At 37.1% G+C, this 72,089-nt stretch overlaps 1 pseudogene; it reads left to right on the forward strand.

Annotated features, from left to right (window-relative positions):
• The first annotated feature begins 23,881 nt into the window (after window positions 1-23,881).
• LOC123811220 lies at window positions 23,882-24,088 on the forward strand (annotated as a pseudogene).
• Window positions 24,089-72,089: the final 48,001 nt, after the last annotated feature.

The following is a 72,089-nucleotide window of genomic DNA, read 5'->3' on the forward strand; positions in this document are numbered from 1 at the left end:
TCACATTTCATTGTTGCTGTACAAAAATGCTTTCAATTTCTGAATATTGACTTTGTCACTATTTTGAAAATTCACTTATTAGGTTAAGTAGTTTTTTGGTGAAGAGTATAGGGTTTTCTATGTACAGTATCATGTCATCTGCAAATAATGAGGGATTTACTTCCTTCTTTCCAATTTGGATGTCTTTTTTTTCCCTTTTTCTTCTCTGATCACTTTGGCAAGAACTTCTAGCACTATGTTGAATAAAAGCGATGACAGTCGACACCTTTTTTCTTTTTCTTGATCTTAAGGAAAAAGGCTTTTATTTTTTGCTCATTGGGTATGATGTTGGCAGTAGGTTTTTCCTATATGGCTTTTACTATGTTGAGGTGTGCTCCCTCTATTCCCACTTTGCTGAGTGTGTTTACCATAAATCTGTACTATACTTTATCAGATGCTTTTTCAACATCTATTGATATGATCATGTGATTTTGTCATTTATTTTGTTTGTGATATATTACATTTATTAATTCACAAATATTTTACCAATATTGTATCCCTTGGATGATCCCACTTGATCATGGTGTATGATCTTTTGAATGTTTTGCTGGATCCAGAGCCAATATTTTGTTAAGGATTGTAGCGTCTATAGTCATCAGAGATGTTGGACTATAATTTTCTTTCTTTGTTGTGTGTTTACCTGGTTTGTAATTAGGATACTACTGGCCTCATAAAAAGAGTTTGGGTATCTTCCATCTTCTTGAAATTTTAGCATTGTTGAGAATGATAGGAGTTAGTTTTTCTTTATATGTTTGGTAAAATTTACCTCTGACACTGTCCAGTCCAGAGCTTTTGTGTGCCGGGAGTTATTTGATTATGGTTTCAATTTCACTAGTTGTTATCAGTTTATTCAGGCTTTCTCCCTCTTCTTGATTCAGTTTTGGAAGATCCTATGATTCTAGAAATTTGTCCATTTCATTCAGGTTGTTCAATTTCTTGGCATATTTTTGTTCATAGTAATTTCTTACAATCCTTTGTATTTTTGTGGTATCAGTTTAACTTCTCCTCTTTTATATCTAATTTTATTTATTTGGGTCTTCTCTCTTTATTCTTGATGAGTCTGTTTAGAAGCTTGTCAATTTTGTTTATCTTTCAAGAAAAAATCTGGATTTATTGATCCTTTGAATTATTTTTTAATCTCTATGTCATTTAATTTTGCTCTGATCTTGATTATTTTCTTTCTTCTACTCACTTTGGGTGTTGTTTGTTGTTTTTCTTCTAGTTCCTGTATATGTAGGGTTAGGTTTTTTATTTGAAATTTTTCTATTTTTTTTAGTAGGCCTTTATTGTTATGAACTTACCTCTCAGGACTAGCACCGCTGTGTACTACAGGTTTTGGTCTGTTGTGTGTTCATCTTCATTTGTTTTCAGGAGCTTTTTTTTTCTTCCTTGATCTCATCATTAAGCCATTAATTATTTAGTAGTATGTTATTTAGTCTCCGTGTATTTGAATGTTTCTTATTTAACCCTGGGCCATTCAAAGGGGCACTATTCAGTGTTCAGGAAAGATGGTGGGAGTGTTTCCCTGCCCTCTCACCACACATCTTTGTCTGTCCCAGTTCTTTCCAATAATGTATGGTTTCTGGTGAATTAACTGTCCATTTTCTATGAGGGACCAATCTGTGTAAAATGGGCAGCTCTTTCCTGCTTGGTGCAGTCAGCAGCTCTGTCTAGGTGCCAATGCTGGGAAGGGCCCTGAACACCCCTTGTTGTACTAGTCTCTAATCTCTTTGTTCTTCTGGTTTCAGTGGATTAGTGCCTGAGGAACAGTGTAGCTGGTAATGTCTGGTAAAGGACCTTTTCAGAGCTTTTCCTTCTTTCCCTTGTGGAAATGTGCCCAGCACGGGACTCGCTGATATGCAGAGCCTGTAATCCTACAGGTGGGGGTTGGGCTCACCTGTCTGTGAGGGGATCTACCTGGCTGCAGCACATCTCAGGAGTTCACCTCTAGGCCCCAGCCTGCTGATCTCTTGCAGGGAACTCAGGCCCAAACTCTCCACTCTGTATAGTCCCTTACACAGCTAAACTGGGTCCTACAGTTTCTTCAGTGTGACTCTATCTCTCTGAGTTCTTTGTTGAGAGAGCCCTGTGCATGCACACACATGCTCATGAGGACCCAGTACCAAGTCTCAAGTCTCGCTTCACCTCCTCTTTTAAAAGAGTTTCTGTGTGGCCCCCATGCTACATCACCAAGCTGAGGGGGAGCTGTTCTCCACATGTTTCTCCTCCTCCAAAATATCAAGGTCTTTTTCAGTCAGAGCTGGCCACAGCTTGTAGGAACCTCCAACAGTTTCAGGTAAAGTTTCTCTTTAGATTTCTCCCAGTTAGTGCTGGGAAGAGTCCTGCAGCAACACTATAACAAGGGGGCAGTGACAGGGTGCTCTACCTGCTCTCTCCATTGATTCTAATCCTCAGGCAGACCTGCTTCTGCTGGGCCATTTCTGCAACCAGCACCTCCTCATTGTTGCTTTCTGTCCCTGGAGCTTGCAGCTCTTGAGCCATCCACAGCAGCCCCAAATATACACAGCCAGCAGTGCTGGTTTGGGCAGTGGCAACAGCCACTGCCCCACTGGGAGAGCCAGGATTGCCTGCTCCTGAGTGGGCAGGTTCTTGTTCACTCATACACACTCCCCACACTCTCATCTACATAAACACTCACTCATACGTGCTCTCACTCACTCTCTGCTGGATTTTCTAGTTCATTGCTCCATGGTTTAGCTGTGAGACCAGTCTGGGTCTGGGAGCAAGTGGACAGAGCCTCCAGCGACTGTGCAGCTATCGTGGATCTCTCTGCTGATCAAAGATATTTTAAAATCAGCTTCAGCATAAAGAAAAAATTTAGTCTAGATGGCATCTAAGGTCCTTTTCAACTTGAGAATTTTATTATATGTAAAAATATCATTCTAAAATCATATAATCATTTATTATATGATTAAACAATGAGTGTATCAAGGATGAGATCAAGGAAGAAATGATTTCAGAATACATAGTTCAAACAAATGTTTTCAACTATATTGCTGATTTTAAAAGATTACTGTGAAGATTGATTTTTCTTGAGAATATGAAACACAGTGTCATTTGAATATGAGTACATTTAGAAAATGTTACAGAATCCAATGAACGTCTTCCTTTCACTTACTGTGACATTGAACAACAGCAATTTCAGGCCTTTCCTGGTATTTGATTTCACAAATGCTACTTTGCCACCTAGTGGTTCATCCTGAAATTTTCTTTAGAAAAAAATTCTTTAGTCTCTTTTAGTAATATATGAGGTATTTCATGCAAATATAAAGGGAAAAACAGGCAGCAGCACTTGTATCTGACAAAATATACTTTAAAACAAAGGCTACAGTAAGAGACAAAGAAGGACGCTACATAATGATGAAGACAACAATCCAACAGATGATATATTTTAGTAAACATTTACTCACCCAACATAGGAGCACCTAAATATATGAAGCAAATCTTCATGAATATAAAGGGAAAGATTGAAAGAACTATAGTCATAGTTAGGGATTTTAACACTCTATTGACTTCAATGGATAAATCTTCTAGACAGAGAATCAACCAGGAGATAGTGGCCTTAAGTGACACACTAGATCAAATGAATTTAATTGATACCTTCAGAGCATTTCACCCCGAAGTGGCAAAATATGAGGGCTGTCCAGAAAATATCCAGCCATGTACTATGAAAAATAGACAGTTATTGAAGAAGACACACGATATAATAATGGTTGTACATAGGAAAATGATATCTCAGTCCCTTTCGAAGTAGGCACCTTGGGATCTCACACAGTTCTTCCAATTGCCATCAGCTGCCCTGTCATATTTTCCTGAATCTCACCAATGGTTTGATATCTCTTCCTCTTCAAAGGTGAGCTTAGTATTGGGAAAAGCCAGAAGTCACAGGGTTTCAAATTTGGACTGTAAGAGGGCTGATTCACTGGGGTGATTTGATGTTTTGCCAAAAACTCTGCACAAGATGTGATGCATGAGTGGGTATGTTGTTGTTTTGAAGATGCCAATCACCAGATGCCCATATCTGTGGCCTTCTGAATCATTCGAATAGTCTCTGTGGAGAAATGTTCAAGCTTAACACAAAAGTTGATGCAGAAATGTTGCTATACTCACTCAGTCATTTTGAATGCATTGGCCACAGGGTACACACACTTACTCAACAGCATGTACTGCCCATTTTTACTAGTACAGTGAACTCAGATCATTCACACAAATTCTACTCTACTCTTTGGCTGCCAGATTACATTGATTGTCACATAAATCATTTTCTGTATATACACAATGGCTTTCCAAGTACAAATGGCCATTTTCTAGGATAAAGCACATGTTAGGACAAAAACAATGCTCAATATATTTAAGAATATTAAAATTATATCAAGCATTTATTCTGATCTCAAGCTATGAAACTAGAAATCAATCAGAAGAAGAACATAGAAAAACACAGAAAGACATGGAAGCTAAGTAACATATGATTAAACAATGAGTGCATCAAGGATGAGATCAAGGAAGAAATCAAAAGATACCTTAAAGAAGAACAAAGTAGGAGGAATCATAATACCTGATAACAAACTGTATTACAAGGCCACAGTAATCAAAACAGTCTGGTACTGGCATAATAATAGACACATAGATCAATGGAACAGAATAGAGAGACCAGAAATAAATCCATGTCTCTATGGTAAATTAATATTTGACAAGGAGGGAAGAAGCATAAAATGGAATAAAAATAGCCTCTCAACAAGTGGTGTTGGGAGATCTAGACAGCTTCATGCAGAAAGATGAAACTCAACCACTAACTAACACCATATACAAAAATAAACTCAGGATGGATAAAAGACTCAAATATAAGTTATGACACCATAATAGAGGGGAACATAGGAGGAACATCTCAGATATTCCATGCAGAAATATTTTCATGTCCCTAGAGCAAAGGACATAAAGAATAAACAAATGGAACTTCATCATAATAAAAATTTCTGCACAGCTAAAGAAAACAACAGCGAAATGAAAAGGGAACCAACCATATGGGAAAATATATTTTCAAATGATACCTCGGAAGGGGTTTGATCTCCAAAATATATAAAGAACTGACATGACTCCACTCCAGGAAGACAAAATACCCAATTAAAAACTGGGCAAAAGACTGAAACAGACACTTCTCCAAGGAGGACATATAGAGGGCCCAGAGACATATGAAAGGATGCTGAGCATCACTAGCCATCAGAGAGATGCAAATTAAAACCATAATGATATACCACTTCACACCAATCAGAATGGCCATCATAACCAAATCAACAAACAACAAGTGCTAGCAAAGTTGTGGAGAAAAGGGAACCCTAGTGCACTGTTGGTGGGAATGCAGACTGGGGTAGCTGCTGTGGAAAACAGTATGGAATTTCCTCAGAAGACTAACTATGGAACTGCCTTTTAAGACAGCAATTCCACTGCTGGGATGATAAGAACACTGAAATACCAATCCCCAAAAACCTATGCATCCCAATGTTCATAGCAGCACAATTTGCAATAGCAAAGTGCTGGAAGCAACCTAAGTGCCCATTAATAAATGAGTGGATCAAAAAACTATGGTACATTTACACAATGGAACACTATGCAGCAGAAAGAAAGAAGGAGCTCCTACCCTTTGTGATAGCATGGATGGATATGGAGGCCATTATGCTATGTGAAATAAGCCAGGTGGTGACAGACAAATACCATATGATGTCACCTATAAGTGAAACCTAATCAACAATAGAAACAAGCAAACAAAATATAACCAAAGACATTGAAATTAAGAACAAACTGACAGTAACCACAGGAGAGGGGATAATGGGAGGAAAAAGGGGTGGGTTGTCAGGAACATGTATAAAGGACACAGGGGCAGAGCCAAAGAGGGGTTGGATCTAGGGTGGGAGGTGGGGATGGCTGGGGTGGGGGAAGGTGGTGGGAAATTGTATTTGTATTTCAATTGTATTTGAACAACAATTAAAAAAGAAAAAAAGACACCTTGAAACAAATGAAAATGAGGACCTAACAATCCAAAATTGTAGGGCACAGAAAAGCAATCTTAAGAGGGAAATTCATACTGTTAAAGGTCTATCTAAAAAATAAAAAGAAATAGTTCAAATAATCTAACTTTACACTTAAAGGAACTTGAAAAAATCAACAAACAAAGTACAAAGTGAGTAGAAGGAAGGAAATAACAAAGATCAGAGTAGACATAAATGAAATAGGGTCTACAAAAATGATACAAAAGATGAATGACTCCATGAGCTGGTTCTTTGAAAAGACAAACAAGATTGACAATCTTAAACCTGACTCATAAAAAAATAAAAAAACCAGGATCCAAAGAAATAAAATCATAAAGAAAAAAGGAGAAATAAAAATTGACATCAAAGAAATACAAAGGATTGTAAGAAAATATTATGAACAACTATATGCCAACAAACTGGACAAAATGGATACATTCTGAGAAATATACAATCTTCTAAACATAGATCAGTAAGAATCAGAGAATCTGAATACACAGATTACACCAAGTGAAACTGAAGCAGTGATCAAAACAACTCACAACAAACAAAATCCCTGGGCTAGATGACTTTAGGGGTGAATTTTACCAAACATTTCAAGAAGAAACTATACTTCTCAAATTAATTCATAAAATTCAAGAGGAGGGAAGGTTCCCAAACTCATTTTATAAGTCAGCATTACCCTAATTATAAAACCAGATAAAGACACTACAAAGAAAGAAAATTATAGGTCAATATCCCTGATAAACAGAGATGCTAAAATCTTCAACAAAATATTAGCAAACCAAATACAGCAATGCATCAAAAAGGTCATACACCTTGATCAAGTGGGACTTATTCTGGGAACACAATGTAGGTGCAACACTCACAAATCAATAAATGTGATTCACCACATAAACAAAGTAACATAAAAAACCCATAATTATATCAAGAGATGCACAAAAAGCATGTGCTAAAATCCACCACCAGTTTAAGATAAAAACTTTCAGCAAAGTTGGATTAAATATACCTAAATACAATAAAGGCCATATATGACAAACCTACAACCAGCATCATACTCAATAGGCAAATGATAGGGGACTCAAGAGTTGGAAAATTTTAGTTTAAGGTAAAAAGTTATAAGCCTAGTAAGTAATATATATGTTAATGCTTTTGTTTCAGAAACTACAGATAAGGACCATCCTGGCTTCTGGGACAAAAGCCACTGCTAAAGATTATCTCCTGGGGACAAGTGGAGGCATCTGGGCCTTTGTGTTCCAGGGAGAGACAGATGACCACTCACCCATGGGAAGCTAACTGCCCAGGACTGGAATGTTGCAGTTTCTTTTACCTAATCCTTCCTGAACTTCAAAACCCCTCACCTCACCACACCTTGTTTATCCCTTGCTATATAAACTTTGGCCTGGAAAGAAAAGACAAGATGGTCTGTTAGGGTATGAACCTGCCATCTTCTCAGATCAACGGCCATCTGAAAAAAAGCGCCCATAAAGATTCTATCACTGTCATTGCTTATTGGGTTTGGTAGTGAGAGGCAGCTCCAACACTGGTGTCTTTTCTGGTTTTGCAAAGACTACAAGCATTCCACCTCAAGATTGAGAAAAAGACAGAGAGATCTGCTTTCATCTGTCTTATTCATCATAGTACTGGAAGTCCTAGTCAGAGCAGTCAGACAAAAGAAGAAATAAAAGGCATCCAAATTGGAAAGAAAGAGGTAAAACTGTCATTATTTGCAGATGACATGGTATTGTACATAGAGGACCCCCAAAGATTCCACTGAGAAACTACTAGAACAGATAAATGAATTCAGCAAAGTAGCAGGATACAAAATTAATATTCAGAAATCAGTTGCATATTTATATTTCAAAAATGAACTAACAGAGAAATTAAGAAAAGAATTCCATTCACAACTGCTTCAAAAAGAATAAAATACCTAGGAATGTTACAGGGTGCAGCCAAGAGGGGGGACCCCAAATGGGCATTTGAAATGGGATCCAGAACTTAAGGTGTCCAGGAGATTTTAAGATGTTTTCACCCCTCCCCCAGGTCTAAGATAGGGGAAGGGACAAGTGGAGCAGGGCCATTGAGAGCTGTTTCACATAGCAACAGCCTTGTAGCTACCCTCTGGTGTGGTCATTTAACATATCTATAGCCTTTGGCTGGTCGCTTAGATATGTGAAATAGCTGTGGCCATGCTCTGAGCCAGGGGAATGGAAGTAACTACCCTACAAGATGTAACTGGGGGGCAGGTCCCCTGAGTTACAGTGCCTGCATGGGAGCTTGGAGAAGATTGGCTCCAGGACATGGGGTCACACCTGCCCAGACCCACGATGGCAACCAGAAAAGCTGTAAAAGACAGCAGATTGAGGGCAAGTGTGCCCGAGTGTGGAAGGAGTCGGAAATGGGGCTGCAGAGGAAGACTGGTGCAGGGATTTAAACCCAGATGCAGCAGCCATTGAGAGGGAGAACCATGCAGCTTTAGCAGAGTGACTCCCGCAGCCCTGCAAGAGAGAATCATCATGTGGTTTTAGCAAAGAACTGCCACTTAGCTTTGGCAGAGTGGCGACTTCCCCCCTTGCAGCCATTGTGCAGGGGGAGAACCACGCGGCTTTGGCAGAGTGGGGACTCCCGTGGCCCTGGGAGAGAGGACCATGTGCCTTTGCCAGAGTGGGGACCCCCGCAGCTTTAGAAGGGGGAACCACCACCTGGTTTTAGCAGAGATCCTGGAGACTCAGCTGAGGGTGCCCGGAACCCAGGGAGGTCTCCCTGTCAAGATGGAGTACTAACTGGGAATAACCAGAGGACTGCCTGAGCCATGGACTTCTATTTCCTTTCCTGAGATATGGTACTCTGGACTGGGCAAAGGGGGGAAGGAAGGAAGGACTGTGTCTGTTTGTGGGTGTTTTAAGGGACTTTAGGATTTTTTGATAAAGACATTAGGTCACTACTTTAAGTTTGTATAGCATTAAATAAACATTTCCTTTCCTTTTCACGAATCTCTGGCATTGAGAGACGTCTTTCCTCTGGCGGCGGACATAACGGACCTGGGGACTTCTTTCAGTAATAGTATATCGTCTCAGGCCCCCCCTTGTTGTTCTGTAACAGGAATAAACCTAACCAAGGATGTAAAGACATGTACTTGGAAATTTATCACACTGAAGAATGAAATAGAAGAAGATACAAATAAGTGTAAGTACATATTATGTTCATGGGTAGGAAGAATCAACATCATTAAAATGTTAATATTACCCAAAGCAATCTGTAGATTCAATACAATTCCTGTGAAGATTTCAATGATGAATTTCACAGAACTAGAATAAATATTTCAAAAATTTATATGAAACCACAAAAAGCCCTGCATTGCAACAGTGATCTGGAGAAAGAAGAACATAGTTGCCTCTAACTATGCTACCTAGTATCAAACTGTATTATAAGTCCATATTAATCAAACAGCAGGATACAGGCATGAAAGTAGGCACATAGATCAATGGAACAGGTAGAGAGCCCAGAAATAAATCCATACCTTTATAATCAATTAATATTCAACAGAAGGTGTTGAACATTGAACACATGCAAAAAAATTAAATTAGACCACTTTCATACACTACATACAAGAATAAATTCAAAATAGGTCTAAGACTTAAATGCTGGACCTGAAACCATAAAAATTATAGGAAAAACATAGGCAGCAAAATCTTAGATATTGCTTGTAGCAATATTTTATTGGATATATCTCTCCAGGCAAGGGCAACAAAAGAAAAAAAAAATAAATAGGACTACTTAAAGTAAAATGTTTTTGCACAGAAAAGCAAAACATCAACAAAATAGAAAGGCAACCAGAGAATGGGAGAACATTTTTGCCAATACATCTGATAAGGGGTTAATATCTAAAATTTATAAGGAATTTACAAAACTCGATAACAAAAAAACAAATAACCTAATTAAAAAATTGGCAAAGGACCTGAACAGAAGAAGCTTCTCCAAAGAGTACATACAGATAGCTATTAGCCATATGAAAAGATGATGAACATCACTAATCACCAGAGAAATGCAAATGAAAATCACAATGAGATACCATCTCACACCTGTCAGAAAGGCTATCATCAATAAATCAACAAACAAATGCTGGCAGGATATGGAGAAAGAGGAACTCCTTTGCACTGTTGGTGGGAATGCTGTCTGGTACAGCCACTGTAGAAAGTAGTATGGAGATATCTCAAAAAATTAAAAATGGATCTGCCTTTTGACCCAGTGATTCTGATAGGGGACTCAAAACTTGGAAAATTTTAGCTTAAGATAAAAAGCTGTAAGTCTAGCAAGTAATGTGTATGTTAAGCTTTTGTTTCATAAACTACAGAGAAGGCCCATCCAGGCTCCTGAGAAAAGCAGCTGACCTTCTGGGGCATTGGCTAGAGATTACCGCCTGGGGACATGTTGGAGGCATCCAGGCCTTTTGTGTGACCACCCACCCCCCGCACCCTTGGGAACAGCTAACTGCCTAGAACAGGATGGCTGCAGTTTCGTTTACCTAATCCTCCCTGAATTTCAAAGCCCTCACTGCACCTTGCCTGTCTCCCCACCCCCCTTATAAAAGATCTGGCCAGGAAACGGAAGGGAAGATGGTTTGTTAGGGTATGAACCCGCCATCTTCTTGGATTGCTGCCCATCTGAATAAAGCACCCATAAAAGATTCAATTGCTGTCATTGCTTATTGGATTTGGTAGTGACAGGCAGCCCGAATGCCGGTGTCTTTTCCGGTTCCAATGCCACTTCTGGCAATATAACTGAAGAAACCCAAAACACTAATTTAAAAGAGCATAAGTGCTCCTATGTTCATTGAAGCATTATTTACAATCCCCAAGATATGGAAGCAGTCTAGGTACCCATCAGTAGATGAGTGGATAAAACAACTATGGGACATTTACAAAATGGCATACTACTTGGCTGTAAAACAGGATAAAATTTTACCTTTTGCAACAGTATGAATGTGTGCAGAGAACATTATGTTAAGTGAAATAAGCCAGTCAGAGAAAGACAAATACCATATGATTTCTCTCACATGTGGAATTTAATGAACAGACTGAACTAACCAGGGCAATGGGGACAGACTCATAGGTGTGGAATAGGATGACAGCTGTGGGACAGAGGGGAGGTTAAGTGGTGGAGGGATTGAGTAAAATAGATAAAGGACTCATGGACATGGACCACTGTGTGGTGATTGCTGTGGGGGAGGGAGGTATAAGGGAACTAAATGGTAATGGAAAAAATAAAGTAAATAGAAAAAAAGAGAAATATATGCCATTTATAGCACAAGAAATGTATTAAACTAATACTTACAATTAAATGATTCTGGAAATCATTTAGTTTATGTTTTTATATTGTATCTTGGTAAGCATATAACATTATCAAATAGTAGTTTCATTAAGCCACATCAAACTGGTGCAAATTAAAATCATTAGCTCAAATATTCCTTTGGAAAAATGCATCTTGATATCGATCTTTATTTGAAGGATTAAAGAGTCAAAACTTTTATATTATTAAGTAATAACTTGCAGAGAGTGGTAAAATCCAAGTTCTCAGAGATATAAAAAGTGAAGATGTGTTAATTTTATTCCACCTGTTGATGTAAAAAAAAAATTTGAGCCAAAAATATGACAGTTGCCAGAAAGTGAAATATCAATGGACTGAAGAAATGCTCCAGACAATGACAGTTTTGCACCTTATTTTATAATCAAAGGGAAGTGTAAGGGACTGCATGAAATCCATTCATGATAAATTAGGGAATCAGAATAAAACAAAGTGGGAACTCTCTGAGACTGGTTAAAAAGAAAAATGGATTGAAACTTACTTTTACATTGGTTGGTATAGAATTGTTAACAGTTAACATTTACAGCAGAGAGGTGGTATGCAGGAGACAAATAACAGTGAGAAGCCTTGTGGTCTCCTTTCTGGTGGGAGATTGTGGCCTGAGGGGTCTGGGGGAAAAAAGAGGATTACTTGACATTCCAAAAAAAATGCTATTTTAGATGCAAAAAGGATAATTGATTCAGTTAAAATAAAGATTGATTTTCTGTCAAGGAAGGTAGGGAGTTGGGGCATGACTGTGCCATGATTTGCTTTTAGTTAGGAAGTGTTAATTTCAGACCACCACATGTGGTTACTTTGGTGTTGAGTTTGTAAGGCTCACCATACAAGCCTCCCCTGTGCTTTTCAGTTTTAGTATGCGGCCCCCTTATCATGCACAAACCTAATGATGAAACTGGTGAGGTCTATCAATCAGTTAAAAGGAGAAGTAGAAAAACAGACACACTTATAATCATTTCATTTATAATTATGAATGATTCATAATTATAAATGAAATGATTGTGCAAATGGAAGCAAAAATAGTTTTCTTCTATAGTGGAAGAGGGAAGTCAATAGAGTCTATTCCAGGCAGGATTTGCATGGCTACAGAAAATAATTATTTTCATGGCTGATGATATATTGGCAGTTACACAGACATGAGCAAAGTAGAAAGTACAGGCAAGGTATAGAAGGTCACCAGAGTGGAAAGTCCCAGGTGCCCACCAGTGGAAAGCTGTAGGGTGGGACCCGACCCCTGGGTGACCTTCCCTCCCCTAGCATAGTGCTGGTCATGCAGTTTACACCTCCTGACTATTCATATCACTGGTCATATGGTTCAGACCCTCTGCTGGTACCTTGCTAATCGTGGAGTAGACTCCCTTAGAGGAGGAACAAGGGGGCTGGAGAAAAGCCTCTTAGGACTCCCATACAAGCCCTTGCAGGACCACTCCCTTAAGCATTAATTCTCCAAGACAATGAGGCTCTGACCCACATCAAATAATCTTAGGAACAAAGCCATGGGTCTATTGACTATAGAGACTGAGTTTTGGTTAAACCAGAGATAACATCTAAGCCTCACTTGTGTTTCAGCTACAGGCCCAGAAGAGTAGCAACCAGGTGGGATGATGCCATGGCTGACACCAGGATGAACTGTGATGACTAATGATACCTTGCTGTGGCACTGACCAATCAGTGGAGACCAGGGTCCTGAGAAGACACACCTAGAAAGCTGATGAATATTCTATTGAGATCCTCCCCTGAGACCTCCAGATAAAAACCCTTAAGATGAGGGACCCAGAGTATGCTTGTGCTCTCTATCTCTCTCCTTCTCTCTCCCCGTTTCTCTCCCTCCCCTCCCTCCCTCCCTCTCCCTCTCTCTTTTTCCCCTTCTCTCCTCCTCTCCCTCCCTCTCCTCCTCTCTCTCTTTCTCACATCTGCACCTTACCCCCTCTTCTTACCCTAGGCTCACTCTCTTTACCTTTCTTTCTCTGAAGCTCCAAGGGCCCTTTTTCACTTGTTTCCTGAGTCCATGTGGCCCAGCTGGCTCCCTTCTTCTACAGCTCACTTTTACCTCAGTGACTTTTGAAATAAACTTTCGCTTGTATTGTAATTTTGTCTCTGGGTTCTTTCTTAGCCAGAACTCAAGGACGGAGGTCTAACACCTGGTATTGTTTTCACTGTTAACACTATCAGCTATCTACAATTTACGGAGTTGTAAAATAGCTTCCATAGAATCAAATCAAATAACAGTGAGGCTATAGACATGGATGTTGTCCACTGGAAAACAATTTTTTCCTTACACATTATTCAAGTTTGTCTCTGCGTTGCAGATTTCCCCATATCAGGGACTACTGCAATCTATATTATTTCTTCATATAGTTTCATGACTTGAAATTAGAATCAGCAATTGGGCACATATAACAAGTAATGCCTATTTCCTATTTCTGTTGCTTGGTCAGCATGAAGTCTACAGCCAGTTGTTTCCTCCCCCAAAGCCTGGAGAGTTTTAATGAGTACTCTGGTGACTCAGGCTGAGAATCTCTAGTCTAGAGCAGTAACTTGCACCCTGGTTGCACAGTAAAGCTGCCTACAGAACTTAAAACAGAAATTCTAAGAGTGGGATTAAAACTTTTAAAGCTTCCAGAGCTAATTCTAATATGCAGGGTTGAGAGCTATGGACCCTAGAAGAGGTCTCTGCGATCCTGGTGGCACATTAGAATCATCTGGAGAAACTTTAACAAATGCTGATGTCCACCTGCCTTGGTAGTGTTTCTTGTCAAAATTTCTTCTGGATTTTTACTTCTCAACATTAAACTGAAGAGGAAAGATGACTGAGTTTACAAGGAAAACTTTATAATGTACTTAATGTATCTAAAAGGGGCAAAGGTACAAGGGATATATAACACTTGCCTTTGCCTATCGATCAATTAATAGAAAGATATAAATATTCACAATATTTTATTGCTCTCTTAGGGTGGGAAATTCAAAAAGAATTTGTAAGCCAAGTGATAGAAGAAGCAGACAGGAAAGGCTTACACTGAAGGAGATTGCCTGAGAGAGCTAAATTTGTATTCAGAGCCACAGGGTACAGTTCTGCAAAACTGATAACACTGAATTGGAAACAGTTGAATTGGGGAGAGGGTCTCTAGTGAAAGACAGTGTGAGGACAAAAGGAGTGGTACAAATGGTAACAATTACAATTACAAAGCAATAGTTAAAAGACAAAGACAAAGACCACAAGTGTGCTTTGAAAACACTTTGTTTTTTAATCATCATAAACCACAACATGGTAAGTGAAGAATACATTTATAGTCACATCTCCTTACTTGTTGGCTTCAGAACTCATCAAACCCTGTACTCATTGCATTTTGATGAGAAAAAAATGTTTCAGCCCTTGGCACTTGCTCAGGACTCATTGCACTTTAATGGGTCATGACAGCATCTGATGCTCATCAGTTTCAGCACTCATCACAGGTTCCAGAGTGAATTAACGACATGTACTGAGGTACCACTGTCTGTGTGTGTGTGTTTGTATTTATATGCTCATGTTGGAATGTCATGAGAGAAATAAGACATTTTGGGCTGTACCTCTGGCCACATTCATATCAATCAAGTTCAAGAGATTTGTGGAAAAGAACCCAGAAGACAATTTATTAATCTAAAAATTTTTTTAAAAAAGATTTTATTTTTAGACAGAGGGGAAGGAAGGGAGAAAGAGAAGGAGAGAAACAACGTGTGGTTGCCTCTCACACACCCCCTACTGGGGACCTGGCCTGCAATCCAGGCATGTGTCCTAGATTGGGAATCGAACCTACGACCCTTTGATTCATGGGATGGCACTCAACCACTGAGTCACACCAGCCAGGGCTAATCTAAAATTCTTAAAATGGGTTCTGGCCAAGATGGAGGCATAGGTAAAGACCCTTTGCTTCCTTGCACAACCAAAAGGAGGAAAACAACCAATCTGAAATCAATAAACAACCAAAAGCGCCAGAAAATCAGACTGCATGGAACTCTGACAACCAACAAATTAAAGAAAAAAATCAACCAGAACAACCAGACAGTAAGGCAGCAGACTGGTCCAGCTGACTCAGAAAAATTGTGGCAACATGAGGACATTAGGGGCAGGGCTGGCTACCCAGCTCATGGGAGGGGCTGACTTAAGGGGACTCAGAGGTGGCTGAAGGCTACAGCTGGGGTTGCCACAGCAGGAGAAGCTCCCAATCTCACATGAGAGTGCGAAAGTCCATTGAAAATTGTGCTAGAAATGAGCAGGCAAGACACACTGTTCCCTCTCTGGCCCCTCCCCCACAGGCAGTGCTGTTGTGCAGCAAAGCGTATTGCCCTGCCTGGGTGATACATACGGCCTACCCCCTTATAAACTATCAGCTTTGCCAAGACAAAAAAATATGGCCCAAATGAATGAACAGAGTAGAGCCTCAGAAAGAGAGCTAAGTGTGGAGGAGGTCACCAACCTATCTGATGGAGAATTTAAAGCCCTGGTAATCAAAATGCTCATAGATCTGATTGAGCTTGGTTGAAAAATGAAAAAACAAATGAAGGATACCCTAAGTAAAATAAAGCAAAATATTCAGTAATTCAGAACCAATAATGATGGGAAGGAAACCAGGACTCAAAGCAATGATTTGGAACAAAATGAAAAAATAAACATCCATCCAGGTCAAAATGAAAGCACAAGGATTCAAAAAAGTGAAGAAACTCTTACAAACCTTTGGGACAACCTGAAATGTTCCAACATCCAAATTATAGGGGTGCCAGAAAGAGAAGAACAACAGCAAGAAATTGAAAACTTATTTGAACAAGTAATGAAGGAAAACTTCCCCAGTCTGGTGAAGGAAATAGACTTCCAGGAAGTCCAGGAAGCCCAGAGAGTCCCAAGAAAGTTGGACCCAAAGAGGAACACACCAAGGCACATCACCATTAAGTTACTTGAGATTAAAGACAAGGAGAGAATCTTAAATCTGCTTGAGAAAAGAAAGGAGTTACCTACAGAGGAGTGTCCATTAGATTATCAGCTGATTTCTCAAAAGAAATCTTGCAGGCAAGAAGGGGCTGGAAAGAAGTATTTGAAGCCATGAAAAGCAAAGAACTACATTATAGCCAAAAGTATGGCTGTAATAATGTGCACTAAAATATGCTTATTATGGTTCATTTGTTGCATATTTATAATTTTAGCTTACTCCTCCTATAGAACAAAATACTCTTGAAAAAATGTACTCTATTGTCTTTAATGGTCAATATTTCTAACTTTTATTATTAGAAAAGTATCATCAAAAATTTATAATGAACATAATCTCTTTGTGCACTTAAAAAAGAATATATATACACATTTTTTTCTTTTTAAGGTATCATGAAAATCTTGTAAATTTTGTTATTTTACCACAGTTTTTTAAAGTGGTTTTAGCAGGCCTTGGACACTTAAAGAAATGTCAATGATAAGTGGATGCCACATCATTTAGATCAGTAGCTCTCGAAGCGTGGTTCCTGGACCAGCAGCATCCTTATCACCAGGGAACCTATTTTAAAATGCAGATTCAGCAATTTGTGTTTTAATGAGCTCTCTAGGTGTTTGTGATGTGGCACATGAGAATCACTGGTCTATTATTTAGCCAAGACTGAAAACTATGGATTCTGGAGTTGGAATCTGCAGGGATTCTAATGTGGTACATTAGAATCACATGGAGAAATTTTAACGAATGCTGATATCTAAGGCCTACTTCAAAGCAACTTAAAATCTCTGAAGGTGGAATCTGGACACTGATGCTTTAAAAAAAAGACACCCCAGATGATTTTAATGTATATAATGTTGTATGAGACATTCTTCTGAGGTCATTAGGTGGTTTAGCTATGCTCCTTACAATCTCTAGTACATTATGATGATTAAGAAAGGATATGGATAGTTCAAGCTCATTAGCAAAATCACCATCATTGTGAGCCATGGCTTGATGTTTTAGATATTTAATAGGTCAGAATTCATATTCCATACAGAAACTTCTTATGATTATCTGACTCCTCATGTATACCATGCTTTTCTTTAAGAAATCTCTTTGATCATGTTTCACATAGACATCTGGTCCTCTTTGAGAACATTTTCAGAATTTTATTGTATTTATTTTTTAAAAATGTTTTTTATTGATTATACTATTACAGTTTTTCCAGTTTTTCCTTCTCTATCCTCCCTCTGCACTGCCCCCCAATCCTCCAGCACCCTTCCTTAGTTCATATCCGTGGGTTGTACATATAAGTTCTTTGAGTTCTCTATTTCCTATACCATTTTTTTTTATCTCTCCCCATCTGCCTTATGCCTACTAACCATGCTTCTTCTTCCCTGTACCTTTCCCCACTATTTCTTCCTTCTCCCCTCTCACTGAAATCCCTCTGTGTGGTGTCCATTTCTCTGATTCTGTTCCTGTTCTGGTTGTTTGCTAGTTATTGTTTTATTGTTTTATTGTTTTTCTTGTCTTTTAGGTTCATTTGTTGATAGTTGTGAGTTTGTTGTCATTTTACTGTTCATATTTTTTATGTTCTTTTTCTTAGATAAGTCCCTTTAACATTTCATATAATAAGGGCTTGGTGATGATGAACTCCTTGAACTTGACCTTATCTGGGAAGCACTTTATCTGCCCTTCCATTCTAAATGAAAATTTTGCTAGATAGAGTAGTCTTGGGTGTAGGTCCTTGCCTTTCATGGCTTCAAATACTTCTTTCCAGCCCCTTCTTGCCTGCAAGATTTCTTTTGAGAAATCAGCTGATAATCTAATGGACACTCCTCTGTAGGTAACTCCTTTCTTTTCTCAAGCAGATTTTAAGATTCTCTTCTTGTCTTTAATCTCAGGTAATTTAATGATGATGTGCCTTGGTGTGTTCCTCTTTGGGTCCAACTTCCTTGGGACTCTCTGGGCTTCCTGGACTTCCTGGAAGTCTATTTCCTTCACCAGACTGGGGAAGTTTTCCTTCATTACTTGTTCAAATAAGTTTTCAATTTCTTGCTGTTGTTCTTCTCCTTCTGGCACCCCTATAATTTGGATGTTGGAACATTTCAGGTTGTCCCAAAGGTTTGTAAGAGTTTCTTCACTTTTTTGAATCCTTGTGCTTTCATTTTGACCTGGATGGATGTTTATTTTTTCATTTTGTTCCAAATCATTGCTTCGAGTCCTGGTTTCCTTCCCGTCATTGCTGGTTCCCTGAATATTTTGCTTTATTTTACGTAGGGTATCCTTCATTTGTTTTTTCATTTTTCAACCAAGCTCAATCAGATCTATGAGTATTTTGATTACCAGGGCTTTAAATTCTCCATCAGATAGGTTGGTGACCTCCTCCACACTTAGCTCTGTTTCTGAGGCTCTACTCTGTTCATTCATTTGGGCCATATTTTTTTGTCTTGGCAAAGCTGATAGTTTGTAAGGATACTTAGTAAGAATGATAATTGATGTAAAAACTTGTTATACTAAGCAGATTATGATCAAATACATTATTAATATTTAAAATTGTTTTTCTAATGTTAAAGTCATACTATTTTGCAAATGGCTTTTTAAAATTTCTATAGCTACTTGTTAAAGAAAGTATGGCTTAGTCCCAATTTGATTAACAAGTTGTTCAGCTTTGAGCTTGTCATTCAATCTCTCTATAGGTTTCATTTTATTTGAAAAAATGATCTATGTAATTTATGCCATTTATATTCTTTATTCTTAAAATCAAGTATGGTCAAGTATCAAAGAATACCTGTTTAAAATGTATAAGATGTAAAGCATAATGATATGATGCATTCTGGTGTCCACCATATTTTGCTGCCCCCCATTTTATGAAAGCATTTTGCCATATTCTTTAAATTCTCCATGTGTCTGTATATAACCCCATATCCTTGTACTTCTGCTCAGAGAAAGTATTACCATGAATTTCATAATTATTATTTCCTTGCTTGTTTTCATAGTTTTGCCACGTATACTTATGTGATCAAGTCTACATTTATTTTAGCATGCTTTGAACATTATACAGACACATTGATACCATATGTTTTTCCTTGGTGACAGGCAATTTCCTGTAACCTTGGTGGAGCAGGTTTATATAAAGTTTATTGATCAACCTGAGTACACTTACATTTCCTACTTTGGACAGTATTCTGTTTCATTTCTTAGGTCAGTGCAAACTATAGCTCAATTTACCTTCCCCTGCCTCGTTTTACCAGACTGAAAATGGTCCATTGCTTACTGTCTCTGATTTGCTACTTTAACTTAGATTTTGCTCTTGATTATTCCTTATTTTCTTGTTAGTTCTTCAATGCACTTGAAAATGTTTTCAGTGTTATATCGATATTTTCAGTTGTAGTTTGAGCCAAAAACTATCAGGCAATTGAGTCAAAGTTAAATAAGTCATGGTTCCTGATTTCTAGAAGGTTGATTCCAGACTATGAGAAGATAGTTATATAAATGGACACTCAATATTTAGTTATTCATTCACAAGTATGTATTGAACTTCCATCTTTAGATACAGACTAGACTTGAAACAAGCAGAAAGAAAGAAATAGTAAAAATTAGAACATAAACTAATGAGACAGAGAAGGAAAATAATAGAGAAAAAAATCAGCAAAACCTAAAGCTGATTCTTTGAAAAACATAACCAAACCAATAAAACTTCAGCTAGACTGACCAAGAAAAATGTAGAGGAGTTAAATTCCTAGAATTAAGAATGAAAGAGTAGTTCAGTAGTTCCTCAAAAGCTTAAACTTGGAGTTTATATGATAGAGCAATTCTACTTCTAGATCACAGGTGGCAAACACAAGGCATGTGGGCCGAACCCGGCCCTCCACCTTATTTCATTTGGCACCTTGTTTCTACCTGGTGGCAGTGCTGAGCTTCTTGCCTGTAGTTAAAGAGTAGTTACATTTATACAGTCTTAAAATTACACTCAGCCCTTTGAAGGCAATCACGAGACTAATGTGGCCCCCAGTGAAAATGAGTTTGCCACTCCTGTTCTAGATATATACTAAAAAAAAAATGAAAATGGGTATTCATAAATATTCATATATGATATTTATAGACAATATTGTCTATTCATAGACAATATTTATAAGTTAAAAATGGATACAATCTAACTGATGGTTGGAAAAAAACAAAGTATGGCATATCCATACAGTAGCATAATATTATTCAACAATGAAAAGAAATGAAATATTGATATATGCAACAGCATGAATGAACCTTGAAAGCATTATGCTAAGTGAAAGAAACTGGCCACAAAAGACCACATATTTTAAAATTCCATTTATATAAAATGTCCAGATCTGTGGAAACTGGGGATGGATTAGTGACTATCTAGGACTGGACTGGGGAGCTGTGGGAAATGGTGGGGTGATTGTTCCAGTATACACAGTTTCTTTTCACATGATCAAAAGTTTTAAAATGGACTGCAGTGATGGTCGAACAATGCTATGAATATAGTAAACAGTACACCTTAAATGAGTAAATTGTATGGTATGTGAAATATATGTTGCTAATAAATGATGAAATCACCAAAGCTTGTTTTCAGATGAGATATATTTGTAGACATTTAGCACCTGGCCTCAGCAGAGAAATCAACTTAATCCATAGCTATTATATAAAATGACAAACTTTAAATGGTGATATAGGGTGCTATATGAGTCACAGTTGCTTTAGGCTTTATTTCAATACTCCACTGTGTTCTTACTAGTTGTGCTAATTCAGATAAACATAATATCTTTGAAATTTAATTCCCTAATTGGTAAAATAAAAAATAATATTTTTGTGAACACTTATGTCAAATCATAGAAAGTCCCTAGAGTAGTGGCAGGAAGGTAGCTTAATACCATGAACAGATATTTATTAATTTTCTCACTTCATTTATCAACTTATTATAGATTCTGTTTATAATGACTATAGGAAAAAACCATCTGGGTATATTTTTACACACATTTAATCACACACAAAATACAGCTTGTTGAGAATTTATATCTCTTAAGTGATACATGACCACAGAGAACACACTAAGAGCATTTTGTAACAGAAAGGAAAAGAAAAGATGTATGTAAATATTAACTTTACACTCATTATCCCATCCTTGTGTACACGTTTCTCTTTGAACTTTGTTCTCAAAGAGATTCAGGGAGCATTAAGGGCAGCCAGCTGCATTTCCATCCTAGCAACCACGCTCTAAACTCTCATCTGCGATTTGATTTGAGCGTATTGCTCAGCGGCTGTGCTGTGCCTCTCTCTCTGGAAGCACGTCAGGTATTTGCCTGGCGTGTTGTTAGGCAGCAGTGAAGCAGGGAAAACAGGGTGGCCTTAATGGCTGACTTAATGGTGTGGTAAGTACTCATTTCTGCTAAACTGATCACAGGCTTTCATGGGTGTCTAGTTTTATTGGACTGCTGTCAACCAACATACATAGAGTACTGGATTTTTAAGAAATGTGTGGTTTGAGTGGAGCAGAGTAAGAAGAGAACAACTACAAAGGTGGTGTGAGGTGATCATAGGCAAGAGGACTAGAATGAGTATTTTTTATGCCTCCAAGTATTTTTTTAAATGAGAGCATATGTTAGGTACTTTGATTTGAAATGACTGCTTTGGTCCCCTGAATTAAGGTATCTAGAAATACTGGATATACCATTTTGCTCTGCTTCTCTACAGGGGAAAACCCCACTAACTGTAAATAGTTACTTTCAGCTATTTAAACATATTTAATAGAAAAGGGAAGCTATCATATTTGTTTAGCATCTATAAAATTCTTTTAAATACATGAAGTTCAAAACAAATGTTCAAACATAAGAGTTTAATGTGAAGTAAGGGGATCATATTTTCATTAGCCAAGTATCATCATTCTGTTTTCAAGACTGAATAAATTAGTGAAATTGTAACTTTTGGATTTATTTATAATAGTTAAGTAATGAAGAAAAAACATTAATAATATGAGCTTTCTGAACAATATTAACAATAACCTTACTGTTATTACCTTATTATGATAGAAAAAAGGCTAATAAAAAAGGAAAATGACATATGACAAAAACTTGCCATATATTTGCTCATATCCTCACAATAAACCCAATAATTTTAAGTCACTGCTGTCCCCACAATTATCAAGTGAGAATTGCAAATAAAAACAAACATGATTATATCTAGATCTGCTATTCTTTTTTTACTTGAAAAACTTCAATGACATTAAAATCTTAGTATAGATTTTATACTAATTGTAATAGCAGTGGAATGACTGAAGTTTTTATAACATTAGCATGACATGAAGAAGTTGAGTCTACTTTTATAAATTAGACCTCAAAGTTTTTAAAAGTATAAAAATACAATGGTAAATATTCTGTTCAACTCTCTGATCAGAGAAATGGCAGTTTATAGAGCGGTCTCCACGACTAATCTCTTCCTCTTCTTCAGAGGCAAGTGGGGTTTTCCCCACTTGCCCAGAAAGGTTCTGGGGTTTGTGAAAGGTTCCCAAAAGGATCTGGGGTCCAAGAAAGGTCCTTGGGTAGTTACACTGGCAGTCCACAATGGTTGGCAGCTGTTAGAGGACTTACAAAGCCTTAAGGTAAGTCCACAGTACACATGTCTGAAGCACTTGGGAAAATAAGTCAAGAGATTCATTGTTTTGACTATAAAAATAAAAACATAGGTAGGTACAAATCAGACAACTAAAAGCCATCAAGTTGCCTGTCAGTATAAAGAAATCTCATGGAAGGAATAATAGATTTATTTCTAATGGGAATCTTTTAAGCCAAAGCTGCAAAATTGGTGGGCACAGGTCAAGCTCTTAGAAACTGTTAGAACACAGTTCACTTAACTCTAAGGTTGGCAGGCTAGGGGAAGTTGGTCACCAAGGGGTTAGATTGACACTAGGTCACCCACCAGCTTCTAGAACATTTTCTTGCGACAAGGCACACCGTAAAACATCACAAAAATTCCAACCCAGTGGCATGACTCTTATTAATTTAGCTCCAAAGAGACTCAAGGCTTAGATAAAGAAATGGGATCCTCAAATTTCAAAGCATTGAGCACCTCTTCCTCTGGCATATCTACTTATTTCATGTCTGAGAACTGTGGTAACAGAAGCTTTAATCTCTACCAAAAATGGCAAAAACTCACAAAGACAACCTAGACTTACAATGGCCATTGGGGGTGGGGGGGTGAATGTTTGAATTAAAGATTGTTCATTTAAGAAGCGCAGTGGAAAGCAAGGATTCCCAAATTAACAAACAGAATAGCTATTTTAATTGGTATGCAGAAGCCTCCGTAGGTCTTTAAAATTCCAAAATAGCACATTGGAAGATTCACCTCAAAAAACTAATAAAAAATTGAAGAGCAAGAGGTACCTAAAAGAAAGAACTGTAGAACTTGCTGTGAATGACTCTTGGCAATGTGCAGAGAATAGGGGTTAGTCCAAGGTGCCTGTGGCATGCCTTGTAGCTATGCCTTGTAGCTATGCCTTGCACAATTTAGGAAATCAAAGAGTTCCAGCTCACAGTCAGATGAAAGGATGACAAATCTGCTAAGATCAAGGAAGAGAAGGATAATGCGAAGTTTACAGTCTGTTTCAGCAGATACCTTTTATACCTTGGTTGTCACAAAGAGAAGGCAGAGAAACTGAAGCAGTCCCTGCCCCCAGGTTTGGCAGTGAAGGAGCCATAATAAATCAGACAGGCTAATCTGAACTGTATTAAAATGCTAATTTTTTAAAGGTTGTAAGAATGGCATGACTTTTACTACTTCCCTTTATTCTCCTTTACCTGAGTATTCACAATCTATTAATCCTCTGTTTGAATTGCCTTTCTACTCTGAAGAGAATACAAGGCCCTGAACAAAAGTCTACCCAGTTATTGGCCTTACAACTGCAAAAGCTCCAAGGCCAGAAACCTAAAATACCCGGACTTTTCCCATTGCACTCTCCTGTGGGGCCACCTGACCTGACCAAATACCTGGCCTGGACATTGATGTCTCATTGCAATCAACCAGGACCTTGGAGAAAATATGGTTGTAGAAGGTTTTGTCAAATCCTCCCACACCAACACAAATGCCCTTATATGGGCTTCTCCTAGGGTTGATGGGACTCTTACTGATTCTCCTGTAAAATGCTCCTAGTTATTATTCTCTTTAACAGCCAGGGAAAACTAAAATTAAAATTAGTAGAAAACTTTGCCAAATTGTAGTAGATATCAGGATTATATGCTACATTGTATCTCTCTTGCTTGGGAGCCTGCAGATAGGATCCTGGCTCCTGGATCCTAGGATCCTTGACAAAAGCCAGTGACGGAAATTCCTACTGGAGTCACAATACCCAGATCTTGACAATGTCTGCTCAAGAAAGGCAGTTATAAAATTAAGTTGGATTAAGAAACAAAATGGAGGCTGCCCCAATGGCCTGGCCTACCTCACAAACCTAAACCTAAGTCAGCCTTGCACTTATGGGAAAGACCTGTCAAGGAAACCTAACATTACAGTCCTTCAACTCAACTTTAACTAGTTTACTTCACCCTAGAAAATAGGACCTGCAGGCTTGTATGAAAATTCCCAATCTACTGGCCAATGGTGGCCTGTTTCCCAGGTGCTCCTTCTAATGCTCCGCAGGTTGCCCTCTTGACCAAATCCCTTGGGAATGGTGCTCCACTGCTTGTGAGGCACTGTACTCCCCGACACAGTGGATGGTTTTCCTTTGAATTAAGCACAAAAAAGTCATTACTAAATTCTTTTAGTTTTGTCAATTGACAGAATGTAAAATTTCACATTGTCCCTTCCTTTCCAAATCCAAACTTTTGTGAACTTGGTTTTGGGGTGCCCATTGGTTAATGATCCTTTCTCTCCCAGGGACAGCCATTGCCTTCTTGTTTCTGTCTTTTGTATTTTGAGAACTTGGCTTGGGTTTCTCCCCACCTGCGGTATGTAGGTTTTTGTTCTTGTGCATGCAGGCCATTCAATGATCAGGTTAGGGGCCCAAAAATAGGGCTGGACAGAAATGTGGGTTGCACTCCATTTGCAGACACAGTCCTACTGACTGTTGCCAACTCTCAGAGAACTGTCTCAGTCGTTCTTTCTTCTGGCCATCTTTGGGGGTGGCTGTTGATCTTGGGAGGATAGTATCTTTAACCCTCTTACGAATGCCTCTTTTGTCCATGGGGTTATTCATTGCTGCCAGGATTATTTATTTCTATATTTAGTATTTCTCCCAGCTCTTACCTGACAAGGTATTTGAAAGGACTTCTTAAAAAATATGTAGCTATCTGGTTAGAAGCTGGCCAAACTGAAAGCTGATATTCAGAGCCTAAGTTTTTTAATGCCTTCTCCTTTAACTTAAATGAAATTATGTACCCAGAGTGGGAAAAACATCTCAAAGACAGATAGCTCTGTATCTAGAGAATAGGAATCTTTTTTTTTCTATCTTAGTTGAAGATTTACCTGATATAAAAAAAGAAACTTGAAGATAATGTAGTTAGATGGGTGGGAAGTGCCTTGATACCATCCAGGGCACAATCCAATTCATGAAGAATTAGTAGCAGCTGTCTTTCCCTTTGTAGGGCCAGAGGTATGGCTCTGGAAGCAGTTCTGAGTCCATCTATCTTTTTCATCAACCCTCAAATCTCCCCTTTCCATCTCAAAAGCTTGTAAGTATTATGCATTTTGACCTTAGGAAATAAAAGTCCTTGTAGGAACTTTCTCTATTCCTTTGAGATTAAAATGTTCTACCTGGTCCTTTCTAGAAACTGACAGCCATTTCTTTTCAATGCAAACTACAGGGAAGTGATTTTTATCAGAGGGAAAAAAAGGAAAGACTACTTGGACACTAGGAAAATGAAAAGTCTTAAAAATCTTGATAAATATTAGTAAATATTGAAGCCACCCAAGCTAGTAAACTTATTTCATCTGCCAGAAGCACAGTTTGTATGAAACAGTACTTTCACTGTCACACCTGTGTCATGACTAACACTTTAGAATGAAAGCTATAACCTCTCCATTTACGTCTGTCTGTATGTGTAAGTATACATGTTATGAATACGTGATTTTTCCCTACCTCTCAATAGTATTTGAAAAGAGCTCTATTAAAGTTCACTTGGTCTAGAACAATCTTCAGTAAATAACACCTGGTTTCCTGGTTTCATTAAAACAGGCATGTCTTTAGAGCTATGAGAACAAAATGTAGCTTTTTATTCTAACTACTAAAAGTCAAATAAGCCCTTGTTAGCTCTGTTACAGAACTTGTCAGCAAGAAAGATAACTTAAGGTGATTAGCTTTCTAATGTCTCACAACATTTTCACAAACGATTTAAACATAATTGTTAAAAACCAAGTAAGTTAAATAGATGTCAGATAAACATTTATAAGTGAACTCTTCAACATAATTATGCTTTACGGTATGTCTACCTAAAAATAGTTTCCAAAACCTTTTTGGTAACTTAAAACCTTAGAGTTTTACTGAGATAAGTTAAATGATGGGTATTGGTTGAATATCTAGATCATTTTCCAGGTAAGATAAAATACTGAAATATTAATTACTGAATAGAAGTTTATCCATTTTTGGTTTCTTTTCACAGAAGAACTAAAGATAGTTGGGTCTATTAGTAAAAGTGTTTTGTGCCACATTGAAAAATTTACTATGAGGAAGGGTAGACTTTTAATAATTATAAAATGTATTTATAAATTTTTAGACTACAATTTCTTTTTAATTTTCATTAGGAATTAAAAATTCTAAAGGTTATGAATTCTAATTAATATATGTAATTAGAATTACTGGAAATAAAGAGGGTAAAAGAAAACAATGGAATGAAAAGCAGATAAAAAAGTAGTTTTATGGGGTTTGGATTAGAAAAGCCATGCAGGGCATGTTTGTTTGTTTGTTTTAATAAGGGGAGTGACAAAGTAATTTTATCCTAAAGTAAAATAACTGATTGAACCAGAAATAGGAAGATGGAAAAAAACACTGCGCAAAATCTGAATAGATTTGAGATTTGTAGGTTTTGTAAAAGGAATCTCGGGAAAGAAATTTTATGGGTGGTCAAGCTGGCTAAGGTTGGAATGGATTTAAGTTTTTAAAAATAAGTTATAATATTAAAAGTACGTTGTTGCAAAATTAGAATTTGTTTTTCTCTTCATTAAAAAACAAAGTTTTCTTATGTCTTTGGTCTTAATAATAAATTGTAAACAGAGGTTTTTCTTTACCTTTTAAGTAGTCTGCACGGATAGTGGGGCCTTTATGTCTTACCAAAATAATTTACTGTGCTTCATGCTGTCTTTACCAGGTCTTTGATCACTTAGGGAAATCAGACTTCTCAATAGTGAAAGCCAAGTTTTATTCACAACTATAAAATTCTGCATTTTCTTTTAAAAATCTTTTATCACCACTTTAGTTAAATGTAAGTATTATTTCATAATGATTTGTGATCCTATATAATCAAATGATCAAACCTTTTAACATTTGACAACTCCCCCAAATCCAATTTTAAATGGAGGCTCTTTTTTTCCCCCTCCAACTAACTTTGAAGTTTTCCTGAAGTCCCTTGGAAAATCTCCAAAGATTCACCCCTCACTTTATAAAAGAGAGATGTTAAATTACATGGAAAGTATTGTCACATAAAAAATGATGTTTGACCTTCTTAGGTTATATCTGTGTGGGTATATGATATTAATGTGAGGTGTTCCCAAAATTGTACTAAAAGTCCCCCAAATAGGATACGTCTTCATATTTTATTATCATTCATAATTCTAGTTATTATCTCAAAATGTTGTTACAGAAATAGCCAAATTTCTTTGTTGATTCCATGATAAACTTTCATTAGATATTTAACAATGGGAATTTTTAAGTGTTTTGTCATTTACAGAGAATTAATGTTTTATTCTGATGCTTTTATAAAAGTGAGATTCACGAAAAGAACACTGTCAAATTCTCTTGACCACTATACCAACACCACTGTCAGATCACGAGGAGTCGAAACTTGGACATATTTCAAAACTGAAGAAGGTTCCACGTGACATTTGATCTGGAGATCTCAAAATCAAGTTAACTAGGAAGTTAAGTAGTTAACATTGAGATAGACTACTTCCTCCCAAGTCTTCAAATCAAGAGCATCAAGAACATTTTTTTCCATTTCACTTTACTTTTCTGACCATCTTTTTCCTAATTGTTACACTACAAAAGTCTTTATGATTCTTTTGTCCATCTTTTGCATTGGTCTGACTTGGAGAGAGAATGCCACGTTCACCTATCTCAGGCCATTCAAAAGAAGGTTCATCCAACCTCCAACTGACTATTGGATTTGCAACCATGCTGCTTATTCTGTAGTTCTTTCTGCCCACCACCAACTTCTCCCTGTTTTATACCTCAGTTCCTCTTTAACAAGCTCTGGATAAATACTCCTAGGGAAGTGAGACAGAGCTACATGAAATATATATATACAAACCACTGGAGAAAAGAAGTATTTCCCTCTTCAGAATCATTTCTTGACTTATTTGATTCCAGCTGTTTTGTGTCATGCAGACTCTGGCTCAGGAGTGCTCTCCAAACCATGAGCACAGTTTTGTTGCTGATAATTATTATTATTGTGTCTCTAATGCAGTGTTCTCTCAAAAGTTTTAAAGGCATGAGGGCAGCCATTGACCAGCCAACAGATGGTCCCTCTTTGACTAGAATGACAAAAGAGAGGGGAAGAAGAGGGGAACTGTTGAAATACCTCACTAGGCCCCAGACGGAGCTGCCCCTGCCCTGGGTGCCACGTCAGCACACTGGAACTCAGGCTACTTTCATGTCAGTCTCAAAACTCCTCTTGACCAGGATCGCTGTGTATTTAGTCAGTCAGTCCCCAAACAACAAACTAACTGAGACATCTCATCCCAAACAAGGTTGGCTTTAAGTGGCCCCAGCCAACCAGGTTGTTTTCTACTTGTCTCTTCCTTGCTTTTTATATTTTACCCTATAAAAACTTGTGGCCTTCTGCCCCATTCTGTGGTTCTCAGGAAGAAGACTGTCTGAGTCATGAAGAGCTGGAGTGTTTTGTGTCACCTAAATTGTTCCTTTGATCATTTTTAAACAAAGTAATGTATTAATTCATATGAGAATAAAAATAACACACATATAACAAGAGTCATTGTAAACCCGTCTGCAACTCCCGTCTTGTGTTGAGTGCTTCCCTTGCTAGTGTGACGTCCAGGAGGATGTGGTCCTGTCAGCAATTCTTCAGCTGCAGTAACCATACGCCACATTTCCTATCAGCACATGGTCTGTCAGAATTTGTATTTGCTGGTCCAAAAAAAATCTTTTCTACAAGATTTTACTAAATAATTTCAGTTCACTTTTACCCTGTAATTCAATGGTTTTAGAACAGTTTTTCTGATACCATCATGTTTGACAAAATAGTTAGTTGATTATGATTTCGGACATATTCCAATATCTTCAGAGCAATTCATTTGTTATTAGCATGATGAAGCTCTTTGCCACACAGGCATGATTTCTGTTCTAATGAAAATTCAGAGAGAATCCTTTATGATCCTGTGTAATTGCTTTATTGTTGATGAGTGCTGAGAAATGTTACTTCAGTGATTTGCAAGCATATAGGTATACAAACATCAAATCATAATTTTTATTTGAACCATTGATTAAATTTAAGGAAAAACATCCATGAGGAACCCAATATAATAACCATAAGTATGACACATTTTAACATTTATGTGTAAGAATTATAAATAGAATATGCACTTAAGTTTATAGAGTAATATGTAAATTATATACCACTTGAAATGTTTATAAACATCGCAGGGCTATCTCTAGAAAATGTCAAATCCTGGAGATTAACTTAATTATGAGGTTAATCAGGGTTAAACCACCGTAGGAGCAGAATTAAATGTGTTCTTTGTAGCTCAGGTAACAATTTGAACTCTCTAAGTCTGCATGCATTGTGTGTATGCATATGTGTTCATTATTTGTGAGTAGGGGAATATTTGGGTGACAAAAATCAAACAGAGTAGAACTTTCCTGCTCTACAACATGAACAACAAAATGTGAACATTCTCTTACATCTCTGTGTGGAGAGAGCACAGCACTGTAAATCTCAAGAAATGGGGCATACACTATTGTCCTTATCAATTGTTCTTTTTGGCAGTAATTCTTCTGGCAGTGTTGATACAATACAGCCATTAAAAAAGGCGAGCCAAACTAACCACTACATTTTTTTTTCAGTTTGATCTAACCTCTGTTACCAGGTCAGGAAAATGGCAACCTTCTTTCTTTTTCTTCACGGTGAGTAATTTAGGTTTTAAAAAATCTCAGTTGTTCTTCATAAGATGAATTCCCAATTTACCAATAACAAGTTGAAAAGATTACCATAACAATGTATTTGGCTTTATATGTCCTGTAATAGCTTGGCTTAAAATCAAACCCATTTTGTAGTGCCACTAAAAATCTCTGGATTAAAAAAACAATGAAAGTCCTTGAAATATTAAAAAAAATAAAACCAATCTATTGCATATTCAGAGAAACTATGTTTTATTATTTTTATTATATCTAGTGAATCATCATTTGAATGTTCTGTAGTGTTTAGAACAAATTTCTTTGTTCAGTATTCCCATTTTTAAATGTTATTTTATTAATATGAAAATAATACATGTTTCTTAATAAAGCATGCTGCATTTCCAATGGAAGAATTCTTATCTTGTCTATAAGCAAGCAGTGCAATTTTTAGAAATGGTATTTCTAGAAGATTACCAATAATTCAACTTTAGTGATTTTCAAATATGTAATGAAAATGCTCCAGTAGTGTGCATTATGAGTATGAAATTATACAGCTAAGAATCTAAAAATTACTCAGTGTGGCCATTAGATGGCAGTATAAGTCTTTGGACTCAAATGAAATACCTGAATAATTTTGTTTCATAGTTTCTTTCACTAAATCTCCCCAAACGTAAAATCTGAGGCAAAATGTTAATGTTATGGTATACAGTATTTATGAGTTGTGTTTCACTTTGGTATGGTATTTTCTTTTGTGAAATTAAACAATTATTCAGTAAATTCTAACTGTAGTTACTAAATTTAATTAATTGTATTTTACTTACTCATTAAGCATAAAAACAACAGGATGTATTTATTACTGAGTATGATGTTCAACAATGGTTTCAGAAAACAAAAATGATATAGTGATATCATTATTTTTTACTTAATATACACTCTATTTTCAGTGCTGTCATTCAATTACGTCAATGAAAATACATTGCTCATTTAAAAATGTATGAGTATGCTTGTTGCAATTAAATTTTTAACTTATGCATATATAGAAATTAAAGGTAGAATTTTAGACTTTTAATCAAATGACAGATGGAGAGCACATCCTCCAAATCCTATAAAAATGATAAAAGAAACAAGAGAAGGAGCCATATATGCCATTGTTAAAAAACATAAAATGTCATTGGTGTGATAGAAGCATTGATGAATTGTTGGAAGTTACAAGGTAGATGGGATTCAAAAGAAAAATAAATTTAAAAATAGTTCTAAGATATCAAAAGTAAACAAGTGAAGACATCATAAAAGTAAATGATCATCCTACCGAACAATCACAGAGAACTGAGTTTGGAAGCACAAACAGGTGTGACAAATACAGGGATTCAGAGATGCTGGGACTGTGTAAGAGCGTTGCCTGTGCAGTGAGAGCAGCTGGCTGAGGCATTTACTTATGGAGTAAGGCTGATAAAAAATTTTCTCTACATTAACCTGGCTGGCGTAGCTCAGTGGCTTGAGCGTGGGCTGCAAACCAAAGTGTTGCAGGTTCGATTCCCAGTCAGGGTACATGCCTGGGTTGCAAGACATGACCCCCAGCAACCGCACATTGATGTTTCTCTCTCTCTCTCTTTCTCCCTCCCTTCTCTCTCTAAAAATAAATAAATAAAATCTTAAAAAATTTTTTTTCTCTACATTAAATGAATGATGTACCTTGAAAGAGACCCTGGCTGTATTAAAAGTATTTGAGGCTCCTACAAAATATTTGTGAAATAGAATTATTTCTGTGATGTGAAGATCATGTCCTAGAGTAACTGGAAGAACTGTGTTCCTATCAAAGAACATTGTAGTTTATCTTTTTGTGATTGATAACAATAAAGGAATTTAAATGTCCTTCAAAGATAATGCAATTAAGCAAAAGGAGAATACTCTTCATTAGAAGTACTATATTTCACATAGCTTTATTTCTTAAACTGCATGACTGAATTTTGCCTTTTAAAATATTTAAGACATTAATACCTTAATTGTTCATTATTATATTTAATATAAAAAGAATTTTGCTTAATTGCTTTGTCAAAAAATTTAACTGCCATCAGAAGATTACCACAATTTTAATACTAGTAAAAGGTTTTGAAAGCTTACTATGTGTCAAGTATTATCCTAAAAAGTTCTTTATATTCATTGACAATTAATTCTTATATAGCCAATGATACAGGTAGCATACCATCACCATAAGATTCTATAGTAAAGAGCAAATAATTCTCAGTGAGTTATAACCCAGTGTCCTAATCACCAGAATTTGTGTGTTGCATTATGTGGCAAACGGAAATTAGGTTGCAGATAAAGTTAAGGTTGCTAACCAGTGGACTTCATTATTTTTAAATTTTTTATTGTATTTTTTTCCATTACCATGTACCCTCCTCCCCTTATACCCTTACCTTACCTTATACCCATTATTTTATACTCTTCTCCCTCCCCTCTCCTGCCATCACAACACTGTAGTCCATATCCATGAGTCCTTTTTCTTTTTTGCTCAGTCCCTCCACACTCAACCCACCCCTGGCCCATAGCTGTGAGCCTGCTCTCTATGGGTCTATCCTCATTTTCCTTGTTAGTTCCAGTTAGTTCACCATATTACACATATAAGCAAAGTTGTATGATATTTATATTTTTCTGACTGGCTTATTTCACTTAGCATAATGTTCTCCAGGTCTATCCATGCCATTACAAACAGTAAAATTTTCTTCATTTTTATGGCCAGGTAGTATTCCATTATGTAAATGTCTCATAGTTGTTTTATCCACTCATCTACTGATGGACACTTGGGATGCTTCCATAATGTGGCAATTGCAAATAATTGCTGCAATGAGCATAGGGGTGCTTGTGTTATTTTGAATTCATATTTTGCATTTCTTCAGATATATTCCCAGGAGTGGGATTGCTGGGTCAAAATGCAGATCCACTTTTAATTTTTGAGGTATCTTCATACCGCTTTCCACAGTGGCTGCACCAGTCTGCATTCCCACCAACAATGCAAAAGGGCTCCCTTTTCTCCACATCTTCACCAGCACTTGTTGTTTATTGACTTATTGATGATAGCCATTCTGACCAGTGTGAAGTGATATCTCACACTAGAACAAACAAATACTTAAAAAAATTATATGGAACCACAAAAGGCCCTGCATAGCAAACAGCGATCTTGAGAAAGAAGAACAAAGTTGGAGGAATCATGCCATCTAATATCAGCTATACTTAAAGGCCATAGTAATCAAAAGTCATGGTATTGGCATAAAAACAGACACATAGAATGAACAGAATAGAGAGTCCAGAAATGAACCCACACCATATAGTCAGTTAATATTTGACAGAGGAAGCAAGCCCATGCAATGAGCTAAAGATAGTTTATTCAATAAATAGTGTTGGGAAAATTGGACAGGCACATACTGAAAAATGAAACTAGACCACATTTTACAACACACAAAGAATAAATTCAAAATGAATTAAAGACTTTAATATTAGACCCCAAGCCTTAAAAATCTTAGAAGAAAACATAGGCATTAAAATCTCAGTCATTGCTTATAGTGATTTTTTGTCTGATATATTTCCCCATGCAAAGGAAATAAAAGGAAAAAAATAAACAAATGAGACTGCACAAAACTGAAAAGTTTCTACACAGCAAAGGAGACTAGGAACAAAATAAAAGGATAATCCATGGAATGAGAGAACATATTTGCCAACACAGCTGATAAGGGGTTAATGCCCAAAATTTATAAAGAACTTACAAAACTTACAGATCTTATAGATCTGTTCACAAAACAATTCAATTTAAAAATGGGTAAAGGACCTGAAGAGACACTTCTCCAAAGAGGACATGCAGGTAGCCAATAGACATATGAAAAGATGCTCAACGTCATTAACCAGCTGACAAAATTCGGGTGATTATCCTGAATTATCCAGGTGGGACTGATATAATCACAAGTTCTCTTAGAAAGGAAAGAGGAAGGCAGAAGAGAACCAGAGAGATGGCAGAACAAGAAGAACTCTGCCCACCATTGATATCTTTGAAGACAGAATAAGGTACCACAAAAAAAGGAAAGTGGGTGGTTTCCAGAAGCTGGAAAAGGCATGGAAATTGATTCTGCCCTAGATCCTCCAGAAGGAACACAGCCCTGCCAACTTCTTGATTTTAGTCTGTGAGACTCATTTTGGATTTTCTAACAGCAGATCTGTAAGATAATAAATTGGTGTCATTTTAAACTATTAAGTTGGTGGTAATTTGTTAGAGCAGCAATTAAATCAAATACACTATTATACTCCAATTTTTCTCTCTCTCATTGAAGAATAAATGACTAAAGTCCACTAACACACAGAGACATGCTTTTCTCCACACTTACTGAGTCTGGAAAGTTTTCCTGTCAAGCCTTCACCTGCATAAATGCCTTCTCTAAAGCTCCTGATTGAGTCAGTGTTTCCGGACAATGCCCAGTGAATTATAAGTATTTATGAGAAATTTAAAAATCATGCTCTCTCGGCACTGCTTGTTTGTAATAACTCTTGTTCTTTTTATTGGACTGAAGACCAAACTCATGAGTATATTAACACCCAGCATTCCAAAAGCCCACCCATAGGGTGATGGATCACAAGGTACTTGGCTGCATTTATCCGGGCTGCTAGATCTTTTCAGGTGGACTGGTAAGAGTAACCACCTGGCACCCAACCCTCAAGGCCATCAGATTACATCTACCAAAGTCACTGAGCCAAACATTTACCGGTTTTTATTTGAGCATCTAATCTGGTTGAATTTTGCATCACCCTTTTCTAGAAAAGAAATTGGAAAAAAAGTGACGATATGGAAGAAACATTCATGGGGTGCCAGTGGATGCAACTCCTGATCCTGACTCAGTCTTAGTGGTTTGGTTGTCTTAGGTAGTTACGTAATCTCTTAAAATTTCAGATTTCTCAAGAGAAAGATAATACAGTTGAAGAGGAGTTTTTCTAAAATATTTAACTGCAAGTCTCTTTCTTCAGAAGTCACAGGAGGATGAAACAGATAAAGGTTGGCATTCTCTGGCTGAAGGGAAGTAGGGATTGTAGCCCAGTCCATCTGTTTTTCTTCACTCCTGTCCCCTGGGGCCCCTGTGGGAGTGTGGAGCACAATTTGAAAGAACCACTGAATTATCAACTCTCTGAAATGTCTTCCACGACACAGTGTGGGTAATGTTCACACAGCGAAGTGGAAGGGGGCACAAATCACATTCCTTGTTCTATTGCCATCTAAGAGCAAGGGGTTAGTTCTTCAAATGAATTAAATGAAACAATGTAATATGGATATTATTTATAAGGTGTATCTTTCAGAGCCAGGTAGGAATCCTCTAGAAGAAACTGAATTTCCAATATATATATTCAGAACTAAAAATATAAATAAAAAATATGTAAATGGAAAAGGACACATGAAAATTCAGTCAAGTACACAGAAAAGTGAGGTGATTATCTTTAAAACAAAAGAACTTAACCTTCCTTTCGGCATCTTTACCGACTGCTGTTAGCAACTGCTTGTACTCTTCACATGAAGTGTCCAATCTACCCACACTGAGTTTTTACTGTTCCATTAAGAGGAGGATTTTTTAGCGCAGATTCTGACCACAGTTTTGAGAAACTGTGGATTTACTGAGTTGTAAAAGTTATCTTTCCTTCTTTAAAGCTCCAGATTTTAATATAGAGAATAAATATTTCTTTAATTATTAATACTATAAACATCATTTTTATGTATTTCCTTCTAATAAAATAAAAAAGACACAATAGTTAAGAGGAATCTTGTACAAATCTAAAGAAGTATAGCTTAAAAAAGCTTAGAACCACAGGCAAATTAGTTTTAAAAATGTTATTTGGAGAAGTTGACTGTACCCATGTCTATATATTTTATCTTAGGTAGCAATATATGTGAACTTATTATATTTTAAAATATATGCATTTAACCCTAGAATTATACAATATTATGTATATCTATAGGTACATAGGTATATATAATATTATGTATATCTATAGGTGCAATACATGTATATCTATGTATATTTATGGATAGAGTTTAGTTCTTTTGATATTTAAAGATTATATATAGTACTGTCTAAAATAATATATGACTGAATAGCTCTGTATAAGAGATTTAAGAATTATGCTCTCCAGTCACCAGTCATTGTTAAGAACTACATTTTTCTATATGGTGTCTTAAAATATGACTTTATATGTACTGGTATATTAGCTTTAAGACCTCACATCATCTATGGAATAAATGCATATGTTTGGAATACAATACCCATTGCACACTAAGTTCAGGTGAAATAGTTAACTTTACTCATGTTAGACAATAAACATGAGCAGATTAAACAGCTGTTCAAATACCTGAAACAATTCAACTTTCAAAACAGAGACAGAACGTGGCTGGGGGAATGGGAGCAGACTTCAGGTAACATAATAAAAGGAGTTAGCATGTATGTGTGAGGCCGTGCCTTTCCAATCTTAAAATAAAAACTTCTCTATAATGAGGCCCAATCTATTATGATAATAGAATTTGAGTGTGGATAAAATGCTTTAAAACTGTGATTTTTCCTTTTTCTTGGCCAAAAATACTGTAAGACTCCTGAGCATTCAGAAGTTGCCTAAACCACAATAAGGATCTTCCTGATATCTTGGACAAATACAGAAAGGTGAGGCTGTATTGTAAGGCATCTGATATGTATTTGACTATAGAATAACTCATGAAAAAAATCTATGTGCTATGAACTCTTTGTTTTGAATAAAGTATGTATTGTATTAGAAGTTGAGAGACAAGTATCATCATTAAAAATTTAGTAAGTAGCTGTATATATATTTGACTGTGTAAGACATTACAATAATAATGTGAGTGATAAAAACTTCTCACCCTGGAAGAACTGGCCACTTAAGATTCAGTGGTATAGTTCCATGGACAACACCTAAAGAGATTGATGAAAATGCATTCATTATTTTATGATTTTTACTTATTTCCTATTGAAGAAAAGAATCACAGTTTCTGAATGGAAATATTACTTCACGTGGTTATTTAGTTGAAGTTCAATGGGAAAGAAAACTAAAATATCTTAGACCTGGAGTTGTGGGTCTGTTTCCTATGAACCTCCAGCCTGTAGCAGCAATTTAAAGTATTTTTTTCTATGTACTACACATTGTCAAAATCATTCTGCTGTGAGAACAATAAAAAGATATAAATGGAGTGAGATTTTGCCACTTGTATGGCATTTCCTGTTTATATATCTGTATTTTAAATGCCTGTCATACTTTTGGGTAAGAATACAACTGAAGCAAGACAAACAGGTCAGAAACCTGACCTACTCTCTTCATCTTTCTGCTTAACACTGCATAGACAAAGCTTAAGAAAGTAAATCTCAGTAATTTAAAAAATTTGAAAATTGTAGAAACAGGTAAAAAAAGATATATTCTATCCTTAGCCATCCCTAGAAAACAAACAAACAAACAAATGACAGCTATTAATGTAAACTACTGGGAGAGATTTTCAGTAATGAAAATTTGTAAATAACTTCTTCAGAAAATAATTTATTCAGATATGTGTACTTGAAGGGAGAGTGATTTTCATAGAGAAACTCTAATTACTGTTTTTCCCTTAGTTATAAAATTATAGCATTTAGAACCTAGTTTATTCATTCATTGAACAACATTTATTGAAAGTCAACTGCAGGACACTGGCAGTTGTGTCATCACATGGTCTTTGCCCTCAAGCATTTTCTACATAGTTACCATGTGCACTGCTGTGGAACATGTGTTAAATGCTGAGATATGTGTATGAACAGAATCCTGGGAACACTAGAAAATCATCACAATGTTAACATTTGAGTTCAGGTTGGAAGGGTGACACAGTTTTCCAAGTAGTTTAAGGTAAGGGGACAGAACATGCAAAGTGATGAGCAATAGGTTCAGTGCAACAACGATGCAGAGCAAAGGGCTGTGCAAGACGATGTGTGAAGAAGCTAAATATATGTGGGTGGAAAGATTATTGACTTTTGTGTTAATTAAAGTAATAATAGTTGAAATGGTATATATAAACCCTGTAGTCATTCACTTGTAGTCCAAAATATTATTTCTAGTTGTGGTAGGAAGGGGCTTTGGTCGATTTGACTTTTCAGGGATCCTAGTTGATGGCATTGCCCTCATCTGTAACACAGGGTTTCTGAGAGAGCCCTGGACATCAATATACAGCTGGAAGCCTGGCCTAGACATGGTCTACAGTACTGCTGCCCACATTTTATCGGCCAGATCTCAGTGATCTGGCTGTGTTGCAAGGAAGGCTTGGCAATATCATTTAGCTCTCTGCCCAGGAGGAATGAATAGTTATAAATAGATGGCTTGTCTTTGCTACGGGCCTGACATGCTATTCTAATGGAGATCAGTGGTTTTCTCACGTTGGGAAGTTTCACCGTCAGATTATTATTTATGAGGATTACTTGGGTACAATATAAATAATATACTAGAGAAGGCCAAGACCAGTAAGGAGAAATATAAGTCATGGAAGTAGGTGATTCGAATACAAAGATAATGGCAACATTGCAGGAGAACAGAGGAAAAATATAGAAAATATTTCTGAGATACAACAACCTGGATTTGGTGACCAACTGGATAATCAACTGATGAACTGAGTTTCAGAGAAGGGTAGAAAATAACTGAGCATTTTATTGAGAGAATGTATTTTTTTATTGTTGCTCAATTACAGTTGTCTCCATTTTCCTCCCATTACTCTCCCCTGCCCTACCCATCCCCCACCTACCACATTCAATACACCTCGCAACCCCCAGTTGGCTTTTTCCATGTGTCCTTTATACATGTTCTTTGATGGCCTTCCCCTTTCTTTCCCCCATTACTACCCTCCCCCTCTTCTCTGGTTATTATCAGTTTCTTCTTTATTTCCATGTCTCTGGTTATATTTTGCTCACTTGTTTGTTTTGTTGATTAGGTTCCACTTATAGGTGACATCATATGGTATTTGTCTTTCACCACCTGGATTGTTTCACTTGGCATAATACTCTCCAGTTCCATCCACACCGTTGTGAAGGGCACGAGCTCCTTCTTTCTTTCTGTTGCATAGTATTCCGTTGTGTAAAAGTACTACAGTTTTTTGATCCACTCGTTTCCTGATGGGCACTTAGGTTGCTTCCAGCACTTGGCTATTGTAAATTGTGCTGCTATGCACATTGGGGTGTGTAGGTTCTTTTGAATTAGTGTTTCAGAATTCTTAGGGTATAATCCCAGCGGTAGAATCACTGTATCAAAAGGCAGTTCCATGTTTTTTAAGGAAATTTCATACTGTTTTCCACTGTGGCTTCACCAGTCTGCATTCCCACCAACAATGTACTAGCATTCCCTTTTCTCCACAACCAACCTCTTCAGTACATGTTTGTTGATTTGGTGATGATGGCCATTCTCAGCGGTATGAAGTGGTATCTCATTGTGGTTTTAATTTGCATCTCTCTGATGACTAGTGATGCTGAGCATCTTTTCATGTGTCTCTGGGCCCTCTGTATGTCCTCCTTGGAGAAGTGTCTGTTCAGGTCCTTTGCCCATTTTTTAAATTGGGTTGTTTGTCTTCCTGGAATGGAGTTGTGTGAGTTCATTGTATATTTTGGAAATCAAACCCTTGTCCAAGATATCATTTGCAAATATATTTTCCATAGAGTTGCTTCCTTTTCATTTTGCTGATGTGTTCCTTAGCCAAGCAGAAGCTTTTTATTTTGATGATGTCTCATTTATTTATTCTTTCCTTTATGTCCCTTGTTCTAGGGGACATATTGGTGAAAATATTGCTGCGTGGAACATCTGAAATTTTCCTGCCTATGTTCTCTTCTAGGGCTTTTAGGTATTGATGATGCTACTATGAACTAAAGTCAAGAACATGCCAGATGAATCAGGATTATATATGAAAAAGGAGAGCTCAGTTTTGGAAATGATAAATTATTGGTATTTGCAGGACATCTGAGTGGAAATGTCTGGTGGGACAATGAAACCACTGATCTGAATCTTAGGAGAATACATGAGGTGTGCTTTGAGGGGAGGAGGGGCAATCAGAAAATCATCTATAGCTGTGAGACCAGAAGCAAACACTGGAAAAGATGTCATGGAGTGAAATAAAAATGACCTGCAAACCCTAGTTGTCCTACCTCTGTGAAAAATTAAAAATAGGACTTTCCTTGTGAGAAATAATAATATCTTTCTGATTCAGTTACTTTAGGGTTTAAATCAATCACATGATGCATTTAAAAGACTAGTCTTAGTGTCTGACAAATAGAAAGAATTTAATAAAGGGTAGCTGTAAGTGTAACACGAATAAGAAGAATGGTAACCACGTTGACTCTGAGTGCATTTGACTACTGTGTGGGAAGGCCTCCACTTCCTCTCACTCCTACCTCTGCTTTTACTAGTTCTACTGTGTTCTACAAGCAATGCTTTTCCCTACTTGATATGTAATTGTTCTGCGATAATTTCTCTCAAGCTAAAGGGAACAGCCCATTCCATTTATGCAAATTCTAGACAATTATTCTTCACAGTACTGTGCCTGCTGCTTGGGATTATTATGGCCTCTCAGAGAATTCTAATGATAATATTCTTTATTAAGTGACTGCTTTGTCCATAGTTGCCACATTAAAAGACACAATTAAAATTTAAGTAAAAATAAAAGCCAAAAACTATAACAAATGTGACAATATTTTTTACAATAGAAGTAACAATACTCCAAAAAGAGTTTCATGCTGATATATAATGTCCTATAGTCTCAAATTTGACTCCTGTGGGTGTTAAGTTATTATGAAAACAAAAAACAGCTATTTTTATCTCCTTCCTTGAATTTTGTTATTGCACTGGCCACAATTAATGTATTTTTTGTTCCACCTGGGTCCCTCTCAGTTAAAAACATAGACCTATTTTTGTGATATGAGACAATACATACAAAGGAAGTAAGTTTAAAAGTGCTGTTCAAATTTGTTATTATTCTATCATCTAAAAGCATCATAGCAGGATTCATTTAAGATAGTGATACTGACTTTGGCAATCTATCCAGTAGGTCTTGGCTGTGCTGAGGGATCTGTTCTCAGGGACTGTCAGCAGGGAAATTGAAGGGCCCATCACCCTAAAATTATGTAAAGAGCCTGATCTGAGATACAAAAAGTTATACAACTAACTGAGAAGCTCAGATGACCCTCTGAGCACAGCCAGACAAGACTAAAGCTAAGGGATGACTGGGTCATGCAGCAGGGGGTGGTAGGTGGGTGGAGCCAGTCAGGTGTACTTGCTTCCCCAGAACACAGGGACCCCGATGGAAACAGACTCTGTCTTAGGGACAGATTCTGTAAGTTGTGGTGACTGCTCTCTCTGGGTATATGTTGATGCCATGAAACATACAAATCACACAAGTAGCTTTTCTTGTTCTGATTACATGGTCATCAAACAATGTTTTGACTATAATGTGGCTTCTCATGGCTTTTCTGACAGAGAAGTGAACATTCTGGCCAAAGGATGCATATATCTTCCTCTTCTAGCCTCTCAGCAGATGTATTTCTAAATATAAACTAATACATTAGGAAATTTACTTACAGTTCCTTTTATTTGAGTGAGTTTTCATGAATCTCTTACAATAATTTGTTCTGTTATGACAAAAATTAAACTTTCGAGGTTGCACAATGGAAGACCAAACCAAAGACCGAGAAATGTATGATCTTATGAGGTGTCTTGGAAGAAAGTCAGCTGAGAGATGTTCCCCTTTTAAAATCCTTACAGCCAATGTCACTTGAGTGTCAAGGTTGACAGATAGGAATATTGACAATTTGTAAGCACAATTTTTATTTCAGCATTATAATAGCTAACACTTTAGCAGCCTGAGCAAAATTAAACTTTTCAGCTCAGTGAACGAAGGTTTCTCAGCCTGAACACTTTAAAAAGCACATGTGTTAATCACTTTACCAGTCAGAACACTGTGTTCAAGCTCGGTTCTCTCCCTTCCTCGCTTCATCCTTGGTGTGTTGTGATGTTAACGTGTCTTCCTAGGAACAGCTAGATTACTTGGTCTCAATAAAAAAGAGTCCACTGATATAAATCACCCACAAATGACACTTATGACTATCTAATTCACACCAAAAGAATATACGTTACAGCATTTAAAAACATATTTCACCTGGAGTGGGAATACATTTTAACTCATCTCATCTATGTCTTCACTATAACTCATTGAAAAATAATGCTACAATGGGCTAGTAAATGTTCAGGATATTTCATAGAACTGTTTTGCTCAGTAATAATTATTTCGTACCTTAACAAAATGCACTATATATAACTATAAAAATTATTTGAAGTACAATAATTTTAAATAAAAATGTGATAGGAGTAAAATAAGTTATTCTGATCATGTGTAAAGATGGAAAATACAAACATTATGGGTCTGGTCTCTTAGTCTCTAAATACTAATTATCTTCCGGAAAATGGCTTATACCTCCAGTCGTTGCTGCTCAAGAACCCATTTCACACAGCAAACACCACTCAATATTCTAATGGGCACACACAATTGTATTTCTAATGTGCAGTTTCCAGCCATTACAAGCGAGAAAGCCAAGACTTTGTGGCATTTGTAGCAGGTGGAGAGTATTTATGTTTAATGTTTATAATATCTTTGAATGGTCACAGGAATATGCTCATAGAAATTGGAAAACTGGATATAGCTTTTAGAATCATTGCACTCATAATCTCTCATTTCTTTTTAAGATTGGGTGGGAACATAAAGTTGTATTATGTAAAGATTTAAAAACTTTTAGTGATTCACATAGTTATACTTTTTCAAACATAGTTTTTAGTTAAAATACTACTTTTGCCATGATTCCTGTTGATCTTGAAGAATATTAGCATGTGTGTACTGAAGGGGGGAAATGGATACACAATTCAAAAATGGATATAGGATAATGATGAAAACAGGAAACTATAATTATCTGTCTCTCAAACGTTCTTTCCTGTGACAGGTGGAATCGTGCCTATTTTCAAGGTTTGGAACAAATTTGCTTTCTAGCAGGCATGTGCATATATATATATATATAAACATATATGTATATGCATATATACACATATACACATGTATATGCTCCTTCAAAATAACTCCATCTTCAATGACAAATTGCTAACTTTTACCCTACTAACCTTTATTCTAATTTCAAAAACCACATATTAAGTCTCATTTTTATACAAAACATTCTTGCACAAACTGTAAAAACCAAGTATTCTACTTATTGTTCTTTTATGTTCAGGAATAACACTTGCATACCCAGAAGCACAGTGAAATTTGTTGTGTACTGTTTTTATATTCCCATTGCATCATTCGGCTGAAACATGAAGCTGTGTTGTATGGATCACAGAGCCTTAATATTATACCTGTGGGTCGTTTTGTTGCTTCCAAAACGGTTTTTTTTTTTGGTCACCAAATGAGCCATTGTTTGAATCCAAATACCAGTGAGTGCCCACAGAGACATGCTGATCTGTTTTGAATATGGACATACAATGTAATTTTTGTTTCAAAAAGTATATTTATACAAATAATATTGATAGCTACATTTTGACATCCAGATGCTGCATTAGTTTTATAGGAATATTTTCTCATTTAATCCTAATAAAAATATTGTAAAGAAATTCTTACCTCCCCTAGAATGGGGAAAAATAGGGTGTCTAGAGATTAAACAACTTTGCTCAAGGTCACGGTAAGTATTGGATGAAACACTCCCTCATTTCTGTATGACTCCACAGCACATGCTCTTAACCGTGATTACATCATATTACAAGTCGGTTACCAAAGTAGTAGTGCCCTATATATTGGTTATGACTATGCAAAACACAGGCAGGACATATTGACAGAAAAGAGTTATTTGTGTATGTTTTGAAACCCCTGCCCTAGTTTATAGCAAAGCCTCATATATTAGTGATGGATACATGCCAAATCTCCAAATTCATTCAATATGTGGGAATATTTTCTTTTTTTTTAAGATTTTATTTTATTTATTTTTAGAGAGGGAAGGAAGGGAGAAAGAGAGAGAGAGAGAGAGAGAGAGAGAGAGAGAGAGAGAGAAACATCAGTGTGCGGTTGCTGGGGGTCCTGGCCTGCAACCCAGGCATGTACCCTGACTGGGAATTGAACCTGCGACACTTTGGTTCGCAGCCTGCGCTCAATCCACTGAGCTACGCCAGCCAGGGCTAATATGTGGGAATATTTTCAAAGAGTTCAGTGCATTATTACAACAAGGTACTGTTACAGAACAACAAGGAGGGCCTGGGACAATATACTATTACTGAAAGGAAATCCCCAGGTCCGTTATGTCCTCTGCCTATAGGAAAGATGTCTCTCAATGCCAGAAATTCGTGAAAAGGAAAGGAAATGTTTATTTAATGCTATACAAACTTAAAGTAGTGACTAAATGTCTTCATCAAAATCTTAAAGTCCCTTAAAACACCCACAAACATACATAGTCCTTCCTTCCCCTTTGCCCATTCTGGTGTACCATATCTCAGGAAAAAAAATAAAAGTCTGTGGCTCAAGCAGCCCCCAGTTCTTCTGAGTAATCTGTCTTGGCTGGGAGACCTCCCTGGGTTCTCGGCACCCTCAGCTGTGTCGCTGGGATCTCTGCTAAAAGTGGGTGGTGGTTCCCCCTACTAATGCTGCAGGGGTCCCCACTCTGGCAAAGCTGCAAGGTTCTCCCTCCACTGCCCCAGCTGTGCGGTCCTCTGGCTGCACTGCCACAGATGTGTGGTTTTCTCTGGCTGTGGGAGTCTCCACTCTGGTAAAGCCACATGGTTCTCCTCTCAGTGGTTGCGCGTCTGGATTTAAATCCCCACACCAATCTTTCTCTGCAGCCCCATTTCCGACTCCTCCTACAATCAGTTATACCTGCCAGTACTCTCAAAGCCTTCCAGCTTTACTGGGCTGCCATCATGAGTCTGGGCAGGCCTGGCCCCGTGTCATGAAGCCAATCTTCTCCAAGCTCCCACGCAGGCGCTGTAACTCAGAGGACCTACCCTCCAGTTACATGTTGGGGGGAAGTTACTTCCATTCTCCTGGCTCAGAGCTATTTAACATATCTATGCAACCAGTTAAAGGTTATAGGTGTGTTAAATGACCACACCAGAGGTCAGTTGCAAAGCTGCTGCTATGCAATACAGCTCTCAATGACCCTGCTCCATTTGTCCCTTCCCCCAACCCACACCTGTGGGGGGGGTGAGGACACCCTAATATTTCCTGAATACCTTGAGTTCTGGACCCTATTCCAAATCCCTATTTGGGTTCCTCTTCTTGGCTGCACCCAGTTACAGTACAACCAATGTGGGGCAAAATTTTAGATATTTGGGGACTGGGAAACAATACAAATCTCCTAAGATTAAGTAGTGTGGTGGGGGACCCACCGGCAGGGCACCCCCGGCTGCCACGGATGAGAATAAGTCTACCAAGACATGATCCACCTGGAGAGGAAAGGTGGCCAATCTCTCAAAGGAGAAGGGCCAAGAGCCTTTTCCTCAATGGGCTTTTATTAGGTTCATTTTGCACAGGAATACAGGTAAAGCTCATTAATCATTGTTCGGCAGTAAGGATCAAACAATAGATAACATACAAAGAACTCTGAGGGCCTATTCTGAGTCAGGGTCTGTTAGCTAAAGGGCTGCAAAACTTTAGGAAACAAACTCAGTTCCTGCTCAGACCCTTATCATTTAATTGAGAGAATTCTAAACAAGGCATGTTTCACAGGATTTTACACATTCTTTCTTAGACCTGATTGCCCTAAGGAGCCCACCCTTTCTAGCACAGGGCTGTACCCACCACTGGCATTGTTTTAGGCTTAAGTCAGGCAGGGGAAGTAAGGCAGCCAAGAGTTTAGGAGACTTCTCCCAGACAGGATGAGGACTCAGGCTATATTAAAGCCAAGGGGTGAGGGTCCATCACCCCCTTTTGCTATAGCCCCCCGAGTCCTTCCCTGGGGCCTTCCTATGATCATGCCTGTCTTAGATCATTCCCCCCTTGGGGAATCTTACCTGTCATTGGCTAACTGATCAAGCATTGGGGGCCAATTTTGGATGAAGTAGAAGGAGCAGAAGCAGTGCTCCTGCCAGGGAGATAAGCTTTGTCTCCTTAGTGGTTTATGGTCTGAAGGTCACTCACTCAGCCTTAGCCGGGGGGTGGGTGGGTGGGTGGGTGGGGTGGGGTGGGGTGGTTACAGCTTCTGAATCCAGGCAGGGCAGTTCCCAACAAAGTAGATCATTCCCCTTTCTTATAAGCAGTAGTTCATAGTGTAAGTAAAATTATGAAAAAAAATGATGATAATATTTAAAGTGAAGAGATTTCTAGAGAAACACCTCATGTGTTTAGAATGTTATCTATTCTAAAACATTCACATTCTGTTTGACCTGTTTATATGTCTCTTTTAGGGAAATAGAAAAATAGAAGCCATAGAAGGTCATAGGGAAGGAGAGGAATTTGTGAGAGAAGCTAATGGGTGAGCAAGGGGAAAGAAGAAAAATGTATACTGCATTGCAGCTCTCTGTTCTATCATTAAATTTTTCAGCTTCAAACAGAATCTGTCACTGAATCCAGGAGGGGAATTCTCAACACATTCATTGTTACCTGCTTTCTAAATTGTGACAATGATCTAAATGCCTCTGTGTAGTTCTTGACAAATGGGAAAAGCATTCTGTCATAGAGCCTCTAAATGGTTATTAGAAACACATCTGAGTCATATCTTCAGCCTCGCTTAGATTCTCAGCCCTGTGGGGAGGGATTGCTGTCTGCCAGGTGAGGCTGACAGAACTTACTGCAACACTTAATAAAAGCAGCAGTAAAAACACAGTGCAGAGGTGGGGGAAGAACCCTCAAACTCAGATTACAGACTTTGAACAAATTCCTCTACCCTTTCTGGAATTCCATTCTTTACCAGCATTGGTATGAGTTTCAAGGGTACCCTGCATTTAAAATGCATTCTCTTTGATACACATTCTGGGATAAAAGTTCACATAAGAAAACAAGATTATTCACAGTAGAATTCTTAGTGGCTAATAACATTAACCACCCTCTTCAGTGATATTAATTAGTGATTTTTCCAGTCGGCCTGAACAAACAGAGCACCTGACTGTAGATTAACTGCACCTAAAGATGGCTTGTGAATATTAGCGTATCAGCAAACCATATGGTAAATTAGACTGCTCTCTGGTAATTTCCTGGAAGGAAGCCAAAATAATTAGAAATCACTCTCAATAACTGCAGTCACACACAGCAACTCAGTCACTGAAATGAAACCTTTTTCAGAAATGTCTGTTTTGCGAGTATATTCCAAATGACAGGCTACAAACTAGCTGCTCGTATTACACATCATCATGGAAAATGGGCTTCCAGACTGAATTCTGAACTATTGGATTGTTCTCCATCTGGTTCTTCTATTGATTTGACTTTCAAAAGTTTTGTTTGTTTGTTTGGTTTATGTCAAGAAAATTCCTGATTGTGCTGTGATTGTGAAGACAAACATGGTCTGTACATTTCCTTATAAGGGACATCCATTGGAAGGTGATGGGAATCAACCCAATCAGTTCAGTCTCTTCTCTACCAGTGATGTGCTCTATTCTATCACTTACATTAAAATTTTTAAATAATACTTCTAAATAGTAAATTGTAGAAATATGCAGGTGATGTGGATCAGTGTTTCTCAATTTTTAAATGTGTCACGAATCATCTGGGGATTTTGTTACAATGCAGATTAGGGTTCAACAGGTTTTGGGGGTGGGGACTGCAGACTTCGCATTTGTAACAGCCTTCTAGGTGATGCTGATGCAGCTGTTCTGTTATCTCAGTTTGAGTAATTAGGCTGTAGATGCTCCCTACTTCACTAAACAAATAAGTGCTCACAAAATTATGATGTTTATTTGCTATATTTTCACTAGAAGCAGTAAATGTTTTTCTGTTTATTGACATCCTGACATTTGAACTTTGTTGAAGACCAATGATCACCTTACCCAAGGCACACACTCACTGGCATTAACCCCAGATGGCAGAAAAGTCAAAGTGTTATTTATTAATACCTTTATTCCACAAATATATTCACATTTACACTGGGTGAGATACAGAAAGCAGACATAGATGTTTCTTGACCCCATGAAGCTTCTAGATAGGTTAGATAAAGAGCCAGACAGACTCAATCTATATAAATATGTATTCTTCTGAAAGAGGTTATAAAATACTAAAACTACAATAAGGCCTAATCTAGTAAGATTTCTCTGAAGAACTGACATTTAGATAAGCTCTGAAATATATGTAGGTGTTATTCAGTAGAGTGGTGACAGAGAGTGTTTGAGTAACTGAGAAATATGTCCACAATCCTTTCAGTGGTTCAGGAAATGGCCCTGAGGGAGTGAGTGTTGCAGAGATGAGGCTGGAAAGGTGAGGAGAAATCACAGCATGGAGGCCTTGTAAGACACGTTATAGATTTTAGAACAAAGCTAAGAGTAAAGGAAAAATGTTTGAGAGTATAAGTTTCCTAAGGTAAACATTTTGAAAAGCTCCTCTATGCTCCTTTACACTGAATTGGTTAGAATAATGAGTATGAAAGTTAGGAGGCTACTGAAGTGCCCTAGCCCAAAGCTGGCCATGGTCCAGAAAAGGTAGAGGTGGTGGAAATGGCAATGGAGAGAAAAAGATTTATATGCACATATAAAATGTTTTCTAACTTATTCAATGTGAGGGAAGAGAGATGTCAATATGAACCCTGAGCAGAAACAATTTTGGTGGATGATAGTACCATTTACTATGAGAAACACTAAAGGAGAAACAAGATTTGTTGTAAGATAGTAAGGTAATTTTGTTATAGGAGCCTATAAGAGTCCCACTGGATCTCGTTCCTGGGCATTGTTTTTCCTGAACATGTGTTTTAAAGGTACACTGAATTTATTTTAATCAGGTATACTATGCCACACAGGCAGAAATGACTGTCAGGATGGAAGAAATTGTCATACTCACAAACTCCTGGGACAGAAGGCATGGTGCACCAAGGAGGGCCACACAGGCTTCAGATTTACTAGTTTTAATTATCTCAGCAGACTCAGGTGTGTGGGGTTTTCCCTAGATTTCTGTAACTGGACCAGGGGTGGTTAGGGCAGGGAAATGATGGCCCAGGGTATAAGATCCAAAGAAAGGAATTGGTTGAGTTCTGGGTTTGTTGGTTTGAATTTGAAAAGGATGCTCAGGGATGAGTTTTTAAATGATCTCCAGAATTGGCTAACACTGGGAGGGACAGACCCTTCACACTCAGGAAGGCCATAGGTGTCAAAGCATCAGAATACAGAAAATAAAAAGACATAGTTAATACAATTGGTGTACCTAATGTAGAGGTGGATATATATGTTTGAAGATTAAAACGAAGGTTAGGGCCAGAGACATAAATTTAGGGACCATGAGCATATCGATAGCATAAAGCCTGAAGCAAGTAACATACCCTGTGGTCAGAGCATGAATGGGGATGAGAATGTCTGGGACCAAGTTCTGATATAATTAAATAATTAAAGCTTGGAAGGGAAAGGAGAAGGCCTCAGTTCACTGAGAATAATTGGTCAGACAAGTAGGAGAAAGTCAGGAGTGTGTAGTTTCATGGAAATCGAGAAAAGAAGAACAAGAAGGCTAGTTCAAGCAATGACATTAAATGTAGATGAACAGTGACAAGAGGAAATACAGACATTGTTATTCCTGATTTCTTAACTTATTCTCTTTTATTTAAAGAAGACTTGCTTTTTTTGTTCAAGAAACTAAAATGACTTTTGCAATGAGATATTCTCTCCAATTCAGTGTGCTATTTATCTCACACCTATAGATGCTATCGGAAGTTTTAAACATTCGGAATATTAATCATACCACCATTTAGATTCCAAATTCTATTCTAATTACAACAAATGAACTTTTGCTTACTCCCCTATGATGACATACTACATTCATGGTTTTCTGACCATGAAAGATGTCATCAACTCACGGAAATTTGGGCATGGAAAGGCTCATTCACTCATTCACTCAACAGTCTTTCTTTGCTTAACTAAATGGTATGACCTATAGTCATAGAAACCTTGTAGCAATAAAAATCACATTTTTTAATTTTGATGATTTAGCAAGTTAGAATAATCACATGACTTATCATCTTATGTGGTATTTGGCTTTAATAACAACATTCTTTAAAGGTTACCTATTTCAGCTGTTGCAATATTCAATAATAAGTCAACCTTTCCTCTTTTAAAGTAGCTCATTTAATCTTTTTATGCCTGCGTATTTAGCAATTTAGAATTTGTATCAACTCAAAAGCTACCTTCCTGTAACTTGACATTGGGGAATTGCCTGATCAAATACCTTATACTTTTGTTAGGTCCTTAGATATTTCTCGACACCTATCACATCTTCTCTGTTTTCTCCCTAAACATCCTCAGGCACTTTGATGCACCTCTTACAGCCTGTCTTCAGTTCCTTCACTACAGTCAATCATTTCATATGCTGTAATGTGTTGGTGTCTCTGTCTGGGACCAAGAACTAATCTCATTCCTCTTGATTTGATCCAACCAATATAGAATATTAACTTCATTATTTTGAATGCTATACAAGGATTATTGCTGTTTTTTTAAAATAGCCATATTATGCTGTTGATAGGATGAGCCTATACTCATCCAAAATTTCTTAAGTCGTCTTTTGCAGGTCTACTACCATGAAGTTTCGCATGCTCACCGTAGATTTATATTTGGTTTCTGTGAAAGGTATATAAAACTTATGTGGCTGTGGACCCTGTTAAACCTTATTCTGTTTGATTTAATCACCTTTCCTAACAGTCCTTTCTAGATCTTTTGAGTAACTTATGTAATCTTATATATATGCTTTACCTCTGAACTTCTTGTCAACTCCAAATTAGAGATTCATGTTATTATATTGTTATACAAGCCATTGCTGAATGAATTTTTTAGTGATGGGCCAATGAAACAGCCCTGCAGCACCAGGTTCCACAGTGATGTTGGTAGAGTCACCAATTAGCTCTCTGATTCATGCCATGTTTCCTCATTCAAAAGTGCAAACCAATGTGGGATACTCTTATTCAGTCAACATTTTTTCATTGTGCTCACTAGACTACTGTGGAAATGAAATAAATGTTTTGTTGAAACAAAAACTCAATGTTTACTATCTGTCACTTATCATTTAATAACCCTATAAAATGATGATTTGATATTTATATGAGAAGGAAACAGAGCAAAAGAAGTAGAGACTTGCAAATGATACTAGGATGGTGGTAAAACTGGTTATAAAAATTTTTATTTTATTTTATTTATTTATTGTTGTTCAGTACAATTGTCTCCATTTCCCCCCACTACTCCTACCCAACCCAGCCATCCCCACCTCCCACACTCAATTCTATTCCCCTTTGATTTTATAAAAATTTAGACATTGGGAATCTCAATTTAATGATCTTATACTCCCATTTTACTTGTGAGTTTACATGCTTAACATACAATGATGGTGAAACATGGCAACACCAGAAAGAATTGTCCAAGACCTCACTACAGGGATTATTATTGATTTACTCTTTCTTTTGTATTCAAAATTCAAATCACTTTTCTTTTTAGTCAGAGTCTGGTCTCTTGAGAGTTGGGCTTTACTTTTTTAAAAAAGAAAAGTATAGTTATAAGGATTTTTAGTACACTATTTTACACACTATAAATCTGTGTTGATATTGTAACTAAAAAATGTCTAGCTAAGCATACACTAATATTAAACTAATCATACTGCATTGGCTGAGAGAGGAGTATCAGAATAAACTGTTCCTTCCTAACATGGACTTTATCACCAGCTATTATACAGTAAGTGTTTAAACTCCATTGTCTTGCCTCAACTGAGAAGCTCTTACCAAGTCAGCATTTCTCAAGCTGCACTGATCATATGTAATGTTAGTATGTGCTAATAAACACTCCCAGCTGCACCTGACCCTGCTGGGGCTCCCCAGAAACAATTGTCACATTGATGGTAGTTTGTCAAAGTCTGGTGGGAACTTTGTAACTGGACACATACAAGTGTACATATACATATATTTTCTCATTTTCTGTAGATTCCTAGGCTACCCTTCCAAAAATAAAATTAGTCCTCTGCCCTCTCAGTGAGTCTTAGCCCTGGGTAAGAGGAAATGCCTGAAAATTGTCACTGGAATAATGCATGCTCTCCATGTAGTTTTTTTTTAGTACAGTATTTAAAATTTTTCCACTATTTAAGTATTATAAATTAATAAGTAGCAAATATGTAATTAGAAGTTCTGTGTATCCTTTACTCAGTTTGTTTTTATGGTAATGAGAGTATAATAGCAAAGCTGATAACTATAGAATAATAACAAACCAGGAAATTAACACTGGTACAATCTGCAGAATATTCAGTTTTCATCAGTTTTATATTTTTTCATGTGTGTGTGTATGATACAGTTTTATCCCATGTGTAGATCCATGTCACCAAATTTTGTTATTTCAAGAATAATATACAAATAAACTCATACAGTACATAACCTTTTGTGATGGCTGTTTTCATGCAGCATAATTCACTTGAGAGCCAACTGTGTTTTTGCATTTTTCAATATAGTCGTCTTTTTTGTTGCTGCGTAGTATTTGAAAGTGTGGGTATACCACAGTTTGTTTCCTCACTTACTGGTTGAAGACATTTGGATTATTTCCAATTTGGACTATTGAGAATAAAGTTGCTATGAACATTTCTGTACAGCTTTTGAGTGAATGTAAGTTTTCATCTGTCTGGGATAAATACCCAATAGTGCAATTTCTGGGTGGCATATAGTAAGAGCTTGTTTAGTTTTATATGAAACTGCTAAACTATTTCCCATACCGTTTTATATCCCCACCAGCAATATATAACTAATCTAGGTTCCCAGCAGCCTCCCGAGCATTTGGTGTCAAATGTAATTTTAAATGCACAATTACGTTGTAAATTTTTTGTGGCCAGGTGCTGTTTCATATTACCTTAAAAATGTTTATATAACATAGTAACATGGATTTAAAAGAAGCTTGTTGGATATTTGCTAATACCAGGATATTGAATGGAACAAAGACATGCCTTTCCTCCAGGCAGGAAATCTAGGTCTGTTTGAACGCAGCAGTTGCAAACTCAAACCTCAGAGCCCAGGTGGCAACGTGAATGAGTGAAGCAGCAGGGGCCTAGGACGCAGGGAGGATGGTGGGGATTGTGGCCACAGGAAAGCCAAAGCTTGCCTAAAATAGACCGTCTCCAGAAAGCTACTTTGTCCATGTTTCTACACATCCTGACTTTTCTAAAAAAAAAACCCCAAAAAACAAAAACTCCCAAAACACTGAAGTACAATTTAGAAATAGGTACTCCCTTGATTTGTAAGTATAGAGGCCTCAAAAGCCTTGAGTATGAACTTTCACCTAAAGACAAATTATTTGAGGATTATCAGTTAGAGAGGTGAGAAAACCACTAAAAAGAAAATAAATGTTCAGTATTCTCAGACGCTAGGGAGTGGTTATTTTAGATTGAAGAAATACAAAAAACCTTTATAGTACAGGAATGTGCTTCTCAAATTTCAATGTGCTTGTGAATCACCTGGGGAGATTACTAATCCAATTCAGTATGTCAGGATTTGGGACAAGGGCTAGGATTCTGCATTTTCAGCATAGTACCTGGTGATGCTACCGATTGAGGGACCACTTAACTAGCAAACGTGCATGTGATATTTGAGCTGAACCTTGAAGTTTGGGTATTGATTGTAGATACAAAGTTGATCCTGGTGGAGAGAATGATGCCATAAGTCATAAAGGTATAAAAACTTGGAGATATCTGGGGAATTGTAAAATCTTCAGTTTGTGTTGTAAGTAGTTTACACAAAAGAGCAGGAGACAAACTTGGAAAGGTATATGTTGAAATGGGATCATCCTGTATCTTCTTTATGTTCTAAATTTCAGCAGCCTGCAATACGTATGTACTCAGATTATTATCAGTAACTAACACTCACTATTTCTATGATCCCACCTTTGGTTATAAATGGGTTATAGTCAGCCAGCGGCACCGGCCACTTCCTCTCAGCTTATAAAATGTCCTCTGCCCAAAATTCAGAAGAATGTGTGCTTCCTCAGGGCTCATCGATGTCTGTACCAAAAATTCTGTTTGCTCAGTTTCGCAAATGCACTAGTGCTTGGAGACACAGCTGTGTTGATTCTATGTACAAGAAGGGATACTTGCCTTCCTGCCTCTTAGGGAAAAAGGTTTTCAACACGAACCCTAAAATCTCTTGAAGACTCTTAAAAACAGATATGTATTCTGATTGTGTTGGTTTCCCTAGGGACTTCATGCCTAAGGGAATGGGCCTTTTCTTTCCTTGTTGCCTTTTTTTCCCCTTTCTTGGAATACATTTTATAAAACACACAAAATAAAATATAAAATACATTCTATTCCATCCCAAAGAAAGTTAAGCTCATGTGTTTATTAAAGCAGGCAAGCATTTTTTTAAGGATCACTAGTCCACTTAATCCACACATAGTTAAAGTGAGATTTAGCATATTAAAACATAAATGAATGAGCGAATGAATGAATGAATTAATGTATTTGTATTTTAACAGGTAGATGTTAGAGGAAATAAAAAAGAGATGAAAAAGAGAAGTGAGAAAGAACAGATAGGAAAACCCTTGAGAAGAAAGGCAAAAAATTGACAGAGAGAGAGAGAGAAAGAGAGAGAGAGAGAGAGGTGGGTCTAAGAAAATACTCAGGCTAGAAATCACCTTAGAAACGTTTGAAAGACTAAACTGGTGTAAAGTTAGTCCCCTGCTATACCTCAAAGGGCAGGGGCATTACCCATTCATGCTGAACATCTGGCACCAGAATTATTTTTGGTTCACTTTCTTTCACATTTTAGTGAATATAAGTCTTTATTAACTGTCTGGATTATTACATGGTTTTATTGTATGAGATGCTATGGAAGTGATACATATATAATTTTGAATGAGATCATTACTGCTACAATATTTTAACAATATACGATAGAAATTTTTGTAAGTACTGTGTATCCATATTTCTAGTCAATTCCTCCTTGTGTTTTAGTGCATAGCACGGATGCCTGCTGATGCCTGCTGTGGCCGTGAGAATGTGGTGACCATCCACATTCTCAGCAAGTGCCATTGACCAAGGGCTCTAGTAATTGTCCTGAAATTCATCACAGTTGCACAGAGGCCATGCCTCCCACAAGCTGCTCCCAGACAACAACTGAAGGTGGCAGGAACAGTTTGTTCCTGGTAGACGAGGGCTCCTCTGATGGTTGATGACTCTGATGGCTTTGCTGAACCTTCCTTAGACTGCATGGCAGTCTAGGACGCTTGCAGGCATTCTTCTCTCCCTCCCTCCTGACTGGAGCCAGGCTTGCAGCCTGATGGTTCTCCTAGCCTTTTCTGGCTCCCTCCCAATTTTCCCTCCTGCATGCATTCACCCTGATGAAATTCTTGCCATCCACATCTCAGAAGAACCAGACGAAGCAATGCCTACTCCATAATTTATGAAACCTTCCTTATTTATAGACATTCAGCTTGTTTAAAAAAATTTGTTGATACAAATAACACGGTAAAAACTATCGTTTACTTATACCTGTTAAAAAAAGGAGACAACAGGTCCAAAATGTCAGTTGTGCTAAGCCCCACATCACCAAACAGACTTAATACCTGACCTGAGTGAAGCTTCGGCCGTCCCCGGAATGTAATCTTAGGCAGCCTGTCTGGAGTTTCATGGTCAGCACTAGTGAGGGAATCTGCCTGATAGATGCCTTTTGTCCCTTAAAGGAAGGTGACCTTCCTTGAAAAGAAAAAATCCACTTTCTTCCACCTTCTGGCTATAAAATCTTCCACTTTGTACAGCTCTTTGAAGCTCCATTCTATCTGCTAGATGGAATGCTGCCCAATTCATAGGCTGTTCAACAAAGCTAATAAAATCTTCAAAATTTACAGTTGAATTTTTTAAATGTATCTTTATGTATTGGTAGTTTTTTCTACTATTCAGTAAGTTCCAGGATGGGATTGCTTGAAGGGGGGGTGTGTGTGTGTGCGTGTGTGTGTGTATAAAACAAATGCAGTACAATTACTGTAATGAATACATTACAGTATTACAACCAAATTATTTTGGTAATAAACCAAAATACAACTTAGAAAACCTTTAGTATTAATTAAGTACTTTTCTTATCCAGAAGAGACAATGTAGCAAAAGAATAGACTAATGAAATTAACCTTGTAATATGGTGTCTATAATTTGTGCCATGGCTTAACAGTAAAACCTCTGTGCCGGGGTCCAGCCTGGGTGGGGTCTCAGGGTCCCCGAAGGATGCATGGCTAAGGTGAAGTGACTGAAGTGAGACACCCGGTGGGGTGCCAGAGGACAGCCAGGCTTTTTGGGCCCGACTGACTCACCGAGAAAAATCAATCTTTATTTTTATAGGGGAGGTTACACAACATTCAATGCATAGTGTGATTATTAAAACAGAAACTGTTACCACAGAAATAATTTCTAAACTCACAGAAGGTTTTACAGATCAATCATGTTAAACAAAGAAATAACCAAAAAGTACAGGAGGTCCCACAAATCAACCATATTAAACAAAGGTTATTTTGACCAAGAGGGTCATTAATCAGGTAGCCAACTAAGCTATATGGGCACAAACTTTCAGGTGCCAATTAATAACTAGGTATCTATTAAGATTCTAGGAATTGGTGTAAATTAAAAGGGTACAAGAGGTGATTTGTAGGTATATAGAAATCAACTATTATCTATTGAGGTTAAATTTGTCTCTGTTAGGTAACTGTTTTTTTATCTAGATTTTTTGATTTATACATCTTGTGGGGGGGCATGTTTTGTGCTCATTTCCATGTATTGAGATTATTATTCTCAAATAGAACTCCTTGTTTCTTTACACTCCTGTCCAGGGTATGGGAGGGGCGGTGGCTCTAATAAATCTTAAGTTTTCAGGTGGTAACTCCCTAAGAAATATTCCTAGCAACAGCTTCTTTCAGCGTTCTGGCTGTTGGTCTGCCTATAGTTTAATTTTGTCCTTAACTTCCCAAGTGGGGGAAGCAAGCAACATTAGGGTTGCTAGGGGTCTCTATTCTGTGGTCAGCAAGTCATTTCACGCAGAATCAGAGGCATCGTGCAGATTTTTTGTTATAACACACAGGTATCTAAAAATCCCACCACCTATTGCTAGCAGGGACAGGCATACAGGAGGAGATAGACAGGAGATCCAGCCACAGTTTCCTCTGCTGTGCAGATGCATCTCACCCGACCTGACTGTGTAAAAGGTCAGCTGTTGGTCGGCTCCCGACACTTCTGTATCTTGTATATTAAGTATCAGTTAATAATTGATGTATGAGTATGTATTAATTATCTAAAATATAGATTTCTGCTTACCTTTTGATTGATTGTACTTACATCAAAGGAAAAAATAAGAATAAATGTAAAAATGGAAATAATTCTAATATTATATTTATTCATCAAGTTCTACAAATTATTAATGTTCCAAAAGTGACATCTAGTTGTTTGTGTCTTCTGCAGCTATAGTTTATCTATGTTTCCCTATTAAATTTTGCAATGATTAGTAAAACTAGACAGTAGTTGCAAATTTCAAATCCACTGAATTATATGGAACTTTAAAGTATAACATGGAAACTTACTGTGTAACATTCATCTCATCACTATATGTTATCTGGAAACTTGCCTAACAACTGATCGTAATGTGGATTAATGGAGGGTGATCTAGAATAAACACTGTCTGTGATATGTGCTGCAAACAGCACTGGGTAGCTAATTTTTTTTATCAGAAATGAATGCTTTCATTATTGTAGTACACCATTTGTGTCTAAATGGAATTTGTATAAATCAGCCTTATTTTGTATATTTCCCAAGTAATTATGTTACTTATGTAGCAAAAAATAATATGTCATTTTGTCCTAATAGGCATAGATTGTTTAATATAGAAGATCAGGCTATAATTTCACAGCAGTTTACAAATATTTTTTGTCAAATATAATTTGACAAACTGCAGAACAATATTCTTTTTAGACTAGCATTTCTTTAAGTATTTTTACGTATTCTGCTAAAGTATCAAAACATTTCATTTCAATTTATGCAGACATACTATATCAAGTCAAAATTAACCATCTAATCTGCAATTACTCAGAGGTAGGGGAGAAAGCCTTAAATGCTACATTAAAGCTTGTTAACCTGATGAGTTACTCAAAGGCACTTTTAACACAGATCCTTTTATATCATCTTGCTGTTAGGTGTACAAACTGAAATATACTCCATAGTCATATTAAAAATGTCTTTAATGAGATTTAAGAGATTATCACTGTAATTAAAATAAAGATTTTCATTTGAATAAAAGACAAGGAGAAATAAATAGACAGAAAGTCACCCTCTCTTGTATGCAACCAGAAATGAAATTAACTAGGTAGTACTTAAATTTTTTCTGGTTACAGAGGACAATAGTTTTGAGGAACATTTGAAAATCTGATAGATTTAACACAGGAAAGGTAAATTCTATTTAAGGAAAACTATGCAAAGCACAGAACAAGAAAACACGAATATCTTTTATTTTACCTTGGTCAATATATATCTTTCCATTTTAAATATTTTATTGGCAGTGAAGAATTATTCTTTTAAAAGATGCCATTTAGACAGATTAGTTTAAGTCTATGAAATGTATTTAGGCCTTTAAATTTTTTTTCTCTTATTTTAAAGGGAAATTATAAATGTAGTCACAAGAACCTTCCCACCCCATATAAACCTAGTTATTAATACATAAAAACTTAATATCTACACAATATAGGCACACACACGCTAACCATTGTGCTGATACCTTCTCTGTGGAACTCCATATCTACTTTTCACCCTTCTGCCCTCCGATCTGTGCTGAATGAATACGCTGTATCAATGTGCTCCCTATCCTTTACCTTCTGGGTCATTTTGGCCACTGGCTTTTGAGAAATTCTGGTGGCCCTGGTTCTCCCAGTCACAAACTTAGTGGGAGAAAATTCACAACATTCCACATAGACAAAGGTAGAAAAATTAAAAGTTGTGACAATGTTTCATGGTAATTGTTCACAATGATTTAATTAATCTCCTTCTAATAATTGTGGTATTAATTGACCTCAGCATTTTATTTCAGCATCACATATTCTCAAATGCTTTTAGTGCCCTCCAGAATTGGACTTCTAGCATCAGCCAAGAAATTGTTGGATAAGTTCTAGTGTTTGCTGTTGTTCTGCAGTCAGTAAGAAGTCTACATGTCTTTTCAACTTGAAAAAAAGCATTTTGAATTCTTCTGTAAGTTCCCAAGGAGATGTCTGCTTAGTAGGGTCCCGCCATCCATAGGATCTCACTCACCCTAAGGAAAAGCCACACTTTAATATAACTTCTGATAGATGTTAAGTTTTAAGGCACGTTAAGATTTTGATTTTCCTTTTAAAGCAAGAACAGTTATTTAAATATATTAAACACAATTGGAATTGCTAACTTTGATAAAAATAATTAACAAATTACCAAATGAACTACTTTGTCCTTCACCTCCAAAGCCTTCATATGAACTAGTGACAGTAAGAAACACTGCCACATATGCAGGAGCAAAAACCAAGATTCAGTGCAATTTATCCCGAGTCAGCCAGGCAGCAGGGTGAGGACAGAATGCTCAGCAGGAGCCACGAGTGCACATGTGAAGGTGTGAACAGGTTTGCAGCAACACGTACACCACATAATGTGTGGTGTATAATGAACTCAAGTTCAAATGTGGAATGTCTAGTGGCAGTGGCAAGAGATCAACTAGCTATGAGGAGTTTTTTTTTAAGCATTATTTTGTAAAGTGCCTGTTAGCTCATGCTTCTGGGCATTCTGCCACAGTATTCTCATTTATTCTAGTGGGCTAGTCACTACAAGGAAGTATAAAATGTATGCATATAAAATGTGCACCTTCTCAAAAAATATTCATTGAATAAATTGATAAAATAATAACATAACCATAATATTTTACTATCAAATTTTCCTGAGAGATGAAAATTATTTTAGGTATTAGTACTAGATATTCCTCATTTAATGTAGTATTTTCAGGTTTATTGAGGTATAATTGACAAATAAAATTGTATGTTTAAGGTGTGCAGTGTGATTTGATAAACATATATATGTGAAAGGATTTCTGTCATCTAGTTATTAACAAATCCATTACCTCAAATATTTACCTTTGTGTGTGTGCAAATATTTAAATTCTAGTCTCTTAGCAAAGTTCAATTATGCAATAAAGTGTTATCAACTACAGTTACTATGTCATATATTAGATCCTCAGACCTTACTTATCACTGAAAATTTGTAACACTTTCCCAATTTCTCCCTATTTCCCCCTACCCTCTGCCCCTGGCAACTATTTTTTGTACTATGTTTCTATAAATTCAACATTTTTTTAAAAAAGATTCCACATATAAGTGATACCATACAGTAGTTGCCTTTCTCTGTTTGGCTATATCACTTAGCATAATCCTCCCCAGGTCCAACCACGTGGTTGCAAATGACAGTATTTTCTTATTTTTAAAGGCTGAATAATATTCCATTCTATACATGCACATGTATAATGGACTATTATATATCCCACATGCTCTTGACTCATTCACTGATCAATGGACACTTAGGTTGTTTCCATTCCAAACCCTGGCTGTTGTGAATGATGTTACAATGAACATAGGAGCACAGACTAGATATACTACATTTAAACCAGAAAGTCGATACAGTGACAATTTGAGATTGCCTTCAGCCACATAATTTCAAAGTCACTTCTACAGTGAAGTTTATTCTCAAGTAAGATTAAATCATCAAAATTATCATTGACAGGTGTTTTTAGTGTCTTATATTTCACATTTTCTTGCTTGTATCTTGTTCTAAAAGCAAGAATTTCACCTGTGGTCTGTGTTCAGTATTTTGAAATTGAGGCACCTCTCACTTAACCAGCAGCAAACTTCAGTGGGAACATTCTCACTGCTGGAACAATTTACTTCTTCCACATGGTATCTGTATGAGGGAAGTTTCTCTCTCCACCCTCTTTGTTGCACTAATGCCTATTTATTTCATAAGCTGCAGATCTAGCTGATTATCTTACAACAGAACTGCCCTGATGACTTAGGCTGGATTCAGTGGCTTGGTCTGTGCCTTTTAATGTCCTTTTCATTTAAAGATTAGTTGTGACTCCATCATTGCACCTGTATGTAGTTCAATGATGTTTTTGTGCTTGTTTTCTCATTAGACTGTGAATTCATTAATGGAAAGGACTGTGTTTTATTTTTCTTCACTTTCCCAGTACCTAGAATATTGTTGGTTACTTAGTAATAATCAATGAATATTTCACAAATGAATAAATTTCTCTCTTTCATAACAAGACAAAGTCTTATTAGACAGTTGCCCATTCAAGCCTAAAATCTGAGCAAAACTCGAGCATTGAAAGTAGTCACCAAAGCAGGATTCCAGCCTTATCAACAGTCAGAGTTAAGCCTTTCTGGAAACCATCAGTTCTTACAGCAGTCATCAGGACTTGTTGTTCCTATGTCCAACCTACTTTTGACTCCCTTTTAGCAATTTTTGATTATCTTATTTTTAAAAATACAGTTTCCATGGTTTATTTTAAAAGGCATCTTGCTGCCTGGCCAGTGTAACTCAGTTGGTTGGGCATCAGCTGGCAAAACAACAGTTGGCTGGTCTGTTTCCGATCAGGGCATGTGACTGTGTTGCAGGTTCAGTCCCCAGCTGTCACTACACAATCTAACAAAATTGTTTTGAATGAAGTTAAAGGCAACTAAGCACTACTAGAGCCATCGTATGGAGAAAAACTAAATGAACTTTTTGGGCGACCCAGTGCAATAATCTACTGCTTGAACTTTTTCATGTCTTAAGGATGGCTGGGCCTAAGTAAAATAATGTGAAAATCATTTCTCCAGCTTTGCCTTTTCTTTCTAATGTATGTACAACCTTTCTACCATCTGCACTTGTTTCTTTTTTTTAACTTTATTTTGTTGTTGACACCATTACAGATGTCCCCATTTCCCCCCATTTGCCCACCTCCACCCTGCCCCCACACCCTCTTGCCTACAACCATCATTACACTGTTGCCTGTATCTACTGGTCAGGGACATATGTGCTTTGGGTAGTCCCCTCAGCTTCTTTCACTCAATCTCTCCTCCTCCTTCTCCCCAAGAGCTGTCAGTCTGTTTCATATATCCATGTCCCTGTTTCTATTGTGTTTGTCAGTTTATTTTGTTCATTAGTTTCAACATATAAGCGAGAGCATAGAGAGCATATGCATTTGTTTCTGATCATGCCTTGGTCATACTCTAGGATCCCTTGCAAGGTTGTCCCCCAATCTGAGTGGCCCCCTCAGTGCTTATCCTTATGCTTATTCATAGTCAGTCCATCATCAGGGAAATCCTCAGTGTACCTTATACTTTATGAATCTGATTTCATCACTGCCGGGCTTTCTGACCCTGTTTAAAGGATGTTAGCAGGGGGAATCTGATAAATAAATTTGTTCACTGGAAGAAGACTCAAAAAACATCCATGGATTCACACTGTTATACTTACTGTTTTCCAACTGTATGATTCTCTGCATAGAGGGGAGTAATGGGTTGTGACATGGCTAATTACCAGGGACTCATTTTGATCCTTAATCACAGTGTAGATAATTTTCCACATTGTATCTATTCAGCGTCATTCCTGGTTTTGACATAATATTTTGCGATAAATTTCAAGGTAAAGTAGGGTTTCTATTTTTCACTTAGCTATCTAAAATACATTTTCTTGCTCTCCAGACATCTTACATTTAAATCTTTAAGAGAGACACAAGAGTCACAACCTGTGTGACTTCAGTGAATTCTTTTAAAATACCTTCATTTAAGTTTCCTCATCTTAGACTGGACATCAAAAATTCCAATTTGCCTGTTTTTAAGGCTTATTGTGAATATAAAATAATCAATTTTATTTGAACAATGTGTTCAGAATGTTCATTTATTCAACAAGTATTTGATTGACAATTTTGCCTATGACTTTGTGCCAAAAAATATTGTTCTTACTATTTTATTTTTAAATTTCACTATTTTTACCGTCTGGCTTCAATAAACTGGAAACATCGTTTCTATTACCAGGAAAGATTTCCTCAGATTGCTCTCATGTCATAAGACATATCCTGAGATGGTCCATGCATGTCACTCAGTGATAAATATTCTTACTACCTTCATGAAGCGTCCATTTTTCATTTGTGAGTAAGTAATGCCCTTGATATAATGTAATCTATCTAGAGTATTCTTCATGAAAAAGAATGATTTCCTCATTCTACATCACTGCGTATGCGCTTCATTATATTGTGAATATTTGCTTTATTTGTCTACATCTAGCAGCTTAGGACAGCAACTCTTAGGCACTGTTCATGTTTGTACGTTTTTATACAGACGAATAAAACACAACATAGTGAGTTCAAAGTACTTGTTTGGAGCAGGTTTGTTCAGGACTCATTATTTGATCATATTAGTAAGTGGTTAAGTATGGGCCACTAAAACAATTTCTAACACAGTTTTATTTATTCCCTCATATTTACTCTTATGGCAGAAATGTATGCTTTAAATTTTGCTACAATGTCCTTAAAATCTTCAACTGGATAATCCCCCACAAAACAGAGCTTACCTAACATAGAAAGATCATAAAACATGTCAATGATATATAATATATATGATAATGTTATTGCATATTTTTGTGATGATAAGTGCCGGATCTTGGCCTCTATAATAAATAATATTTCTATTGCCCCAGAAACAATATATTAAATATATATTACCTGATAGTACAAATTTCTAATATGGTTAACTGCATAAAATTATTCATCATAACTTAAAAAATTAAAATATTAATAAATTATGTGAATTTTGCTGTTTTATGCACTAAAAATGACTAATGCAAATATAAATTTTATTGATAACTAAGGAGAACATGGGCCCTATTTTTGTTTTTCAACTTGCATGTGATCCAAAGTGAAAAGAGCGGGCATGCAGGCATGCACCGCTGTGCAAAAGTCTGATCAGAAGCCCGGAGTGAGAAAAGTAGCAAGGGGTTTATGACTTTTACGTAGCGACGACAGGCTGCGTGAGAAGGAATTCAATGAGGTTTTAAGCATACTAGTCTTACCAGACTATCCAGGGATATCATTTCACAAGTCTAATTAATACAAATAGATGGCTGGTAGCAAAATTCCTGCCTGTTACAACAAAAATTTTAATTCTTTGTAGACTGGAAATCATTGAAGCAGAGCTCATTGCATTTTGGGATGGAAGCCAGGGAGACAGAGGGAGTGAAGCTGCAGGCAGGACGGATGAGACTGCATCTTTTCTGCAAACGCATTGCTCAGTTTATAGTGAAAAACAGGTAGGTTTTGAAAACATAATGTACAATGTTAAACCTCATAAAAAAAACTTGAACCACTTTTGAATTTTACAAGTAAATGAAGTATTGATGACTTTCCATTCCAGTATTTTATAAATGCAAGTGTAGGTCAGGGCTATTGACAAACAAAATAAAGTGTTTAATAGTGAGAATACTACTATTATCCAGCATCCTCGTCTGGGGATTTTTAATTGCCAGTTTTCTTCTTGGTTTTCTTTAGCATTGAACTGAATATCATGTATAGAATAAGAAGCAACATCACTCTTTGATATGAATGCAGGAAATGATTTAAATAAAATCAGAAACCCTTCAGAAGTTAACAGTATGTCCAAAGTGGCCTAGGATAAACAATTATTGATGATTTTCTTTGTCAAAATTTAAGAAGTCTGCAATATCACTTACTATAAGTCAAAGAAAGGTTTTCTGAGGATGACTTTTTTCTGTACTTCCTTTATAATGAGCAGTTTCTGAAGCACCAATATTATAACCTCTCTTAAAAATGTTTCATTTTTTAAATTTTATTTTATTGATTATGCTATTATAGTTGTCCCATTCCCCCAACTCCCCCCTGGCTTCATTCCCCTCCACCCTGCACACCCTCTCCAACCTACATTACCTACCTTTAGTTCATGTCCATGTGTCACAAGTTTTTTAGCTTCTACATTTCCCATACTATTCTTGCCCTCCCCCTGTCTATTTTCTACCTACCATCTATGCTACTTATTCTCTGTACCTTCTCCCCCTCTACTCTTCCCACTCCCCTGTTGCTAACCCTCCATGTGATCTCCATTTCTGTGGTTCTGCTCCTGTTTTAGTTGTTTGCTTAGTTTCTTTTGGTTTTGCTTTAAGTGTGGTTGTTAATAATTGTGAGTTTGAGTTTGCTGTCATTTTACTATATATGTTTTTATCTTATTTTTCTTAGATAAGTCCCTTTAACATTTCATATAATAAGGGCTTGGAGATGATGAACTCCTTGAACTTGACCTTATCTGGGAAGCACTTTATCTGGCCTTCCATTCTAAATGAAAGCTTTGCTGGATAGAGCAATCTTGGGTGTAGGGTCTTGCCTTTCATGACTTGGAATACTTCTTTCCAACCCCTTCTTGCCTGCAAGGTCTCTTTTGAGAAGTCAGCTGACAGTCTGATGGGAATTCCTTTGTAGGTGACTGTCTCCTTATGTCTTGCTGCTTCTAGGATTCTCTCCTTCATTTTTATCTTGGTTAATATAATTATAATGTGCCTTGGTGTGTTCCTCCTTGGGTCTAACTTCTTTGGGACTCTCTGAGCTTCCTGGACTTCCTGGAAGTCTATTTCCTTTGCCAGATTGGGGAAGTTCTCTTTTATTATTTTTTCAAATAACTTTTCCATTTGTTGCTCTTCCTCTTCCCCTCCTGGCATACCTATAATTCAGATGTTGGAATGTTTAAAGGTGTCCTGGAGGTTCCTAAGCCTCTCCTCATTTTTTTGAATTCTTATTTCTTTATTCTTTTCTGATTAGATGTTTCTTTCTTCCTTCTGATCCACTCCATTGATTTGAGTCCCAGTTTCCTTCCCATCACTATTGGTTCCTTGTGCATTTTCTTTTATTTCACTTAGTGTAGCCTTCATTTTTCATTTAATTTGTGACCAAATTCAACCAATTCTGTGAGCATCCTGATTACCAGTGCTTTGAACTGACCATCTGATAGGTTGGCTATCTCTTCGTCACTTAAAAGTATTTGCTCTGGAGCTTTGATCGGTTCTTCTGTTTGGGCCATTTTTTTTTTTGTCTTGATGCTCCTGTTACATAGTGAGGGGTGGTGCCTTAGGTGTTCACCAGGGCTGGTCAGCCCAGTCACAGGGTGGTGATGTTGTCTGTAGGGGAGGGGTCCAAGAGGGAACAATGGCACTTGCTCCACTCTCCACAAGATTTCAGTCACTTCCCCTGCTTCCCCCAATCAAATTGGGCCCTTTTGGTACTGATTCCTGTGTGGGTAGATGTGTGTACGTTCTAGGACCCTGTGGGTCTCTCCAACTAACTCTCCTGTGAGGCTTGGAGTTTCTCCCGCTGCCTCAACCCCCACAGGTGTTTTCAATCAGTGTTTTGAGGCTTTATTTTCCCGCACTAGGACCCTGGGTTGCTTGGTCTGTCTTTCTTCCCAGTTTCACCTGGTTTATCTTCATGGGAATGTGGGACCACCTGGTCCTCCAGCTGCCTTACATGCCACGTCCCTCCACAATCCGCTGCCTCCCTGAGTCTGCCCGCTGCTGCCTTGCACACCCAGGGTCCGTCAGTCACTGCTTTGCTGCGAGCCCTCCCACCTGGCTGCCTGACTGCCTCTCCTACCAGTCTGGACAAATGTGCCTACTTTAACTCCTTGGTTGTTGGACTTCCATTCATTTCAATTTTCTGTCAGTAGTGGTTGTTTTTTGCTTCTAAATTGCTGTACTTATTTTGGTTGTGTGAGGAGGCACAATGTGTCTACCTACACCTCCATCTTGCCCAGAAGTCAGTTTTTAATTTTTAAATCATGACTGGATGTTGGTTTATTGTATAGTTTTACAAAAAAGTTATCAATTAATGTTTTTAACACCCTTTGTAATTATAAGATTATAGTTATGTTTTAATTATAATTCATATAAGTGTATTTTTGGGGGAAGACAATAAGTGTTAAGCAGACTTCATAACCATTGAGAAAAAATATTTTTTAGAACATACTCTTTGTTTGAAAATAACACAGAGAAAAACATTGTTTTGAGGGAAAGAAAAAAGCATTCATGTTTAATTTCTGGATAGCATTCATAATGATAATAATGGCTGTGAGAATTTTCTCTTATCTACCACCTATCATGGCTGTTAATCATATTCTGTATGTGTTTTTCCATTTGGCAAATGATAGCTCAGTTACTCTCAGTGGAAATGGATAGTACATTCTCTACTTAATTACATGAAACATTAAAGCAAAAAGACAATTTTACATGTAGGCAAGTTGTTCACTAATTTTTTGAATTATTTTAATATGCATGAGCTTTTTACTTCATAATCAAAGAGGTGGCTATGATTATTATGATATAAATTCAACAATTTTTAACCTTTTTCTTGAAATCTCTTCTAAAATCTTAGAAAAATATTTTTTAAAAGTACACATTGGGAAAAGGAAACCAAAATTAAATATTTCTAAACTGTATTTACAAATTCTTAGTATACCTTCAGCTTGGGTATTGTTATTTCTTTTCTTGTTATTTTTTGGCTCTGCCCTTATGTGTCAGTTCTGACATTTGAGCTTCTCCATCCTTCTGATTTTATACTCCTCCTGTTCTTGGTTCTCACTCTGGGTCTTTATTTAAGCTTCCTGCTTTAGTGTTCTGCTTTGTTCAGACCCTTTATTGTTGTGTTATTTTTTATTATTTATTGATACCTAGTCACTTATTTTTTCCTCAATAATTATGGCTTCTGACTTCCAGTCACTTGTCTTTAATACTCTAACTTAGTTCTTTGTCACTTCAGTATTAATTTGGTTCATTGAATCTACTTCATCAATTATCTAATCCTCCATTCTTTGTCAACCATTCACTTCTATTGTCATAAAACCTTGCCTTTGCCATTGTTATAACTGGAAGCTGGAACTGCAATCACCTGAACTAGATGACATTGCTAGAAAGCTAAGAACTGAAACCATGTGTCAACATGACTGTGCTATTTGTTTCAAGAACAATTTATCCAAGAAATATAAGACTAAAATTATAAACCAATAAACAATTTTATTGTTTTCTTCAGAAAATTACTACAAATCAATTTATCTAATCACAAAAAGCAAAAGGTTTCCTAAAAATAACTTATTATATAGTCTGGCTTCAAGACCTTCTTTTGTTTTGTCTATTAATCCTAAACAATTACGTCACAGACTTTGCTAATTCACAACCCTCAGTCTTGTAAACCTCACTTTAAAACTTAAGTCCACAACTCTTATATAAAGATTCTTTCCTGGCTTCCTCCTTCTGAAACATGGATAAGTGTCCAGTTTGCATGCTTTCTTACTGCAATGACTTCTAATAAACTTAGTTTTGTTTTATGAACAGATTGCTTGTGATATTTTTGAGAATTTAACACAACTCATCCATGTTAATTTTAATCTGTCTACCCTCTCATCCTATTACAACATATTCCTTTTACCCCAACTTCATCAACTCTCCAACTCTATAGAAAACTTAAAACCACTGATTTTATCAACATTCACTGTCTTCGCCACCTGTTGTCATCATTCTCTCCGTATCTAGCTTAAATTTTCTGACCAATGATATTCACTCCCTTCTATACACCCTCAATATCCTAGCCACTCACATATGTCATCTCATTTACTTATAAAATCCACAACTGACAAATCTAACTTTCTTCTCATTCATGTCTGCACCCTTGCAACTGAACATGGTTGGAAAGATGCAAGTGAAACCTGGGGAGCAGTCTCACTTGAAATTTCTCACTGAAATCTTTAAATTGGCCCTTATTGTTGTTTGCAGTGCATTCTCAGTTGTGTCAATTCATTCATTCTCCCACATTTCTCTCTCAAACCTTTTCATCTCCAGAGTTCAAACATTCCCTTCTCAAGCTATTGCTCTTCTATTTCATTTAGAAATTTGAAGTGACCAGAAAAGAAATCCTTTAAGCCTACATGCTGTATTTACTTGTCTACCAGCATTTGTAACAAAATCCATCCTTTTTTCCTATTACTAAAATTAAATTGCATCATACTGTTACAGAACCCCACCAATGGTGTTCTGGAATGGCTGTGGGGTTCAACTGCCCACCACAAAGAAGCGTGACTGCCAAGGCAGGAGTTTAGTGAAAAAAGAAATTGGTTGTTTACATAAAGGGTATACAGATTTAGAATAATGGCAGATTTCTGCCATTAAGTCTCACTCCCTTAAAAACACCCCAAAACAAATAGTCCTACCTCCATCTGCCAAACCAAGCCAGTTTCAGAACATGCCACTCAGAGGTACCATCTTTTAGAAAAGCAGAAGTCTGCATCTCAGCATTCCTAGTCACAGTTCAGCTCCAAGCCTCTCTCAGGAGTCTGGGTGGCCAGGCAGGTCCCTGCAGCACTGCCAGCTCTGCCACATTTTTTTCCAGGCAGACTTCCAGGCAGACATCCTGACTTCATGACAGCCTGACCTTTAGACCTCCAGGCAGACAGACCTCCTGGCTGCCTTCTCTGCAGACCTCCCACTCCCATTTTAAATGCTGAGCTCAGAACTTCCTACATGACCTTACATCCAGCTTTTCCTGTGGTATGTTAGTGTCCACCATTTTTGGCAGCTCCCCAGTGTCTTTGACCGTCTTTTAGCTGCCATTTTTAGTCAGAGCAAGAGTTCCCAGTGATGCACAGGTAACCAGGGAGGCCATCCACCTGCCCTGGCTATGTCACAAGTCACTGCACTTTCTCACTGTCACATACATAATTTGCTCTGGGCAGCAGACCTTCTTTCCCTCAGGAAGGCATGGCTGTTATTTGCCTTTGTTGTGCAATGCACCTTAAACCTACACCTTCCACCCTTCCCTGCCCCCAATCTTGCCTGAAAGCAGGATTGAGGGAGTTGTTCTCCTACTTTCAGGGGGCCTATGCTCTGCATCCCATTATAATACCTTTTTGCATTTTACTCATTCCTTCATATCAGTATACAAACATAGCATTATTTCTCTCATTAAAAACCAAATAAACAAAAATTACTTACATCCTCTGCTCTCTACAGCTATCACCCCATTTCTCTGAACCTATTTTAAAGGTTTTCTCATTAAAAAGGGTTATCTGTATGTGGTATTTAAACTTCCTTTCTATTCCGTCTTACATCACTCTGCTTGGACTTTCAAATTCAATATGCCTTAAAACTTCTCCATATTACCACACCCAGTGATTGATTTTTATGTAGCCTTTCTTTTATTTATCAGCAGCATTTGGCCAATTAGTCACTCCCTCCTCCTTGGAATACATTTCAAATTCATCTTCTGTGGCAACATATCCTTCTAGTTTCCTCCTTTTCTTACTGGCTCTGATTCCTTTTCATAAATCTGAACAACTGGACCCTTGATGATTGCACCCAGGTTTATGGCTTTGAACATCATTTAAAACTGACAAGTACCAGATTTATGTCTTTAACTAGCCCCTTCCCCTGAGCTATACCTAATTGCTGAATAGACATTCTTACTTAGACTTTTACCATGTCCCAAACTGAATTCTCCATTTTCTTTAATCAAATAGGTTTCTCCAACAATTTGCCATTTCAGTTAATGGAAACTTTAACCTCTTAAGCAAAAACCTTGGGCTCATACTTAACTTTTCTAATTTTTCTACCTTACTTTCAATTATTTAGCATAACATCATGGCTTTACCTTTGAAATATATCCATAGTCTGGCCACTTCACTGCTAACATCCTGGTACAAATCAAAGGTTTTTTTCACAAAGATTCTTAATCTTCTAACTGATTTTATTGCTGCCAACCTTACCCAATATCCATCTGAACAAAGCAGCCAGAGTGATACTGATTAAAAAATGTCAGATTGTTTTTCTCTTCTGCTCAAAACTCTCTAGTATTTCCCATCTAATCAGTGTAAAAGCAAAACCCTTATATATTTTTTGAGATCGGTGTGATCTTTCTCCCTTGATATTTTGAGTTTGTCTTTCTACTGATCACTGTGTTTCAGCTATTCTAGATTTCTTGCTGTTTCTCAAATGTTCCTGGTACATACCTGCCTTAGGATATTTGCATATGCTATTTCCATTTCCAGGAATACTATTCTTCCAGAGAGTCAAGGTGCACTTCATCACTCCCTTAAAATCTTTGCTCAACTTTATCTTCTTGGAGACCTGCCCTGACCAGCCTTTAAAAAATATAGTTCACTTCATTCCTG

This window comes from Phyllostomus hastatus, unplaced genomic scaffold, assembly GCF_019186645.2.
Source record: "Phyllostomus hastatus isolate PE091 unplaced genomic scaffold, TTU_PhHast_1.1 phas_scaffold_78, whole genome shotgun sequence".
NCBI lineage: Eukaryota > Metazoa > Chordata > Mammalia > Chiroptera > Phyllostomidae > Phyllostomus > Phyllostomus hastatus.